The sequence below is a fragment of the Oryx dammah genome, unplaced genomic scaffold (assembly GCF_014754425.2).
Source record: "Oryx dammah isolate SB20612 unplaced genomic scaffold, SCBI_Odam_1.1 HiC_scaffold_5, whole genome shotgun sequence".
In the NCBI taxonomy this organism is placed as follows: domain Eukaryota; kingdom Metazoa; phylum Chordata; class Mammalia; order Artiodactyla; family Bovidae; genus Oryx; species Oryx dammah.
In genome coordinates, this window is record NW_024070189.1 from 92,426,253 (window position 1) to 92,494,302 (window position 68,050).

Sequence of the window (68,050 nt, forward strand, 5' to 3'; positions counted from 1 at the left end):
GGGATCTTCCCGACCCAGGGATCGAAGAACCTGTGTCTCATGTCTCCTGCACTGGCAGGCGTGTTCTTTACCCCTAGTGCCACCTGTGAAGCCCATATATATACATGTATACATATACTACATACACACACACACATATATATATTTTTTCTTTTTATTCACCCCTCTTCACCCCCCTATATGTATATATTTTAAAGCTAATTTAAAGGAAAACTTTTGCAGACATAGCCAAAAGTGGGAAGAGTTTACACAAAACTCTGCGTTAATGTAACAGAGTAGAGGGAATTCCCTGGCAGTTCAGTGGTTAGAACTCTGAGCTCTCACTGCCGAGGTCGTGGCTTCAATCACTGGTAGGAGAACTAAAATCCTAAAAGTTGCAAGGCAAGGCAAAAAAAAAAAAAAAAAAGCAACGCATTAGAGCTGGGCTGTGCAAGATGGTGGCCACTGGCCACTGTGGCTGCTGAGCCCTTAAATATGGTCGATCCAAATGGAAATGTGCCGTAAATGTGAAATCTATACTGGATTCAGAAGACTCAGTACAAGAAGCCACATCAAGTATCTCAGTAACTTTTATATTGACCACATGTTTAAATATTTTGGATATATCAGGTTCAATCAAGTACACTCCTAAATAAATTTTTATACTTTCTTTCTTTTATATATATATATATATATATTTTTTTTTTTTTTGTCCATGCCACAAGGCATGTAGGATCTTATTTCCAGACCATGGATCAAACCTGTAACCCCTGCAGTGGAAGCTCAGAGTCTTAACCGCTGGACCACCAGGGGAGCCCCCTACTTTTGTTTCTTTTTAAACTTTAGCTGTTTTTATTTCCTTTTTCTTTATTTTGCTTTTTAAAAAATGTGACCACTAAAAAAAAATAACATTAAATATGCAGCTCACATCCCTATTTCTCTCATGTGGCCAGACACTAAAAGGTTATCAAGATTCATGTGCTTAAGTATGATCAGGAAGAGCATCTAACTTTTCCTATTACCTGCTTCCAGAAGGAACAAATGAGGGTTTTGCTTTGTACCTCTGAAAATGAACATGAGATCTCTGTGATGAAACCATAAGTGAAGGAAGTTGAAAGCAGATGTTGGAGATGGTGGGGATAACTAGCATTGTCCTCAAGAGCCCTGAGTGTTCACCCTCCACCCTGTGAGCCTGTTTATGCAGACTCTGAAAACTGTCCACTTTGAAAAACAAACCAAAGGACATAAAAGAACGAAATGTTTTGAAGTTGCTTTTATTCCGAGAATTCTGTGGGCTCCACCCAGACGCCATTGGCGCCAGCTGACTCACAGCACCCAGGCACCACAATTCGGTGAGGGTGCCTAGGCCTACGGGAAGCCCTGGTCCTCCAGGCAGTCAGTGTGACTGAATCCACTGGCCATTGAGGGCCGGCCTGGCTGCCCCACCCCCGCGTGGTCCCCTCTGCATCCCCTGCTCCTTGGGCGGGTGAGGAGTGGGCTTCAATGCCCCTCTGTCCCACGTTTTCGGGGTCTGTGCCCTGCAGCCCTACAGGCCTGTTCTCCTCAGAGGGCATTTCCTGCAGCCTCCCCTACTCATCAAGGGGACCTCTCCAGTCATGGGCATCTTCTCTGTCCTTGAGGCTCCAGACAGCCCTCGCCTGGAGCCCCTGCCCAGGCAGGGAGTGGCCACATGTGGACAAGAGTCACTGTCCTCTGGGGGCCTGAGACCAGGCCCCAGAGAGGAGGCTAGGAGGCCGCTTGGGCCGCTGTGGGCTGAACCAGGATGGTGGTGGCCTGCAGTGGGTAGTAGCGGCCCCTCCAGGTCTTCCAGAAGATGCCCTTCTTACGCTGCTGCCGCTGCCGTGGAATGGAATGGAAATACTGGCCGTTCAGGTTGGAGTGACCACAGGTGCCGAACCACCAGCCACCTGCCGAGGCCAGAGAACGGGGCACGGTCAAGCCCGTGGGTCCTTGGGTCTCCAATGGGGCCGAGGTGGGGAGGGGGTTGGGTGTTGGCTATCACCCGCTTTAGATGAGAGAACTTTGGCAGTGGTTGTCAGACTGTGTTCTGAGGAACCCCAGCGTGTGACAAAGGCACCTCCGGGGCTCAGGGCACCTCCCCACCCCATCCTGGTAACCGCAGCTTTTACATCTGTGACCCTGGCGAGTTACTTGTCCACACTTGCCACATGGTGAACACTTATTAAAGCCTTTCTATGACTGTCCTGTGTTTCACTAGTTTGTATCACATTGAACCACGTGAAATTAATCACTATTCCATCCTTCTTCCCAAGAAGGAAATGGCAACCCACTCCAGTATTCCTGCCTGGGAAATCCCATGGACAGAGGAGCCTGGCAGGCTACAGTCCTCGGGGTCACAAAGAGTTGGACATGACTCAGTGACTAAACAACAAACAACCATCCTTCTGTGACCCACCACAAGGCAGTTTCATCTGTTTCATTTCATAGGTCATGGGCTCTGCCTTCAGTTTGTCTTGGTGGCTAGCTTGTGGCAAAGTCATCTCATTGTATTAATATTTTCATAGCAATCATGTGGTGTGGGCAAGGTGGTTATACCCCTTCTTTTTTTCTGGCCTTAACATGCAGGATCCTAGTTCCCTAACCTAGGATTGAACCCATGTCCCCTACAGTGGAAGTTCAGATCCCCAACCATTGGACCACGAGGGAAGTCTCTATACCCATTTTAAAGATGGGGAAAATGAAGGGGGTGGGTGTTGTCAGTTGCTTAAGGATCCACAGCAAGTAAGGAGAAGGGGGACACAGAAATAAGGACTTCCCTGGCGGTCCAGTGGTTAAGACTCTGCACTCCCAATGCAGGGGGCAAGGGTTTGATTTCTGGTCAGGGAACTAGATCCCACATGCCTCAACTAAGAAGACCCGGCACAGCCAAAAAAAAAGAACAGTGGCATGGAAACAGATGGGGTTGAAGGCGGGGCAGGGATGCAGAAAAGCTGTGTGGAGAAGGGCAAGATGGGGAGGGACAGGGCTTGCTCACCAGAGAGGCTCCTGGCACAGTTCTTGTCTCCACGGAGGTCATGGTCCTGGTCCCAAGTGGAGAAGGGCAGGGAGAGGCCACGGGGCGAGAAGGTGGTGGCGCCCAGTTTGCTGGCCACCAGTGGTGTGAGCTGCAGGCTGTAGGCAGTGTCTTCACCCCCCAGGTGGATGGGGAACTGCAAGGACTCGGCATTGCCCTCCCAGTCCTGCAGCTGCACAGCCAGGCGGCTGCCACGGTCCCCGAGGATGCGATGCACCTTCTCCAGGCCCAGCCAGAACTCACCTGCCATGGGAGAGGCCAATCCATGAAGAGGACCCAGAGACCTGTAGCCCCCTCCTCCCTGCTGTGCCTCTGGCCTGCAGGAAACACCTACCTTGGGGGTCTCCGAAGCCATCTTTGTAGGCTTCCCAGGGCTGGTTAAAGTCCACGGAACCATCCTGACGCCTCTGAATTACAGTCCAGCCTCCGTCTGCCCAGAAAAGTGTGAGGTCATCCGGAGGATTCTTCTTACGAGAGATCCGGCCTCCCCTGTTTGGCTCCCTAAATCCCAAAGCACCTCTAAACCCAGGGGGAGCGGTTCCTCTCACACACCCCAGCAGGATGGGAGGAAGACTGGCAAAGAAAGAAGGTGAGCTGGCCAGTAAGCTGGGGGTTCTGCCTAGATCTTTGTCCCAGGACCCAGCAGAGAAGGAGGAAGTGGGGAATAAGAAGTGGCTGCGCTTGACGGAAAGACAACCAGGCCCGTGATATTCGGGGTACCTGGGGGCCCTACCTGAGGTCATCTTGCAGTTAACCAGGAAAGGCGGGGATCCCTGGGGCTGGATCTGGAACAATCCACTTTCCCTCTCTCCATCTTCAAACAGCTCCTGGCAGTCCCTGGGCAGTCCTGAAGGACAGAAAAAAGATGGGGGGCATTGAAACGGAGAGCCATCCTAGGGGAGTCTCAGGAAATAGGCATGTCTGGGGGCTAGGCAGCGGGTGACAGGGGCAGGAGGGGGCACTCCTCAGCTCACCATGCCCCCTTCCACTTGCCTAAAGTTGTCCATGACTCCCCAGGACCAGCCAGACCCACTCCTCCTCCTCCCACCCTGAATGCCCATCCTCTGGCCACATAGCCTTCCTGGTAGCACACATGCTCTGGCCACAGGGCCTTTGAACATGCTAGTATTCTGCCTAGGACCTCTTCCCTCATGCAGTTCTCTGCCTCATATTAAAAGTCCCAGCTTCTGGAAAAGATGGTGTCTCTGACACCCATCCCTCCCCTCTCCTCCCACATCCTGTTGCAATAAATAGGGAAAAAAGAGGAATGAGTTTTTTTCTTTCCCTTTCCTGAGAACAAAGAAGATAAAGAGAACAGTGATCAGGCCTGAACATTCCTAGTTGTTTCCTTTTTCTTACTTTAACTGCTCCTAACTCTGCATGTCTGTAATGAAGCTTGCTCTTCGGCCTTTCTGGGGTTTACCCTTACAACACCCTTCCCCTTGTAGTTACACATTGGGAAGATCACAGAGCCACCGAACAGCCAGACTCAATTACTGAGTTACCAACACCAGTCTATGACTGTCTTACAAACAAGGCAAGAGGAAGAAATCAAGATCCGATCACCTTTGTTCCTCATCACCGACCCCTGACTGTGAGCCTTTGCCTTCTATAAGGCCTGAGACTCGTCATGGGAGTTGGGGAGGGGGGGCACAGTTCTTGAGGCATGAGCCTACTGTGTTTCCCTTTTTGCTGGCTGAGAATTAAAGCCATCTTTCTATTTCCTCCAAACTCTGTCTCCGTTTTTTTTTTCTTTGGCTTCAGTGGGCAGAGAAGGCCAAGATTTTGGCTATCAGTAGCCCGAGACCAGGCTAAGGGCCACTGAGGACTTCCTACTCCCCAACACTGGGGCCATCTGTGATCTCTCCACAACTTCCCATACTGTATGAGGTCCCTGAAGTCAGGGATGAGGAATGGCTCTCTGCCCACCATCTGGCACTGGCTGATGCCAGCCCACAGCAGATGTTTAATAAAGATGCCATGAAAGAATGATTGAAGGAGCTGGACCAGAGTGGGGGTGGGGCGAGAACAGAGAGAAACAGGAAGGGGCTCTGCTTCCTCCAGCCACGGGTGAGCATCAGGCCTGGATAGGGTTTGGGGGGCACCACAGAAGCCCCACCCGGGGTCATGGGCATCTGAGAGGGAGAAGGAAGGATTGAAGAGTGAAGGAGGGAGGGACTGAGGGATGGCTTGGGCATGTCTGCAGACTGGGGAAGTCCCTGGCCCCCACCCCAGCAGGAAAAGTAGGGGAAAGGTTGAAGGGGGAAGGGAAGGCTCAGGTTGTGGGGTGAACGTGTTGCGCTGTGGGGGTGGGGGCGGACCCAGAGTGACTGGTGACATTTCCCGGCCCCTCAGGCAGCTCCCCTTTCGCCTACTTTCCTCTCTCCAATCGCAACAGGCAGCCGGCCAAACCACCAATGTGGCTTCCATTAGCACCAGCTGTTTGTCTCCTCAGCTCTGACCTTTCTCCGGCTTGGCGGCGCTGAGCCTGGAGTCCCCCAACCTACACATGACCCCCCTCCCCCAACACATTCCTGAGGTGGGACCTTTGCCTGCCGGCCCCTCCCAGAAGCCTCTCACGGCAGGGCTACCATTTGGGAGGGTGTAGCAGACCCTTCCCCTTCCCGGTGGGGGAGGTGGCGGGACCAGAGGTGGGAGAGCCCTCAAGACCAGAAGGCTGGAAGCCAGCAACCAGCCCGAGGGCGGGTGTGAAGAGGAGGATTCGAACTTTCACCCAGTTGGCTGTAGACTGCTGCAGATGCCAGTGGGGGGATGGGGTAGGAGGACCCCGGGGGAGCCAGCCAAGTCTGGAGCCGTGAACTTAGGGTGGGACAGAGACACTGGGGAGCTGGGAGCCAGGGTCAGACACCTACAGAAATGCTGGTTTGGAGATCCGGGGTGCTCTGGGGCACACACAATACAGGATCTGGAACTTGTAGGAGTCGGGGCAGGGTGAGAAGGGGCGATCAGTGACTTCCAGGTCAACAGAGGGGTGAGAGCCAGGCAAGGTGCGTGGATCAAGGGCCCCAGACTTGTTAAGAGATGCAAGAGTGAGTGGTGTGAATGGCCGGGGAGATGGGGGTTCCCTGCCTTAGTCTCCCTTCCCAGATCCACACTCTAAAATGACAGGCCAGACTTCCCTGGCCGTCCTGTGGTTAAGACTCTGCGCTTCCAGTGCATGGGGCGTGAGTTCAATCCCTGGTCAGGGAACTAGGATCCCACATGCCAAGTGATGCAGAAAAAAAAAAAAAAAAAAAAACCACTTGGTGTCCCCAAACATCAGAACATTCCCCTCCCCAGCAGCCATTCTCTTTTAACCCAAGGAGGGCTCCAGTCTCCCAAACTGGCACTCTTTTGTCCACCATCCCGCCCTCCTGCAAGGGTCCAACCCCCAGGAAGGTGTCCCTGAGCCATACCAGCCCTTTCCCCACACCCTTGCAGCTCAACCCCCTCTTGGACCCACTTTCCCAACCCCCTGCTCCAGTTAGTGGCTCTCAAGGCTTTGGGAAAATCCCACTGACTTTCTGGGAAGAAGGGTTTGAGGGGAGCCCAGAGAGGAAGGGTAAGGGCTGAAGAGGGGGATATCCTCGTCACCCCTTCACCAGAGACCTGTCCTCCCACGAGGATGCACAGCCAGAGCCTCTCTCTTTCTCAGTAAGGTGGACCCGACAAGGAGAGGGGAAAGAATGGTAAGTCGGGCAGTGAGGGTGGGGGTAGGGGGAGTTTGCTAGAGACCAGCAAAAGGTTGGACACTCACTGTGCAGGCGGCTGATATTGTGAGCTGGGCCAGCAAGCTGGGCCATCTTGGGCAGCCTCTTCCTCCTGGAGGGCTTGGCCACCTCGTGGCCCAGGTGCCTGGGGGCCAGGTGATCCATCTGGGACAGGACCGGGAGGAGGATGTCAGGTCTGGCTGGTTCAGGCTGCTCAACCTGCCTGGCTCCACAGCCAGACCCACAGGGTCCACCTTGAACCTCCCTCCCCGTCTGGAGCAAGCACTGGCACCTGGCTCTGTAGATTCTGGATTCGCAGGTGCTGTTTCTCCAAGTGCCGCTGCTGCTGGGCCACCTTCTGGAAGAGTTGCTGGATCCTGCTGTTCTGAGCCTCCAGCTGAGTCTGGGAAGAGTGTAAAAGTCTGGTGAGGATCCGGGCTTCTGTCACCACCTTCTCCATTCATCCGCTGGTCCCGCTTCCAACTCTCCATCCTTTGAGGCCGGGGCAGAAGAGCCCAGGCTTCCCTGGTGGCTCAGTGGTAAAGAATTCGCCTGTCCATGCAGGAGATGCAGGAGAAGCGGGCAGCCCACTCCAGTGTTCTTGCCTGGAGAATCCCAGGGACAGAGGAGCCCGGAGGGCTACAGTCCTGTGCTGTGCACAGTCGCTCACTTGTGTCCGACTCTTTGCGACCCCATGGACTGTAGCCTGCCAGGCTTCTCTGACCATGGGGATTCTCCAGGCAAGAATAACGGAGAGGGTTGTCATGCCCTGCTCCAAGGTATCTTCCCAACCCAGAGGTCGAACCCAGGGTCTCCTGCATTGAGGCGGGTTCTTTACCGTCTGAGCCACCAGGGAAGCTCGTTACAGTCCATGGGGTCGCAAAAGAGCCGGATATCACGGAGCGACTGAGCATGCAGGCAAAAGGGAAAGACCAGGGTATTCGGGATGCGCCCCTTCTTGTTCACTCACTTCCAGGGCAGTAGCGTATATGTACCTTCAAGCTGTGGAGGGTTTCCGGGGAGGCGTCGCCGCCGCCGGGAGTGACCAGATTGGCCTGGGCGCGCGGAGGCGCGGCAGACCCCTCAGGATCCTTGCAGGCGGCTCCACACGCGCCCAGACGCCGTTCCAGCTCGCCCAGCTGCCCACGGGTGCGCTCCACGTGTTCGCGGAGCCCGTGGCCGAGCTGCAAGAGGCCGTGCGCCAGCACGTTCACCTCGTCCCAGGAGGCAAAGCGCGGCGTCTCGGGAGGCTCCGGGCGGCCCTGAGCGCTCAGCAGCCCGGCGGTAGCGGCGCACAGCATCAGGGCTGCTCCGGCTGTCGGCGCACAGCGCATCCTTCCTGGTGGTCCAGGCTTCGGAACACGGAGATTCGGGGAGGCAGGAGTGAGGGGGAGCCAGAGAGACTCTGGAGTCGAGGTGCGAGGGCTGGAAACCCGAGGGCCCTGGCGGAGGACTCGCTTCGGTGCAGAAGCCGGAGGAAAGATGAATGACAGCACCCTGCCCTCGGCTCGGTGTCTCCGTGTGACGCCCTCTGTTATAAGCGCTGCGCGCGCGAGGAAGGAGGAGCCTGGAAGGCGGGGCGCGTGAAGTTCCGGGGGCAGGGAGTGGGGGCCGGGGTTGGGGTTCAGTACGCTGGAAGCAGGGTAGTTATGCCGGGTCTGGGGCGCCGTGGGAGGTGCAAAAGTCTGGCTTCTCTCACCAGGCCCTGATGTGCGTTTTCCGTCGTGCCTTCTCTACTGACCATGGCAGACGTGACTTCCTCTCCCCGCGGTCTCCTTCCAGGCACCGGAATTCCGAGCCCCCACCCCAGCCAGGTTCAGTGGGGAAACGGCGCCGGCAGGAACGGCATGCCCGGCAGCATTCCTGACCCCCACTCTCCAAGTCAAGAGCTAGAGAAGAGGGTTCTGGTATGTTGAGTCCAGCAGGACCAGGCAGGAAGCCCGGAAGCACGCAAACATCCCCTCCTCCGGGAGAGCATCTCCCAGGCTCCAGCTCTCCTTCCTGCTTAGGCTTCATCATCGCAGATGTGTTAGAGGGATTTTCTTTTTCTTTTTAAAATTTGGGTGTGCTGGGTCTTAGTTGAGGCATGCAGGGTCTTTAGTTCCCTGACTAGGGATCAAACCTGGGTCCTCTGCCTTGCGAGCTGGGAGTCGCAGCCACTGGATCACCAAGAAAGTCCCTTTGCCTGATTCTTAAACATCCCTCATCCCACTCCTCGCAACTTAGTGCCCTGGTGGCAGGGCCCAGATCTGTCTTGTTCAGTCTCCAGCTGGGGCCTGTCTCCCCACTGCCCACTCACCCTCAGGGTCTTCACAGTCTTGAGTATTTGCCTGCACTGAAGCAGGAAACTCAGAAGGGAAGAGGGGCTGTGTGGAAGAATGTTCTTTCATGGTCAGTCTCCCTCTCTGCATTCATTGGGAAGCCATGGACCGCAGCCTGCCAGGTTCCTCTGTCCATGGGATTTCTCGGCAAAAATACTGGAGTGGGTTACCATTTCCTTCTCTAGGCTTAGCACTTATTTAGCAAACTTTTATTGAAGTCCTCCCCCCCTCCAGCCCCACCAACTTCCCTATAACTTGTACGAAAATTGAGGCTGGCATAGAAAACCTGCCTGCCAGGAAAAACCCAGGGCACATTGGCTCAGACAGAGCACAGGCAAGAACAGAGTTGACTCAGCGGGGCTCTGGAATCCGAAACTCCCCGCCCCAGGGCTGACGTGCAGGTCACCACTCATACACTTGGCTGATCCAGACCAGGATGGCAGATCCCGGCAGCTGTGACAGGCAGATGGGAAGGGCGGGGAACAAAACCTTGGCAAGGAGTAGATCTAGACAGCCACCATCTGTCCAGGCAGCCAGCTGGTTCAGCTGCCAGGCCTCAGCCTCTTTCTGAGTGAGGGTCACTGGTCTCCCAGAATGGGCTCTTCTCTCTGGTTTCTTCTTTTGTCAAAGATATATTTATTTGTTTAACTTTTGACTGTGCTGGGTCTTCATGGGCCTTTTTCAGTTGCAGTGCGCAGGCTTCTCATTGCAGTGGTTTCTCTTGTTGGGGAACACGGGTTGCAGTAGTTGTGGCACACGGGCTTAGTTGCTCCTCAGCATGTGGGATCTTCCCGGACCAGGGATGGAACCCGGGTCCCCTGCATTAGCAGGTGGATTCCGTACCACTGAACCGCAAGGGAAGCCCACCTCCGTGGCTTCTTGAACTGAGAAAAATGATCAATTACTTTCTCAACCTGATGGCTGTTTCCTAATCCACTTCTCAGGGGCTTCTATCTCTGTGCTGTGTTTCAGAGGGCACAGAATACACCCAAGGCTCTTAGAGACACCTGCAGTAAACAAGCTACAAAAGAGTTTCTCCAGGGGCTTGGAACTGACCCTGGACTATATCCTAAAAACTGCTCTGTAGAATATGCCTTTGTTCCAGCAATAATTTATCACCATGATGAACTGTTTCTTTGGCACTTGTTTTGTTCTGGCTGAGGCTTCCCTCATTCAAATGGTAAAGAATCTACCTGGAGAAGGGAATGGCTATCCACTTCAGTATTCTTGCCTAGAGAATCTCACAGACAGAGGAGTCTGGTGGGCTATAGTCCATGGGATCACAAAGAGTCGGACACCACTGAGCATGCACCATGAAGATCTTTTTAAAAAGGTAATTTCAAGGCTTCCTTGGTGGCCCAGTGGTTAAGATTCTGCCTTGCAATGCAAGAGACAGTGGTCTGATCCCTGGTCTGGGAAGATTCCACATACCATGAGGCAACTGACCCTTGTGCCACAACTACTAAGCCTGTGCACCCTGGAGAGAATGAGAAGCTCTCGCTCGCCACACCTAGGAAAAGCCCACATGGAGCAACAAAGAACCAGCGCAGCCAAAAATAACAAAATAAATAAACTGAAGCCACTGAGCAGCAGCAGCAAATCAGTTCTGTTCAGTCACTCAGTTGTGTCTGACTCTTTGCGACCCCATGGACTGCAGCATGCCAGGCTTCCCTGTCCTTCACCATCTTCCAGAGCTTGCTCAAACTCATTCCATCGAGTCGGTGATGCCATCCAACCATCTCACCCTCTGTCGTCCCCTTCTCCTCTTGCCTTTAATCTTTCCCCGAATCAGGGTCTTTTCAAATGAGTCAGTTCTTTGCATCAGGTGGCCAAAGTATTGGAGCTTCAGCTTCAGCATCAGTCCTTCCAGTGAATACTCAGGACTGATTTCCTTTTGGATTGACTGGTTTGATCTCCTTGCAGTCCAAGAGACTCTCAAGAACTTTCTTTAACACCACAGTTCAAAAGCATCAATTCTTCAGTGCTCAGCTTTCTTTATGGTCCAACTCTTACATCCATACATGACTACTGGAAAACCATAGCTTTGACTAAACAAACCTTTGTCAGCAAAGTAATGTCTCTGCTTTTTAATATGCTGTCTAGGTTGATCATAGCTTTTCTTCCAAGGAGCAAGCGTCTTTTAATTTCATTCCTGTAGTCACCATCTGCAGTGATTTTGGAGTCCAAGAAAACAAAGTCTGTCACTGTTTCCATTGTTTCCCGATCTATTTGCCATGAAGTGATGGGACCAGACGCCATGTTCATTGTTTTTTGAATGTTGAGTTTTAAACCAGCTTTTTCACTCTCCTCTTTCACTTTTATCAAGAAGCTCTTTAGTTCCTCTTCGCTTTCTGCTGTAAAGGTGGTGTCATTTGCACATCTGAGCTTATTGATATTTCTCCCAGCAATCTTGATTCCAGCTTGTGCTTCATACCTCCCAGCATTTCGCATGATGTTCTCTGCATATAAGTTAAATAAGCAGGGTGACAATATACAGCCTCGATATACTCCTTTCCCAATTTCAAACCAGTCTGTTGTTCCATGTCCAGTTCTAACAGTTGCTTCTTGACCTGCATATAATTTTCTCAGGAGACAGGTGAGGTGGTCTGGTATTCCCATCTCTTTAAGAATTTTTCAGTTTGTTGTGATCCACACAGTGTATAAAATACACACAGAGGAAAAAAAAAAAGATAATCATGCAAATTTTTTTTTCTGAACCACTTCAGGATATGTTGCAGACTTGATTCTGTTGCAGACTTGATTAGTGCTTTTACTAAGAACAAGGACATTCTCTTATGTAACTGCAGCACAGATAGCAACTTGAGGAATTTTGACCCTGACATAATGCTGTTATCTAATCCATGGTCCAGATTCCAGTTTCATCAACTGTGCCCATCATGTCCTTTACAGCAATGTTTTCTCTCTGGAGTTCCATCCAGGATCACATGGTGAATTTCCTCGTTGTGTTTCCTTAAGTGTTTGGAAATACTGTCGTGTTTGACTCTTTGTGACCCCATGGACTGTGATAGGTTCCTCTGTCCATGGGATTCTCCAGGCGAGAATACTGGAGTGGGTAGCCATTCCCTTCTCCAAGGGATCTCCAGGGATTGAACCCGAGTCTCCTGCATTGCAGATGACGTCTTTACCATCTGAGCCACCAAGGAAGCCCCAAGAATACTGGAGTCGGTAGCCATTCCTTCTCCAAAGGATCTTTGCAACCCAGGGATTGAACCCAGGTCTCTTGCATTGCAGGTGGATTCTTTACCATCTGAGCTATCAAGGAAGCCCAAAGTAGGATCTTGCTGTTTATCCATCCTATATATAACAGTTTGCATCTGCCCAGTCCAGCCCTCTCCACATCACTCCCCCTTGACAACCACAAGTCTGTTCTCTTTGCTCACTTTAACTCATGTTTAACCACTTAACTTTTTTCTTTTTTTTGTCACACAGCATGTGGGATCTTAGTTTCCTGACCAGGGATCGAACCCAGGCTACCTGAATGGAAGCTCGGAGTCTTAACCACTGGCCAGCTAGGCAACCCCTAACCACTTGACTTTAGTACTGGGTGATTGGTGCTGTAATGGGAAGCACAGAAGATGGCAGAGAAGGGGCCACCCCCAGCAGGAAAGGCTTTTGGTGGGAGGTGGGGGGCGGCTGAGACTGAGGAGTCATAAGATTATCCAGACGAAAAGTGTCTGGAGTGAGTGACCCAGATTGGGGAAGACAGTGAATAATGCACTGTAGCCTGGGACGTGTGTCTGTTCTTTCCTGGGCCAGGCCAGAGGGACACTGGGGCTCTGTGTGTAGACATCCTAAAAGAAGTTGCAGAGTCTCTGTCCAGGAATGGCCCCCTCACCGCCTTTCTGGTCAGACTGTAGTCACATCCAGGTCACCACAGAAAGTCAGCTTTAGGGCAGGAGGCTCAGACCAGAAAGGATGACTCAGATTCTAGGCTGAGCCTCCACAAAGAAATGGCGTGGACTCTGCCCAAGTCATTCTTCCCACCTCCTCTCGCCTCGCACACAGTCCTGCTAGCCAGGATGCTTGCGTGCCTGTAAACCTACAACCTTCGGACCCCAGGGCAAACAGCCCTGAACTCCCTTAGGAAAGAATAATAAGTGCAACAGGGCACATTAACTTAGCATTCACCTTGATCCCATTAGGCACGTGCGTAGTCCAGTCTTTCGTCGCTCTCAAATCAGCCCTGAAAAGGAAAGTGTTCCTTCCTCTTTTGGACTGACCGGAAAGTTGTGAGGTTCTGAAATGTTCACATACTTGACTGAAGACAGTCAGCTTGGAAAGGCCAAGATTTGAAACTTGTTCTCTCAAGTTCCTAACTAATGAATCTTTTTTTTAAATCTTGCCTGTTTTTGTAAGTTATGGGTTTCCCTGGTAGCTCAGTTGGTAAAGAACCCGCCTCCTATGCTGGAGGCCCCGGTTTGGTTCCTGGGTCGGGAAGATCCGCTGGGGAAGGGATATGCTACCCACTCCAGTATTCTTGGGCTTCCCTGGTGGCTCAGCTGGTCAAGAATCTGCCTGCAGTGCAGGAGACCTGGGTTCAATCCCTGAGTTGGGAAGATCCCCTGGAGAAGGGAAAGGCTCACTCCAGTATTCTGGTCTGGAGAATTCCATGGACTGTATAGTTGATAGGGTCCGAAAGAGTTGGACATGACTGTCACTTTCACTTTGTTTGTAAGTTACAGTTTTGAATGGGTGAGGCATTAGTATTGTGCCAAGCCCCAAAAGTCCAAAAGCCATAGCCAGAAGGACTGCTTTGGTGGCCCAGTGGCTAAGACTTGGTGCTCCTAATGCAGGGGGCCGGGGTTCCAGCCCCGTCAGAGAACTAGACCCCGCATGCTGCAGCTAAGAGCCCGCATCATGCCTCAGCTAAAAGACCCCACCTGCCACAACCATAATAAAAGGATCCTGAGTGTCACGGGCCGCAACTGAGACCCAGTGCAGCCAAATAAATATTTTTAAAAATAAAAAATCAAAACCCATAGCTGGAAAAGTCTCCCTTTCCATAATCATGTGTTCACCTGAAACTTTGTTCAAGAGTGTTTATTCATAATCATTTTTGAAATTCTTTGTGGGTCTAAACATATTCCTTTTCAAAACTTCAAAATTGTTATGGACTGAATGTTTGGATTCTCTTAAAATTCATATGGTGAATGCAATGAGTGACAAAGATTTACTGTATAGCACAGGGAACTATAGTCAATAGTTATCTTGTAACAAACTATAATGAAAGATAATTTCAAAAATAATATGTGTATATGTATAACTGAATCACCTTGCTGTGAAACATTGTAAGTCAACTATACTTCAATAAAATATAAATATTAAAAAAATTTAATTCATATATTGAAGCCCTAAAACCCCAATCTAATGGTAACTGGAGGTGAGGCCTTTGGAAGTGATTAGGTCATGACGGGGCTTCCCAGGTGGCTCAGTGGGTAAAAGAATCTGCCTGCAGTGCAGGAGACACAGGCAGACACAGGTTCGATTCCTGGATGAGGAAGATCCCCTGGAGAAGGGCATGGCTACCTACTCCAATATTCTTGCCTGGAAAATTCCACGGACAGAGGAACCTGGCAGGCTACAGTCCATGGAGTTGCAAAGAGTCAGATATGACTTAGCATAGCGCAGCAATCTGTACATACTTCAGGTGCACGATCTAATCAACTTTGACCTATGTAAACCCCTGTGACTTTATCAGCATAATGAAGGTAATAGAAATCTCTATCACACCCCAAAGCTTCCTTGTCCCTCTTAGGAAGCTCCCACTGGCTCCTCCCATCTTCCCCAGATAACCACATCTTGCTTTCTGTCACTACAGGTAAGTTTGCATTTCCTAGAATTTTATATAAATGGAATCACATAGAATGAACTCTTTTTTTTGGTCCACTTTTTTTTTTTCACTCAGCCTGATTATTTTGAAAGTCATCCATGTTGCAAGGTGTATCAATAGTATAGTTATTTTTAATGTTGATATGGATAAACCAACAAATGAAATCCATTCATCTGTTGAACATTTGAGTTGTTTCCGCTCTTCGCTTATTAAAAATAAAAGCTTCTGGGACTCCCCTGGTGGTTCAGTGGTTCAGTGGCTTCACCTTCCAATGCAGACGGTGTGAGTTCAGTCCCTGCTTAGGGAGTTAAGATCCCACATGCTTCATGGCCAAAAACCAAAACATAAAATAGAAATTGTAACAACTTATATTGTAAAATATTGTAATAAATCCAGTAGAGACTTTAAAAATTGCCCATAACAACAACAAAAATCTTTTTTAAAATATAGCTCCTATGGACAATTCACATACAACTTTCAAGAAATTTTTTTAAATTGAAGTATATTTTATTTACAATGTGTTAATTTCTGCTCAACAGCAAAGTGACTCAGGAATATATATATATATATATATATATATATTCTTCTTCATATTCCTTCCATTATGGTTTATCATAGAACACTGAATATAGTTCCTGTGCTGTGCAATAAGACCTTGTTCTTTATCCATCCTATGTATCATAGTTTGCATCTGCTAATCCCAAACTCCCAATCCTGTCTGCCCCCTTGGCAACCTCAAGCCTGTTCCCTATGTCTGTGAGTCTGTTTCAGCTTTGTAGATAAGTTCATTTGGATCTAATTTTAGATTCCACATATAAATGACATCACATGGTATTTGCCTCGGTTTCTGATTTGCTTCACTTAGTATGTGCATCCAACGTCAGGTACAAGTTTTTGATGGAATAGTGCTTTCATTACTCTTGGAGAAAAAAAAATTAATAAAAAATTTTAATTTCAGATTCCCTGGTACTCCTGTCCCTTATCCATCCAGTTCCCCTTGCACATATTCACAATCACTGTCAATAGTATGTATGTATGTGTGTATATATATATATCACGGAGTCACCTTTCTGTAACCTGAAACTAACACTACATTGTAAATCAACTATAATTAAGTTTAAATAATAAAGACCAAAAAAAAGTTCTTCTAGGTTTTAAGTCACAGAAAATCTTTATTGCAAGGTAAGATTTTCCTTTTCTCCTCCCTTTCAGAACATTTATGCTTTTATTTTCATGCTTAGTTATTTGATGCAAATTACAACATCTTACAGCCCTGAAATTAAAACATGCTTGCTCCTTGAAAGGAAAGCTATGACAAACCTTAACAGCATATTCAAAAGCAGAAACATCACTTTGCCAACAGAGGTCCGTATGTATGGATGTGAGAGTTGGACTGTAAAGAAAGCTGAGTGCCGAAGAATTGATGCTTTCAAATTGTGTTGCTGGAGAAGACTCTTGAGAGTCCCTTGGACAGCAAGGAGATCAAACCAGTCAATACTAAAGGAAATCAGTCCTGAATATTCATTGAAAGGACTGATGCTGAAGCTCCAGTACTTTGGCCACCTGAAGCAAAGAGCTGACTCACTGGAAAAGACCCTGATGGTGGGAAAGATTGAAGGCAGGAGAAGGGGGTGACAGAGGATGAGATGGTTGGATGGCATCATCAACTCAATGGACATGAGTTTGAGCAAACTCCAGGAGATGGTGAAGAACAGAGGAGCCTGGCATACTGCAGTCCATGGGGTCACAAAGAATAGGACATGACTTAGCGACTGAGTAACAATATCTTAATGAATCAGTTACATCACTTCCCTAACCAGTGATTTATTGTAAGTGAATGGCTCACCGTCTGGAAACAACCTAAATGTTCCAGCACGAGAGTATGGCTATCCAGTGTAACGCACCAAACACACTTTCAAATTGCAAATTATTTCAAGGAAGTACTTAGTGACCTCTGAGAAATATAGTGTATGTTAAGTAAGAAATTCAAACTGTGTGTCCAGTAACATCCCAATGTTTCTTTCTTTTTTTAAAAGTTAAAGTACAGCTAATTTACAATGTTATGTTACTTTAAAGTGTACGGCAAAGTGATTCAGTTCCAATGTTTCCTTTTAAACATGTTTATGAGAAAAGAGGCTGGTGAGAAACACAGAAATGGATTAACAACCTCAGGCAGGATGTCTGTGGTCCTGTTCATTTATTCATGAAGATATTTGTTCGTGTTTGGATTACAAAAGGAGGCAGTTCTGCATCTCTGCCTGACAGCGCCCATCACCACTGATGAAGTAACCTTGCTGAAAAATCAAACTTGAATCTAAAAAAAAAAATCTCTAGAATGTCCAAAATCCAAAATAGTAGCAATGAGTCACCTGTGGCTGTCAAGCACTTGAAAGGTGGCCATTCCAAGTTGTCATGTGATGTGTTCTAAGTATAAACAACACACCACATTAGGAAGGCTTGGTTTAAAAAAATGTAAAATATCTAAGTTTTTAATATGTATTGCATGTTGAAATCATCAAACTTTGGGTGTGTTAGATTGAAATTAATGATTAAACTAAAGAGAGAAAATAAAGAGAAAGACAAATCCCGTATGATATCATTTATATGTGGAATCTAAAATATGACACAAGCATATCTATGAAACAGAAATAGATTCACAGACACAGAGACAGACTTGTGGTCACCAAAGGGGAGGGGTGGGCGAGGGATGGATTGGGAGTTTGGAATTAGCAGATACAAACTCTTCTATACAGGTTGGGTAAACAACATGTTACTGTATAGCACAAAGAATTGTATTCAATATCCTATGATAAACCACAATGGAAAAGAATATGAAAAAGAATATATATGTATGCATAACTGAATCACCTTGCTGTAGAGTAGGAATTAACACATCATAAATCAGTTATATTTCAATACAATTAATTATTAAAAATGATTAAAACTGGGACCTCTCTGGTGGTGCAGCAGATGGGAATCTACCTGCAGTGCAGGGGTCACGGGTCCGATCCCTGGTCCTGGAAGATCCCACATGGCGCTGAGCCACTAAGCCTGCTGGCCACAGCTACTGAGCCCATGTGCTACAGCTGCTGAAGTCGGAGTGCCCAGAGCCTGTGCTCCGAAACTAGCTGCTGCAATGAGAAGCCTGAGCTCTGTGATGGAGAGGGAAACTAGAGGAAGCGCAGGCAAAAGTAAGGAAGACCCAGGACAGCCAAAATAAATAAATAAATAGTTACAAATGATTAAAGCATTCTTTAATTTACTTTTCTTTAATTTACTTTTTAGAGTGGCTACTAGAAAAATTTAAACTTGTGATTAGTATTTGTGGCTCACGTTATATTTTTATTACACAGCATTGGTCTAGATCTAGACCTAGATCCAGCCGCCAAATTTTACAAAATACAGAAGACAAGGGTACATCTTAAAGGACACCACAGGGGTGGGGTCAGCCCAATCCAAACTGTGAGAGATACTAGCGGACAAATCTTTCTCTTTTTTTTTAAGCAAAAAACTAAAAACAACAACAAAAAGATAGTGAGAGAATTTTTAGTTTCAGTCAAGGTACACTTCAACAGTCTGTGAACCAAGAACTTCTAGATGTTCAAGCTGGATTTAGAAAAAGTAGGTGAACCAGAGATCAAATTGCCAACAGCCATTGGATCATAGAAAAAGCAAGAGAGTTCCAGAAAAACATCTACTTCTGCTTTATTGACTATGCTAAAGCCATTGACTACGTGAATTACAACAAACTGGAACATTCTTAAAGAGATGGGAATACCAGACCCTGAGAATACCAGACCACCTTACCTGCCTCCTGATAAATCTGTATTCAGGTCAAAAAGCAACAGTTAGAAGTGGACATGGACTGTTTATAATAGCCAGGACATGGAAACAACTTAGATGTCCATCAGCAGACGAAGGGATAGGAAAGCTGTGGTACATATACACAATGGAGTATTACTCAGCCATTAAAAAGAATACATTTGAATCAGTTCTAATGAGGTGGATGAAACTGGAGCCTATTATACAGAGTGAAGTAAGCCAGAAAGAAAAACACCAATACAGTATACTAACGCGTATATATGGAATTTAGAAAGATAGTAATGATAACTCTGTATGCGAGACAGCAAAAGAGACACAGAACAGTCTTTTGGACTCTGGAGAAGGAGAGTGTGGGTTGATTTGGGAGAATGGCACTGAAACATGTATATTATCATATGTGAAACAGATCGCCAGTCCAGGTTCGATGCATGATACAGGATCCTTGGGGCTGGTGCACTGGGATGACCCAGAGGGATGGGATGGGGAGGGAGGTGGGAGGGGGGTTCAGGATGGGGAACACATATACACCCGTGACAGATTCATGTCAATGTACGGCAAAACCACTACAATATTGTAAAGTAAAAAAAATAAGAAGAAGTGGACATGGAACAATGGACTGCCTCCAAACTGGGAAAGGGGTGTGTCAAGGAATTTTTAGTTTAAAAGAGATTTAATGGCAATTTTTACAAATACTTATTTATTTGGCTACACCAAGTCTTAGTTGAGGTATATAGGAGCTTTTGCTGTGGCATGTGGGATCTAGTTCCCTGAATAGAGACCAAACCCTCACCCCCTGCACTAGGAGCACAGTCTTAACCACTGAACCACCAGAATAGTCCCCAAAAGAGAGTTAAAAACATTTCAACCAAATGTAACATATGGATATTTGAGACACTTGATTCAAACTATTTCTAAAATAATAAAACAAAGGATAACCACAAATTATAAAATTTATGGACATTAAATTACTGGACATTGGATGATGCTGAAATTTAAAATATGATAATGTTATATGGGTATTTTTATTTTTAAATTTAATTTAATTAAAAAGAATTTATTTGTATGTACTGGGTCTAGGTTGTGGCATGTCTGATCTAGCTCCCTAACCAGGGATTAAACCTAGTATTGGGAGCACAGAGTCTTAGCCATTGGACCACCAGGGAAGTCCCAACATAAGGGTATTTTTTTTTAAGAAATGTCCTAAAAAAGTGATTTGCGTCTCCTAGAATGCATACTCAAATATCTACTGATAACGAAATGGCCCAGATTTGCTTCAAAATAATCCAACTGGGAGGAAGTGGGAACCCAGGTGGGAGATGAAACAAAATAGACTTGATAACTGGTGTTCAGATTATACTATCTCTTTTTATCATTTTGGGAAAATACGTTGTTGTTCTTCAGTCGCCCAGTCGTGTCCGACTCTTTGGGACCCCGTGGACTGCAGCATGCCAAGCCTCCCTGTCCTTCACCATCTCCTGGAGTTTGCCCAAGTTCATGTTTATTGCATCAGTGATGCCATCCAGCCATCTCATCCTCTGACGCCCTCTTCTTCTGCCCTTGATCTTTCCCAGCATCAGGGGCTTTTCCAATGAGTTGTCTGTTCAAGTCAGATGACCAAAATACTGGAGCTTCAGCTTTGGCATCAGTCCTTCCAGTGAATATTCAGGGTTGATTTCTCTAAAGATTGACTGGTTTGATCTCCTTGATGTCCAAGGGACTTTCAGGAGTCTTCTCCAGCACCACAGTTCGAAGACATCAATTCTTTGTTGTTCTGCCTTCTTTATGGTCCAGTTCTCACAACCATTCGTGACCACTGGGAAGACCAGCAGGAAAAGATACATCATGCAAAATTTACCATTTTTCCCACTTTTAGGTGTACAGTTGAGTAGCATCTCCCTACTTCCTGGTACACAATGCTCCAAGTTAAAAGGTGAAAATAAAATTTTTGAAGACGTAAAAGATTCAAGTAAAAATATGTTGGTGGATTCAATATTGATGGGCTGGTGCACCAAGTTTTATTTCTCTCTTTAGCTTCTTAATTTTCTATGATAAACATGCTAATTAAAATTTTTTGTAACAGTAAGAAAAAGCTAGATACGACTTTTTGTTTCTTTTTTCTGAAGAAAAATTGCTTCCCAAGTAATACCTGGACCAGCCTTGCACCCTGGGATTTGGCTAGGGAGAAGCGCCTCTGGTGGGAATCAGAGAGCAGCTCCCAGGAGGAAAGGACAGTGTTCCCAGCTGCTGAGGCCCCCTGTCCTGTGTGAGACTCTTGAAGTCTGAGAGGTCCCCTGGGGGTGTCCTCAATGTTTTGTCCTAGAAGATAAGCGATTCAAAGGAGGAGTCAAAGGGGGATGTGGACGTGATGAGCAGCAACTTTCCTCTTCCTCCCCGCCCCCTACTTCCTCTTCCCTTTAGACCATCTCATTTACTTAACAGCAATTCATCTATTCGTCAATGAATTGAGCACCTACTGTGTGCCTGGCCCCGTTCCAGGCACTGGGGACAAATGTCTTTTCCCCTAATGGAGCTGGCACAGTGTCTGTGAGAGAGACACAGTAAACAAAGAAAATGTATAGCATGTTACATGGTAATAAGTATTAAGAAGAAAAATAAATTGAAGAAAGGAGATATGGAATGAGGGGATGATGGAAATTTTATTTATTTATTTTAAAAAGCTTTGCCATGCCACATGGCAGGTGGGATCCTAGTTTCCCAACCAGGGATGAAACAGGATTGCTGTTGTTGTTCAGTGGCTCAGTCATGTCCGATTTTTTGCGACCCCATGGACTGCAGCGCGCATAGGACAGGCATCCCTGTCCTTCACTATCTCCCGAAGTTTGCTCAAACTCAAGTCCATTGAGTTGGTGATGCCATCCAACCATCTCATCCTCTGTCGTCCCCTTCTCCTCCTTCCTTCAATCTTTCCCAGCATTAGAGTCTTTTCCAGTCAGTCGGCTCTTCACATCAGGTGGCCAAAATATTGGAGCTTCAGCTTCAGCATCAGTCCTTCTAATGAATATTCAGGGTTGATTTCCTTTAGGATTGACTTGTTTGATCTCACTGCAGTCGAAGAGACTCTCAAGAGTCTTCTCCAGCACCACAGTTCATAAGTGTCAATTCTGTGGTGCTCAAACTACTGAACAGCCAAAGAAGTCCCCTGGCTATTTGAAATAGAGTAGGCACCCCACTCCAGTACTCTTGTCTGGAAAATCCCATGGATGGAGGAGCCTGGTGGGCTGCAATCCATGGGGTCACTAAGAGTCGGACACGACTGAGTGATTTCCCTTTCACTTTTCACTTTCACGCATTGGAGAAGGAAATGGCAACCCACTCCTGTGTTCTTGCCTGGAGAATCCCAGGGACGGGGGAGCCTGGTGGGCTGCCGTCTATGGGGTCGCACAGAGTCGGACACGACTGAAGCGACTTAGCTGCAGCAGCAGCAGCAGTCTGGACCTGACTGCAGCCATGAAATTAAAAGACGCTGGCTCCTTGGAAGAAAAGCTATGACCAACCTAGACAGCATATTCAAAAGCAGAGACATTACTTTTCTGACAAAAGTGCATATAGTCAAAGCTATAGTTTTCCCGGTAGTCTTGTATGGATGTGAGATTTGGACCATAAAGAAGGCTGAGCGCCAAAAAATTGATGTGACTGAACCACAGCAACAAGTCTGGACCCGAATCATGGAGAAGAGGCTGTGTGAGTAGTGAGGCAAAGGAGGTGAAGAAGTAAGTCAGGCAGATATCTGGGGGAAGGATATTCTAGGAAGAAGGAATAGCCAGAGTGCAAAGGGCCTGAGGTTTCTGGTGTGTCTGAGGAACACTAAGTATTTCCTGCAGGGCAAAACAGGGGTGGCGGGAAGGGGAGAGAGACAGACCGAGAAAAGGATAATACCCAAATATGGCAACAGGTTATCATTTGAGGAATCTGATTAAGGAACACATACACACAGGTGAGTATATATGTTACCAAAAGAGTGTGTGGGGGGTCTGACTGCTCGCTGCCCAAAAGCCAATTACCAGGCCAGGCTGGTGGAAAGGAAAGTTTGCCTTATTTCAGATGCTAGCAACTGGGGGCGGAGGGGGGGGACACGCAGATGTCTGTCCAAAGGCCCACTCCCCCAACACCAGCAACCAGTGGGGCAAAGGCTTTTAAAGACAGAAGGAGGAGGCCACATGCAGAAACAGAACAGTCATTCCTGACAGTCATCTTCAAATTGATCATCGGTGGTCTGACCGGCGTCATCTTGGTTGTTTTGGGTACAGTTAATCTTCAGTTCCAGGGTCTGTTTGTTCCCATTTCTTTGAGGCCGGTTCTCAAGATTGTGGCAGCTTATGTCGTGGGTACAGTCTGGTCATTATGTAGTTAACTTCTCCACCTGGGGTTTTAGTATCTGTAAGACAGCTCAGTGGATGTGGCTCAGAAGATCATTTAGAGCCTTTGTGAAAGAACTGAAGGTCCTTGACTCTGCTTAACATCGTTATTATTATTTTACCTCCTTTGACTGTTTTCTTTTGTTTCTGCATTTCACTGATTAAACTTATTCTTTGACTAAAGTCTTCCACAGACTAAAGGCAGGCAGAGGACATGGGGTGGTGGGGTTGGGCGGGGCAAGGACCGTAGAGTCGTCCTGCTGTTTCATATAGACAGGTATAGATATAGATACACCTGTTTTCTGAACCGTTTGCAAACCAGTCACAGACATGACTCCTCCTTATTCCTAAATACTTCAATTTATATTTCCTGAGAAAAAACGACCTTCTCTTACAAGAGGGTTTCTCTACCTTGTTGACTCTGATGGCAGATAATTCTTTGCTGTGGAGGGCTGTCCTGTGCACTGTAAGATTTTTAACATCCCCGGCCTCTACCCACTAGATGTCAGTAGCGCACATGTCCCTACATCGCTGGTTGAGACAGCCAAAAATGCCTTCACAAGTTAGCTAATGTCCCCTGGATGACAGAAGAATGCCCCACCCCCGCCCTCTCCCCTAGCTGAGAACCATTGCTTCTATAACTACAATGCAATGGTCACAAGCAGGGAATTTAATATTGAGCAAATATTGCTACCTGAACTACAGACATTCAACATTGTCAGTGATCCAATAATATCTTCCTTGGTAATTTTAACTTTCTGGCCTCTGGTCCAATCCAGGGGTCATGCCCTGCAGACAGATGTCATGCCTAGAATGTCCTTTCTCCTTTCCTTGTCTTTCATGACAATGACATTTTTTAAAAAAATTATTGAAGAAAGAAAATAACACATTTTAAAAAACATGTGTTGAAGTATGGTTGATTTACAATGTTGTGCTAATTTCTACAGCATAGCAAAGTGATTATGAAAGTGTAACTGAAGTACTTATCTATAACTGAAGAATATATACATTCTTCTTAAATATTCTTTTCCATTGTGGTTTATCATAGGATATTGAATACATTCTTCGTGCCATACAGTAGCATGTTGTTTATCCAGCCTGTATATAACAGCTTGCATCTGCTAATCCCAAACCCCCGATCCATCCCTCCCCCGCCTGCCTCCCCCTCGGCAACCACGAGTCTGTTCTCTGTGTCTGTGAGTTTGTTTCTGTTTCATAGATATGTTCCCTTATGTTGTGCTGTGTGTGTTTGTTTCCCCACTCCATGCCTTGCAGGATCTTAGTTTCCTGACCAGGGATTGAATCCAGGCCCTTGGCAGTGAAAGCACAGAGTCCTACTCACTGGACCACCAGAGAATTTCCTGTGTTGTATTTTAGATTCCACATATAAGTGATATCATATGGTATTTGTTGTCCTTTTTCTGATTTGCTTCGTTTGGCATGATAAACTCTAGGTCCATCCATGCTGTTGTAAATGGCGCTATTTCATTATGTTTTATGGCTGATTAGTATTCCATTCAGAAAACTAAGATCATGGCATCTGGTCCCATCACTTCATGGAAAATAGATGGGGAAACAGTGGAAACAGTGTTAGACTTTATTTTTCCAAAATCACTGAAGATGGTGAGAGTCCCTTGGACTGCAAAGAGATCCAACCAGTTCAGTCACTCAGTCGTGTCCAACTCTTTGCAACCCCAGGAATTGCAGCACGCCAGGCCTCCCTGTCCATCACCAACTCCTGGAGTTCACTCAGACTCACGTCCATCGAGTCCGTGATGCCATCCAGCCATCTCATCCTCTGTCGTCCCCTTCTCCTCCTGCCCCCAATCCCTCCCAGCATCAGAGTCTTTTCCAATGAGTCAACTCTTCACATGAGGTGGCTGAAGTACTGGAGTTTCAGCTTTAGCATCATTCCTTCCAAAGAAATCCCAGGGCTGATCTCCTTCAGAATGGATTGGTTGGATCTCCTTGCAGTCCAAGGGACTCTCAAGAGTCTTCTCCAGCACCACAGTTCAAAAGCATCAATTCTTCGGCGCTCAGCCTTCTTCACAGTCCAACTCTCACATCCATACGTGACCACTGGAAAAACCATAGCCTTGACTAGATGCACCTTTGTTGGCAAAGTAATGTCTCTGCTTTTGAATATGCTATCTAGGTTGGTCATAACTTTTCTTCCAAGGAGTAAGCGTCTTTTCATTTCATGGCTGCAGTCACCATCTGCAGTGATTTTGGAGCCCCCCAAAAATAAAGTCTGACACTGTTTCCACTGTTTCCCCATCTATTTCCCATGAAGTGATGGGACCGGATGCCATGATCTTACTTTTCTGAATGTTGAGCTCTAAGCCAACTTTTTCACTCTCCACTTTCACTTTCATCAAGAGGCTTTTTAGTTCTTCTTCACTTTCTGCCAGAAGGGTGGTGTCATCGGCATATCTGAGTTTATTGATATTTCTCCTGGCAATCTTGAGTCCAGCTTGTGTTTCTTCCAGTCCAGCGTTTCTCATGATGTACTCTGCATAGAAGTTAAATAAGCAGGGTGACAATATACACTCTTGACATACTCCTTTTCCTATTTGGAACCAGTCTGTTGTTCCATGTCCAGTTCTAACTGTGGCTTCCTGACCTGCATACAGATTTCTCAAGAGGCAGGTTAGGTGGTCTGGTATTCCCATCTCTTTCAGAATTTTCCACAGTTTATTGTGATCCACACAGTCAAAGGCTTTGGCATAGTCAATAAAGCAGAAATAGGCATTTTTCTGGAACTCTCTTGATTTTTCGATGATCCAGTGGATGTTGGCAATTTAATCTCTGGTTCCTCTACCTTTTCTAAAAACAGCTTGAACATCTAGAAGTTCATGGTTCACGTATTGCTGAAGCCTGGCTTGGAGAATTTTGAATATTACTTTACTAGTGTGTGAGATGAGTGCAATTGTGTGGTAGTTTGAGCATTCTTTGGCATTGCCTTTCTTTGGGATTGGAATGAAAACTGACCTTTTCCAGTCCTGTGCCCACTGCTGAGTTTTCCAAATTTGCTGGCCTATTGACTGCAGCACTTTCACAGCATCATCTTTCCAGATTTGAAATAGTTCAACTGGAATTCCATCACCTCCACTAGCTTTGTTCGTAGTGATGCTTTCTAAGGCCCACGTGACTTCACATTCCAGGATGTCTGACTCTAGGTGAGTGATCACACCATTGTGATTATCTGGGTCGTGAAGATCTTTTTTGTACAGTTCTTCTGTGTATTCTTGCCACCTCTTCTTAATATCTTCTGCTTCTGTTAGGTCCATAGCATTTCTGTCCTTTATTGAGCCCATCTTTGCATGAAATATTCCCTTGGTATCTCTAATTTTCTTGAAGAGATCTCTAGTCTTTCCCATTCTGTTGTTTCCCTCTATTTCTTTGCATTATTCGCTGAAGAAGGCTTTCTTATCTCTTCTTGGTATTCTTTGGAACTCTGCATTCAGATGCTTATATCTTTCCTTTTCTCCTTTGCTTTTTGCCTCTCTTCTTTTCACAGCTATTTGTAAGGCCTCCTCAGACAGCCATTTTGCTTTTTTGCATTTCTTTTCCATGGGGATGGTCTTGATCCCTGTCTCCTGTACAATGTCACGAACCTCCGTCCATAGTTCATCAGGCACTCTATCTATCAGATCTAGTCCCTTAAATCTATTTCTCACTTCCACTGTATAATCATAAGGGATTTGATTTAGGTCATACCTGAATGGTCTAGCGGTTTTCCCTACTTTCTTCAATTTAAGTCTGAATTTGGTAATAAGGAGTTCATGATCTGAGCCACAGTCAGCTCCTGGTCTTGTTTTTGTTGACTGTATAGAGCTTCTCCATCTTTGGCTGCAAAGAATATAATCAATCTGATTTCGGTGTTGACCATCTGGTGATGTCCATGTGTAGAGTCTTCTCTTGTGTTGTTGGAAGAGGGTGTTTGCTATGACCAGTCCATTTTCTTGGCAAAACTCTATTAGTCTTTGCCCTGCCTCATTCCGCATTCCAAGGCCAAATTTGCCTGTTACTCCAGGTGTTTCTTGACTTCCTACTTTTGCATTCCAGTCCCCTATAATGAAAAAGATCTCTTTTTGGGGTGTTAGTTGTAAAAGGTCTTGTAGGTCTTCATAGAACCATTCAACTTCAGCTCTTCAGCATTACTGGTAGGGGCATAGACTTGGATTACCGTGATATTGAATGGTTAGCCTTGGAAACGAACAGAGATCATTTTGTTGTTTTTGAGATTGCATCCAAGTACTGCATTTTGGACTCTTTTGTTGACCATGATGGCTATTCCATTTCTTCTGAGGGATTCTTGCCCACAGTAATAGATGTAATGGTCATCTGAGTTAAATTCACCCATTCCAGTCCATTTTAGTTCGCTGATTCCTAGAATGTCGACGTTCACTCTTGCCATCTCTTGTTTGACCACTTCCAATTTGCCTTGATTCATGGACCTGACATTCCAGGTTCCTATGCGATATTGCTCTTTACAGCATTGGACCTTGCTTCTATCACCAGTCACATCCACAGCTGGGTATTGTTTTTGCTTTGGTTCCATCCCTTCATTCTTCCTGGAGTTATTTCTCCACTGATCTCCAGTAGCATATTGGGCACCTACTGACTTGGGGAGTTCCTCTTTCAGTATCCTATCATTTTGCCTTTTCATACTGTTCATGGGGTTCTCAAGGCAAGAATACTGAAGTGGTTTGCCATTCCCTTCTCCAGTGGACCACATTCTGTCAGACCTCTCCACCATGACCCGCCCGTCTTGGGTTGCCCCACAGGCATGGCTTAGTTTCATTGAGTTAGACAATGCTGTGGTCCTAGTGTGATTAGATTGACTAGTTTTCTGTGAGTATGGTTTCAGCGTGTCTGCCCTCTGATGCCCTCTTGCAACACTTACCATCTTACTTGGGGTACTCTTACCTTGGGCATGGGGTATCTCTTCATGGCTGTTCCAGCAAAGCACAGCCGCTGATCCTTACTTTGGACGAAGGGTATCTCCTCACTGCTACCCTTCCTGACCTTCAACGTGGGATAGCTCCTCTAGGCCCTCCTGCATCCGCACAGCCACCACTCCTTGGACATGGGGTTGCTCCTCCCGGCCCCACGTGTTCATCGGAAGGACTGATGCTGAAGCTGAAACTCCAATACTTTGGCTACCTCATTTGAAGAGTTGACTCATTGGAAAAGACTCTGATACTGGGAGGGATTGGGGGCAGGAGGAGAAGGGGACGACAGAGGATGAGATGGTTGGATGGCATCACTGACTCGATGGACATGAGTTTGGGTGGACTCCAGGAGTTGGTGATGGACAGGGAGGCCTGGCGTGCTGTGATTCATGGGGTCACAAAGAGTCGGACATGACTGAGCAACTGAACTGAACTAAGTATTCCATTGTGTTTATGTACCACATATTCTCGATCCATTTCTCTGTCGATTGATGTTTAGATTGTTTCCATGTCTTGACTATTATAAATAGTCCTGCTATGAACATTGACGTGAATGCATCTTTACGAAATGTAGTTTTGTTTGGATGTATGCCCAGGAGTGGGATTCCTGGATAATATGGCAACTCTAGTTTTTTGAGGAACCTCCATACTGTTTTCCATAGTGGCTGCACCAGTTTACATTCCTACCGACAGTATGGAAGAGTTCTCTTTTCTTTACCGCCTGTCCAACATTTGTTATTTGTAGACTTCTTGACATTGACATTTTTGAAGGTCATAGGCCAGTTGTTTTGTAGAAACTTGTTGTCTGAGACATTGCATTTGTCTGATTTTCCTTGTGATTAGATTCAGGTTAAGCATCTTTGGAAGAAATACCACAGAAGTGATTGTGTCCCTTTCTATCAGGATTCGATTTGTCCATTTGCTCCATTACTGGTCATTTAAACTATGATCCCTTGATTAAGACATTGTCTATCTGTTTCTCCTCTGTGAAATGACAATTTTTTCCTTTGTCGTAAATATGTATTTTATGGGCAGATACAGAGAAGCTACGCAAATACCTTGTTTCTCATGAAACTTTAACTCACCAGTTTCAGCATCCATTGATGATTCTTGCCTGAATCAATTGTCCTGATTTGTTGCTTTTAATAATTGTTCTACATAAACACTGAATACACTCAAAAGGCTGCTTTTAACCTATGTGTGAAATGGAAAGAGTAGTAATGAAATGGGACTTCCCTGGAAGTCCAGTGATTAAGACTCTGTGCTTCCAAGACAGGGGTGCAGGTTTGATTCCTGGTCATCAGGGAACTAAGATCCTTCATGCTGAGTGGCTCAAAAAGAAAAGGAAATACAGGGACTTCCCTGGTAGTCCAGTGATTGAGACTCTGCACTCCTGATGCAGAGGGCCCGGGTTCGATCCCTGGGAACTAGATCCCACATTCTGTAACTAATGCCTGATGCAGCCAAAGAAATAAATACAAAAAGGAAAATCAAACAAACAAAAAGCCCCAAAAGGGTTGAAATGCACATCCATGTAACTTTCAACCAGGATCAGAAACGGATTCATCAGGATATGAGTGCCTGCTCAGTAGCTTCAGTCATGTCCGATTCTTTGGGACCCTATGGACCATAGCCCACCAAGCTCCTCTGTCCATGGGATTTCTCAGACAGGAATACTGGAGTGGATTGCCATGCCCTCCTCCAGGGGAGCTTCCCAACCCAGGGACTGAACCCGCATCTCCTGTGTCTCTTGCAATGCAGGCAGTTTCTTTACCACTGGACCGCCTGGGAAGCCCTGCATCAGGACATGTGACAACCCAAAACATTTGTGCCTGGAGATAAATACAAATTATTCAAAGTTTCAAATATGCGTTGGGAGGTGAGGGCAGGAGGGCAAAAGACAGGCCTGGGATGGTAGGGTCTTTGGTTCACTAGATGGGGAAATGGGGATGAATTCCAGAACTACTCAGGTGGTGAAACTTACAGGATGTGGACTGCTTAGATTTTGAACCCAGGGAGGAGGATGGAGGGCAAGGCAGGGGACAAGACAGAAGGAGATACTATCCTCCGCGACCCTCACCTGGGGCTGATGAGCCCTCAGGGCTGGGGATGTGAGTGTTGAGGGACAGACTGAGCCTCTCTGGGGCAGCCGGGCATTCCAGACCTGGGCAGGGACTGCTCTGGCATTTCCGAGGCCCTTGAACTGGCAAAGGGGCTGACGGTGGCTTCCAAGAGGCTCATGTGTGTCCTGGAGTGGCCAGGAGCCTGGCTCTCCTCTTCTCTGGTTCCAGCTTCAGCCTGGGACAGAGGAAGGTCACATGTTCTATCTTGAATGGTGTTAGGAATCTGATGGGTGGGGGAGTTATTTGAGAAATCTGAGGGAAATTCCCTGGTAGTCCAGTAGTTAGGACTCAGTGGTTTCACTGCCAGGGAGGCCCAGGTTCAATTCCTGGAAGGGAAGCTAAGATCCTACAAACATGTTGTGCAGCCAAAAAACAAAAAACTAATTGCATCTTTCTCCCTCACCCACCCAATCAAAGTGCTTTCTTGCTGTTACATATCTCCAGGCTGGCTGGCAAGGCTAGGATGCTTATCCAGCCCCTCTCGAAAGTCCTTGGTCCACATGGCGTTCAAGCTCACCTTCTGTTCCTTTCATTCAGAGAACAAGTATTTATAGAGCACCTCTGTGTGCCAAGCATTGTTTGAGGCTCTGGGGACCAGGCAATGTGGAAGACAGACAAAAAATTTCCTGCTCACGTGGGGTTGACATTCCAGTGAGGAACAGACACGGTATAAGAATGTTATAAGTGCTAGGGGAAAAAACATTAATGCAGGCTAAGGAGGCATGTGGAGTGGAGAATTCAGGGAAGGCAGCCAAGGGAGCCTCACAGGGACATTTGAGCAAAGATCAGAAGATGTGCGGCAGAAGCTGTGTGGACATCTACGGGAAGAGTATTCCCACAGATGGAGCAGCGGGTGCGAATGCCCTGAGACAGAACTGTGCCCAGTGGAGCAGAAAGAGCAAGGGAGAGAGTGAGAGAGAGGGGAGAAGAGGTCAGCAGGTGGCAGGAGGGACTTCCCTGGCTGTCCATGGTTTGGACTCCACGCTCCCAACATAGGGGGCATGGGTTCGAACCTTGGTCAGGGAACTAGAATCCCACATGCCATGCAGTGTGGCCAAAAGATGAATAATAATAATAAATAAAAATAAAATTTTAAGTAGAGGTGACAGGAGCAGATCATGAAGAGCATTGTGGGCTATTCTAAGGATTTTAGTTTATTTATTTGGGGATGCTCTGGGTCTTCACTGCTTTCTCTAGTTGTAGTGAGTGGAGGCTACTCTCTAGTTGCTGTGTGCTGGCTTCTCTTGTTCCAGAGCACAGGTTCTAGGTGTGCAGGCTTCAGCAGTTGCAGCCCCAGTGCTCAGTAGTTGTGGCACAGGGGCTTAGTTGCTCCATGCCATGTGGGGTTTTCCTGGACCAGGGATTGCCCAGTCCCCTGCCTTGGCAGGCAGATTCTTAACAACTGGACCACCAGGGAAGTTGATTTTAGTTCTTATATTAAGTGAGATGGGAGCCATGAGAGGAAGGATAATGACTTAGCTCCTAAACTGGTCCCTCTTTCATTGTTCCACCCAGCCTGAAGCCCTGTCTTTATCACCTCACGAGTCTCACCTCCATCTGCCTCCCCTTCCACCTCCAGCTCTATCTCTTTTTCATCTCCCCACCTTTATCTCATTTGGTGTTTCTAAGAAAGGTTGTTGTTGTTCAGTTGCTCAGTTGTGTCTGACTCTTTGTGACACCATGAACTGCAGCACGCCAGGAGGCTTCCCTGTCCTTCACCATCTCCCAGAGTTTGCTCAAACTCATGTCCATCGAGTCGGTGATGCCCTCCAACCATCTCATCCTCTGTCACCCTCTTCTCCTCCTGCCTTCAGCCTTTCCCAGCATCAGGGTCTTTTCCAGTGAGTCCGCTCTTTGCATCAGGTGGCCAAAATACTGGAGCTTCAGCTTCAGCATCAGTCCTTCCAATGAATATTCAGGGTTGATTTCCTTTAGGATTGACTGGTTTGTTCTCCTTTCTGTCTAAGGAAAGGCAGGACACAACAAAGGAACACAAATACACAATCCCAATAGCACTCTAACATGGTAAAAGCATCTAGTTAGGAAAATATAAGAAACAGACTCATAGACATAGAAACAAACTTATGGAGAGAGTTTTCTGGAGGTCCAGTGCTTAAGACTCAGTGCTTTTACTGCTATGCCCCAGATTCAATCCCGGGTTGGGGAAATGAGATTCCACAAGCCATATGGTGCAGCAAAAAAAAAAAAAAAAAGATAAATAAGAAGGACTTAATATATAATACATGGAACTATATTCAATGTCTTGTAATAACCTGTAATGGAAAAGAATCACTTTTCTGTACATCTTAAACTAATGCATCCATGCTCAGTCACTCAGTCATGTCCAACTCTTTGCAACCCCAAGGACTGTAGCCTGCAAGGCTCCTCTGTCCATGGGGTTTTGCAAGCAAGAATACTGGATTGGGTGGCCATTTTAAAATCAACTTCAAAAAAAAAAAAAAAAAAGACTGTCACTTTCAGAGGTTTATGGGGAATTAATTCACTATTTATAAAAGTAGTCTCTAAAGAGAAAGAATCAAGCACTTTTACACGAAAAGTGTAACCAAATGGAATTTAAGAGGAAGAAGCATCTGCAGGGGAAGAAGTTTAGCTAATAAAGGAGGACAAAATGCGAAGAGGGACACATCACTACTTTGCACCCTCCAACAAGTTCGTCATCAATGGCTGCTAACCTCATGCAAGGAGAGACAAGGGGTGTGAGCCTGATCTGAAGGAACCAACAACACTCACCATCAGGTCAAAGGCATTAAACCCTAGACTAAACCTGGTTCTGGAAACAACTGCCAATTTGCATGAAAGATGAAGGGCAGATGGGATCAGCACCACCCAGACCATGGGAATCAGCCTGAATTGTGCAACTGATTCATTTGTAACGGAGAAAAGGGATGGAGCCGGAACCCATGAATTAAAAGAGACTTAAAAAACATATCATTTTCTTTTTTTTTTTTTTTTTTTTGCATGGGCAAGACTAAACCACAGTATCTAGAGATTCAAACTTGCATGATAAACTACTCAGAAATACTAGGCAGTGATTATTACACAAGTCACAACAGTGGTTGCTTTTCAGAGTGAGGAAGCACCGTGATTGAGACGCAGCCTGTCGGAAGGGCGTCTGGGGTTGCTGGTGATACGCTCTTTGGGGACCTGGGTGGGGGTTAGAATGATGTCTGTCTTCCAGCTGAGTTTCCCAGATTCAGCACTATCAACATTCAGGTCAGATAACATTTAGTTGTGTGGGAATGTCCTGTGCATCACGAGATGTTTAGCAGCATCCCTGGGCTCCACCCAGTAGAGGTCAAGAACAGCCCTCCCCCACTCCATCCTGACAGTCAGCAAGGGCTCCAGTTATTGCTGAATGTTCCCCAAGGGGCATAATCACTCCTGGTTGAGAACTGTCGCTCAGGAGTGTCTTAAGTCATGCATCTATTTTGTGTGCTTTCTTGGGTCTGACTCTGTGTGTGCATGCATTTTATTTACTTTTTACTTTTTATATTGGAGTATAGTTGATTTAGGGCCTCCCTGGTGGTTCAGATGGTAAAGACTTTGTCTGCAATGCAGGAGACTCAGGTTCAGTCCCTGGGTCAGGAAGATCCCCTGGAGAAGAGAATGGTTACCCACTCCAGTATTCTTGCCAGGAGAACTCCATGGACAAAGCAGCCTGGCGGGTTACAAAGAGTCAGACACCACTGAGTGGCTTCCAGAGAGAGCGCGCTACAGGTGATTTATAATATTGTGTTAGTTTCAGGTGTACAGCAGAATGATTCAGTTATACATGTATCTATTCTTTTTCATTCTTTTCCCATACGGGTCATTACAGAATACTGAGTAGAGTTCCCTGTGCTATATAGTAGGTCCTTGTTTATCTATTACTGTAGCCCACCAGGCCCCTCTGTCCATGGAACTTTTCCAGGCAAGAATATTAGAGCAGGTTGCCATATCCTACTCCAGAGGCTCTTCCTGTCCCAGGGATTGAACCCGAGTTCCTTGCGTCTCCTGCATTGGCAGGTGGATTCTTTACCACTAGCCTCACCTGGGAAGCCCCATTTTATATATAGTAGTATGTGTATGTTAATCCTAAAATCCTAATTTATCCCTCCCCCCCTTACCCCTCCCCCATAACCTTTCCCATTTGGTAATCATAAATTTGTTTTTGAAGTCTGTCAGTATGTTTCCGTTTTGTAATATCTATCTATCTATTCCACTATAGTTTTTATGGGGGAAACAACAGTATTCTATGGCTTATCTGGAAGAAGGAAAAAGACAATGGAAACAGCCCAGGAATTTTGCAACAAGTGGAGTATTAGATGTTAAAATATATTCTAAAGATACTGTAGTTAAAACAGAGTAGCACTGGGACAAATGGATGAATCTCTGAAATAAAGTAATCTACCTCCAATGTGCCCCATTTTAGCAGATTAAGTCTGAGCTGCTTCAGACATACCCTTCTGCCTGTCCCTCCAGCTCGCCTCCCACCAACATCACGACTTAGTCAAATTTCACCATATCACCCTTTGCATGTGCAATTTCTACTATCTGGAGCACCTTTCCTTAAGTGTCATCCTTGCATGCTGCCTACCCAGACACTCTAGGTCAATGATGTGTCCCCCTTTCTGTTCCCATAGATTCCAGCTCCCACCCCTCTCACCCCTTTAGCATAAACCATAACTTGAAAGTCTATCTCCTCCTCTCAGGTTTGAGGCCCAGGATGGCAAGGACTATGTTCCCCTCAAGGACTTGCACAGTGCCTAGAACACTGTAGGTGCTCAATAGATGCTAAATTAATTGAGAAAAAGATCTGGAGGGTCATTTTAGATCATACTACATTCCAACTGGGTTACAGAGTTCAATGCAATGTCAAATCATTCTCTGAACAAACATTTAAAAACTTTTAATTGAAGTATAGTTGATTTACAATTTTGTGTTAATTTCTGCTCTACAGCAAAGTGACTCAGTTATACACACACACACACATATATATATATAAGTATTCTTTTTCATAGTCTTTTCCATTATGGATGATCACAGGGTATTGAATATAGTGGGGGCTTCCCAAGTGGCTCTAGAGGTAAAGACCCTACCTGCTAATGCAGGAGACATGGGTTCAATCCCTGAGTCGGGAAGATCCCCTGGAAGAGGGCATGGCAACTCACTCCACTATTCTTGCCTGGAGAATCCCATGGACAGAGAAACCTGGAGGGCTATAGTCCATGGAGTTGCAAAAGAGTCAGACACTCAGTCGGACTGAAGTGACTTAGCATATTGAATATAGTTCCTTGTGCTATACAGTAAGATATTGTTGTTTATCTTATTCTGTATATAATAGTTTTTCCTATTTCTCCCAACCCCTCCTTAGCAACCAACATCTGTTCTCTATGTCTTCAATAAACATTTATTAAGTGCCTACTGTGTGCTCAGGGCACTGGATAAAGCAGTGACCAAAATCAATCAATTCCCTGTCCTTACTGGGAGATAGATGGCAAACAAGTATACAAATAAATTATATATATACATATTTTCCAGATAGTGAAAGTAGCTATCAGGTTCATAACTGGAGAAGGTCCACGTTAGGTCTTTAGAGGGCAGAAACACATAGGTGGAGCCCCCAAAGGCCGGAGAAGGTGGCCAAGTGAACAGGTTCAGGGGAGAACACTTCAGGAAGATGGAAGAGCATGCACAAAGACCCTGAGGTCGGAAAGATCCAGGGTCCGGATCCCGCACCCAGACACTGGGAAAGGAGCATCAGTCCTTCCAGCTTCCACCTAAGGGATCTTCCATATATACAAATCCCACCGGGTAACTTTCCTACTTAGAGTCTTCCCATGGCTCCCTGTCCCCGCTAGATCAGATCCAAGCCCTTTCGCCCTAAGCCGGTCAGCCCTCAGCTCCCCTCCCTGGACAGAAAGCCCTCAAAGACCGTCACTCCAGGCTCCGCCCCATCCCCGCCCCCAAACCCTGGGCGCGGGCCAGCGCGGCCCACCCCACCTCACCATTGGACAGTTCGGAGGGCATAGGGCTCTGGTTGGCTGATGTGGTTGTCAGTTAGGGTCCAGGCCTTGATAACCCGTCCCCGAACTTCGAGGGGGCGGGCTCGGGTGCGGGCGCGGCTGGGGCTGCGGCTTCAGGTAAAGCACCAGCTTTCTGGGCACCGATGGGGAATCTGGGGGGCGGGGATCAGGGGTACGCACCGGGACGGGGCGCTGCGCTTCCAGCCCCTCTGCGGGCTCAGCGCGCAGCGATGGGGAGGGCGCAGTGTTCTCTGCTTGGAACCCCCCCACTCCCACACTGGGAGCCCCAGGTGGTGAGCGAGCAGAGTTGGGGCCGTGTGGATTCGTGAGGTCTCATTTCTCCCGCCCTTCAGGAGCGAACCTGGGGGAGGGAGGGGTTGTTCGCCCCCTGTGCTCCCACGAGTTCGGGATCCTTTGCCGGAGTCGCTCCCGGACAGCTTGGGGACCCGAGTCCATCCCCTCGCTCTGGACATGAGTGTGTGTGTCTGTAGGGTGATTCGGAAACCGCGTTGGGAGGAGGGACGGATGGCCCCCGGGGCCGGCAGACAATGGGCAGCGGATGGAACCGCCCGGCAGCGTTTCCTGCAGGAAACTGCTCTGTCTCTGTGAGGCTGTCCTAAGGGGACATGGGGGTGATAGGGTGCTGACCTCAGTACCTCTCCCCTCGCACCATCATCAGCCTCCAGCCCCACTTCAGAGGTCTGAGAGTCCCGCCCCAACATCAGAGGGGGTGCCTCCACCCAGAGCCTCAATCTGGGAAGATGCCCCTCGCCCCAAGACCGGGATCTGAACTGCCTTCCGTATTCCCCTACCCCTCAGGTTTTGCGATCACAGCTCTGAGTCCCAAAATAATCCCTGGGGCGGGAGTGGGGGCGTGTGGCGTCGACTCTGACGTCCTAATGAAGGGTCTCAGGCAGAGGATGTGGATCTAGCCGTGACAGCTCCTCGGGCAGGGAGCGGAGGACAGGGGAGAGCGGTTGCATGCCCCCCGCCCCCGCTCTGGCGAGGGTACAACCCCTGGAGTCACCAGACTTTGGCCCTGTTCTTCCCATCAGGGACACACGCAGGAGACAGGCAGGAGTGCAGGCTGGTGGTGAGTGGAGGGCTGTTTATAGAAAGCCATCAAGTGGAGTGGGCAATGCAGTGGGCGTGTGTGCTAAGTGGCTTCATTCGCGTCCGACTCTTTGCCACCCTATGGACTGTAGCCGGCCCGGCTCCTCTAGCAATGGGATTGATTCTCCAGGCAAGAATGAAATACTGGCAAAGGTGCTGGGTTCAAAAACCTCCTTCTGCCCATGTACGACCTTGGCTGGGTCACTTCATCTCTGAGTCTCAGTTTCTCCATCTGCACAACGGGGAGAGGGGGAAAGAATAATGCTAAGAAAATCTACTTCAAAGGGCCTAGGAATTTTTTTTTAACTAAATTAACACCCATAAATTGCTTAGAATCGAGGCTACCCCCATAGCAAATGCAAGGGTTTTTGTTATATTGCTATTTACTCTTCCTGGGGCTGCTGCTGCTGCTTGGTGTCCGACTCTGCGACTCCATGGACTGTAACCCGGCAGGCTCCTCTGTCCATGGGGATTCTCCAGGCAAGAATACTGGAAGGGTTGCCATGCCCTTCTCCAGGGGATATTCCCGACCCAGGGATCGAACCCAAGTCTTCCGCATTGCAGGTGGATTCTTTACCATCTGAGCCACCAGGAAAGCATCTTCTTGGGGCATCCACCCATTTTTCAGGCCAATTTCTGGGTCTGGCTGCTCCAGCTGGTTTGGGTCTTAGGAATGGCCCAGAGCTGTTTTTTTGTTTGTTTGTTTGGATTCCCAGGGTCTTGGATTTGGGTGTGGCCAGGCCCCTGAAGGAAGGGGGCTGATCCTGCTGAGGCAGTTGGCCAGCTGTGTGTGAGGCCGGCCCAGACTTCTAAGCCCCAGGCCAGGTTTTCTCCATGACCTAGCTCTTCCCAGAGAGCTTCCTGAAAACAAGTCCTGAGAGGCACTGACTGTCCTCTGTGCTGCCCCGCTGGCCAGCCCCTTAGAGCCAGTGTGAGGGACGGGAAACAGCTGCTTCAGGACGGCACGTTCCCCACCACTCCCTCCTCCCTTGGGGAGTGGGGGTGGGGGAGATGTCAGGGACCCAGGCTGGACAGAGGTGGCGAGTGGGCCTGTCTCCCCAGCCGTGGAGCAAAATAAGTCAGGTGGGCCAGCCGGTGGCTGGTGGGTGTTAGGTACGCAGGTGGTCATCAGGAGTGCAAGAGACCTGAAGAGGTGATGGGGAAACTTGCCAAGTGGTTAGTGCAGATGGGCAGTAGGTCACGAAGAGTACAAATTGGGGCTGGTGGGCGCCTGCTGGTGGAGGGCTGGGCAGACAAGAGCTCCCCAGAAGATGAGCGGAACTCAGTCTGAGGACATTTCCCATAGGTAATCGACTGAATTGCTTTATGCCTTAGCTTCCCCATCTGGAAAAGGGGGAACTCTCCTTCCTTGCAGGTTTATACTGGGGGAGGTACATTAAATGAGAGCAGGCACAGAGTAGGCACTCGATCCAAGCTGCTTGCAGTTCTCTGAGGGTTTTTCATATGGGCTCTTCAAAGCCCCATCTTTCCTGCCCTGTACTTTCTGAAACAAACCACAGTAACTGTGATTGTGGACTCAATAACAAAGTTCTGGAAAAAATCCCTGTTAAATATCACATTATTAGATGTGACCCAGTCTTCAGTTTCTTTTTTAGATTTATTTATTTTTATTTGTTTGTTTTTGGCTGCACTGCGTCTTTGTTGTTGCGGCTTTCTCTAATTGTGGCAAACCCAGGCTACCCTTCATTGCCTTGCAGCAGTGCATGGGCTTCCCATTGTGGTCACTTCTCTTATTGTGGAGCTTGGGCTATAGGCATGTGGGCTTCAATAGTTGTGGCACACGGGGCTTAGGTGCTCCACTGCCTGTGGGATCTTTCCGGACCAGGGATTGAACTCACGTCCCCTGTATTGGCAGGTGGATTTTTAACCACTGGATCACCAGGGAAGCCCCTCCCTCAGTTTCTTACAGCCTCCATCACATCACCTGAAGAGTCTCTCTCCCTTTAGCCCCAAACATAGCCACAGCTCTCACAACCTGGGTGCTTGTGGTTCCACTACAATTTCTCACAAACTAAGGGCAGAGCCCTGTGGCACTCCAGTAGAGAGATCACAAGGAGACTTTGCATTCTTGGTGCCTCTGTTCCAGAACTCTTCATCATTCCTAAAGGATCTCACAAGTGACACTGGTATAAATTTGGATGTACAATTATATTTTGTTTGCACTCTAAGGAAAAAGTGTAAGAATTCTGTTTTCTGTTTGTTTCTTTTCAGTATGCAGAATCTGACCAGATGAGTTTTTAATGAGCCCAAGAAAGGCTTCCAACTCTCGCCTTCCTCCTCTGAATGTTCACACTCCACCCCTTTGAGCGTCAGTTTCTAATTTCCCCCAGGGACTGACAGAAACCTCCACAACCTCCGCAGGTCTGGAAAGCACCGACTCCTGCCCTGCCCCCAGCTGCTCTGATATCACCATCCCCTCTTCTTTTGATGCCCTTCCCACCCAGCAGGCTGAGGAGACCTGGTACAGGAGGGCCCTCACAGTCATTCATTCCAAATTTTCAAGGCCACTTGAGAGAGGAGGGATGAGAGGACCTGTGTGTGTGTGGTGGAGGGGTAAGGGGGTGGAGAGGAGCACTTGGGTCTGTTTACTCATGCAGAGTCCAGACAGACCCCAGAGGCACAGCCAGAGGGGCAGGGTCCAGCCCTACCCACCCTCACCCCTCTGGGGGTCTTTTTCAGGGTGTGAAAAAGGTGGCGGCTACTCCAGGAAACATGGCCAAGTTTGCCCTGAATCAGAACCTGCCGGGTAAGTGTGGAAAATGGTGTTTGTGTGTGTATACATCCACACCTGGCGCCCAGGTGCCCACACAGCCCTGAAGTTCCCTCCTCTGCAGAGCGGTCAGAGGGCTCTTTATAAAGGTGGATAATGTCCTGGCCCTGCTTAAAATCTGCCTCTGGTGCCCTATTACAGGTGGAATAAAACTCCAGCTCCTCACAGTGGCCCAGAAGGTTCCTCACAGTCTGGCCCGAGTCCACCTCTTCTAGTCCTCTCCCTCCTCCCTTCTTTCACTCTGCTCTGCACATTCTCACCTCCATCCGCTTTTACTCTGGTCCACCCTGCTTATTCCACCCCAGAGCCTTTGCACGCACTGTTTTCTTTTAGGAACCTTCCGTCCCAAGCTACTTTCTCCTTCTCATTCAGGGCTCAACTTCTAAGTTCCCTCCGCAGAAATCTGCTGGAACAGCCAGAGCCAAAGCCTGTCAGTTACTCTCTGTTTCATCTTGAAATTTTTATTATTGCCCTAAGGACCTTTTTTGAACGTTTGTGTTTATCTGTCTCCTACAAGTGGGCAAGGATGCTTGTCTTGTTCATTGCTATGTCCTCAGTGTTTGGTACACAGACGGAGGAGCCTGGTGGGCTGCAGTCCATGGAGTCGCTAAGAGTCGGACACGACTGAGCAACTTCACTTTCACTTTTCACTTTCATGCATTGGAGAAGGAAATGACAACCCACTCCAGTGTTCTTGCCTGGAAAATCCCAGGGACGGGGGAGCCTGGTGGGCTGCAGTCCATGGAGTCGCTAAGAGTCGGGCACGACTGAGCAACTTCACTTTCACTTTTCACTTTCATGCATTGGAGAAGGAAATGGCAACCCACTCCAGTGTTCTTGCCTGGAAAATCCCAGGGACGGGGGAGCCTGGTGGGCTGCCATCTCTGGGGTCGCACAGAGTCGGACATGACTGAAGCGACTTAACAGGGGCTCAACACGTGAATGCACAACTTTTGGGGTACAGATAGGTGTTTAAACCTCGGTGTGCAACCGCAGGTGTGCAGGGTTTGGAGCAGGTGGCGTCGTGAAAACATGTCGTGGGGCGGTGGGGCGGCGCTCCTTTTGTTAGTCTCTCTGCGTCTCCCCGGCCTGACGTTCCTCCACGCCCCTGTCATGTCCGCAGACCTGGGCGGCCCTCGCCTGTGCCCCAGCGCGACTGGGGGCGCCCGCAGCCCGAGCTCACCCTACTCGGTGGAGACCCCCTACGGCTTCCACCTGGACTTGGACTTCCTCAAGTATGTGGAGGAGCTGGAGCGCGGCCCCGCTGCCCGCCGCGCTGCGGGGCCCCCGCCCGCGCGCCGTCCCCGCGCGCCCCGGGCCCGCCTCTCAGGTGCGCGCAGCCCAGGCGCCTGGACCTCCAGCGAGTCCCTGGCTAGTGACGATGGCGCAGCGCCAGGCGCACTCTCCCCGGGTGCGCCGTCCGCGCTGATGCAGCCGCCGCTGTCCCCGCGCGCACCCGTGCGCAACCCGCGCGTCGAGCGCACGCTTCTGGAGACCAGCCGGCGGTTGGAGTTAGCGCAGGCGCAAGGGGGCGCGCCCATCCCGGCCCGCGCGGCCCCTCGCAGCCCGCGCGGGTCTGGCCACAGCAGCCCCGCCCCTAACCCGGCCCTGGCCTCGCCGGGCCCCGCGCAACTGCAGCTGGTGCGCGAACAGATGGCCGCGGCGCTGCGGCGCCTGCGCGAGCTCGAGGAACAAGCGCGCGCGCTGCCCGAGCTGCAGGAGCAGGTGCGCGCGCTGCGCGCCGAGAAGGCGCGGTTGCTGGCTGCGCGCCGTCAGCCGGAGTCCGACGGGGAGGCCGAAGCGCGCCCGGACAAGCTTGCTCAGCTGCGGCGGCTCACCGAGCGTCTGGCCACCTCTGAGCGCGGCGTTCGCGCCAGGGCCAGCCCCGGGGCTGACGGCCCAGACGGGTCGGCTTCTAGCCACAGCGAAGGTGAGCCGCCGGATCTCGACCGGGCGCCCCAGACAAGGGAAGCAGGCACCCAGATCGTGCCGGAGACCCAAAAGGCGGGAGTCCAGGCGGTGCCGGAGACCCAGGAGGTCGGCGTGCGGGCAACTGCTGAGACCCTCGAGGCGGAGGCGTGGGTGACGGAAGCTCTGCTGGGGCTGCCCGCGGCCGCCGAGCGCGAGCTGGAGCTGCTTCGCGCCAGCCTGGAGCATCAGCGCGGGGTGAGCGAGCTCCTGCGGGGCCGGCTGTGCGAGCTGGAGGAAGCCCGCGAGGCTGCTGAGGAGGCCAAGGCCGAGGCCGCGGCGTCCCGGCCCCAGCCGTGCGAGGCTACCACCCAGACCCCGTGGGATTATGTGGAGAAGACCACGCAGACCGATGCTCCAGTGGAGGCCCCAGCCCCGATGCCGGAGAACCCCCCCGGATCCACGGATGGTGACAGGGCCGTGGCACCCGCGGGTGAGTCCCCGTCCCACGCTGAGCCCTGGCTTGCTGGCCGCTGAATTCGAACTCAGTGTCTTCATCCGATCTCCACCAGGCACCCTCAAATCCATCATGAAAAGGAAAGACGGTACACCTGGTGGCCAAACCAGCCCCGGACCAAAGAGCCTGCAGTTTGTTGGGGTCCTCAATGGAGAGTGAGCACTTTTCCCCTCCCCATGGCAGCATCTGCTGGGACACAGACTGGAGTTTTGAATCCCAGCTCTGCCCCTCGCTCTCAGCGTGGTCTTGGCAGGCCTCAGTGTCCACATCTGTAAAATGGGGGCAGCCACTTCCCACCCTGCAGGACGCCAGACTGAGCCCACGGGGGAGGCTCAGCATATGCCTCCCACCCTGCCCCCAGGTATGAGAGCTCATCCAGCGAGGGCGACAGCGAGGATGGCGCTGCCGAGCCCCCGAGGAGCAGTTCCTCGGGCTCAGGCGACGACAGCGGCGCAGCATCCGACTCCGAGACCCCTGGCGCTCCCAGCTGCAAGGAGGACCGGGACGCCGAGCCGGAGGCAGAGCAGGAACCTCAGCCGGGTGTGCAGGGGAGGTGAGCCGCGCGGGGAACACGGAATGGGGACGGCTGCTCTTTCCCCCGTCTTTCCACTCTCCATCCCGACCTCTCCTGGAGTCTCTCTGTCTCCTAGGTGCGAGCTGAGCCCGCGTTTGAGGGAGGCGTGTGCAGCGCTGCAGCGGCAGCTGAGCCGGCCCCGCGGGGTCCCCCGCGACAGTGTGAGTGCATAGAGAGCCCTTCACAGGAGTCAGAGGCCCGCCGGGGACCCCGTCTGATGCCTGCCTAGGGAAGAGCATCGCCTTCTTTAGAGTTAAGGGGGCCCCAAGTTCAGTCATCTCGCGTCAGGGCCCTCCATGGATACCAAGGTCTCCAAAGGGATCTCTGCCCCAGAACAGGGCTGATCTTTCTCTGATTTCCCCAGAAGGGTCCACCCCAAGCCCCAACCCCATCCCGGACTCCCCAAAGACAAGCGCTCACCGTCTTCCTCCACTCCTGGTTCTCTCAAAGGCTCTTCCCGGGAAGGGGAGCATCCTTGCCCCCTGGGGCCTCGTACCCACACTGACAGTACTCCCTCCTCCAAAGGGTTGCGGCCCCACGGGTCCACGCCCCTCCTCAAATTCAGAGGGACCAACCTCCCCTGCCTGGGTTCCCAGACCCGCCCCCACACCTGCCCTGGACCCTCGCTGATATCTCTCTCCTGTCCTGGCAGGGCGCAGCGCGCCTGGTAGCCCAGGAGTGGTTTCGGGTGTCGAGCCAGCGGCGCTCTCAAGCGGAGGCTGTGGCCGGGGTCCTGGGTGCAGTGGCGCGCCTGGGGCGGGAGCTGCTGCAGCACGTGGTGAACCTGGCGGATGGCAATGGAAACACAGCCCTACACTACAGTGTGTCCCATGGCAACCTGGCCATCGCGAGCTTGCTGCTGAATACGGGTCAGCATTGAGGAGGGGCGGGGAGGGCACTAGGGAATAGGGATCCACGGAAGGGGGAATCTGGGTAATGCTGGGCTGGCACTACCATCCTGCACCTGCCAAGGACTGGCATTCTCACCTAAACTCTCACCTCCCATCATCTCAGGTCACTGTCTCCTGTTTTCCGACTCCCACAGTCCTTGGGGCTCATGGGACCAGTAGCCATTGCTCCCACGCAGTTTCACGGCACTGCCTCCTTGCTCACCCTCTGGCCCGTTATTAACACCTCCTTTATGTACTCTTTCAAACTCCTCCTGCTGCCCTTCCCTCACTTCAGCCTGCTTGCTTATCAGACTTCATTGAGGCACACAGTAGACTCTCTGGTGTTTCCTGAATGAATGAGCTTTCATGGAGCTCTGGGAGGGTGTGGGAGTGGAGAGAGATCAGTTTTACTTGATAAGTATCAAACATAATTTCCAACAGAGGTAAGGGCCATGACAAGATAAAATCAGGGGAGGGAATCAAGAAACAGGGTAATCCTTTAGCTTAGGATCCTTCCTTAGCAAGGCCTCAGAGAAGGGAAAAGCAGGCAGGGAAGATAGGTGGGGTGCCTGGCGAGCTGCAGAGACCCCACTGTGGTTACTTTGAGCCCCTTCTGCACCTAACATCCTCCACCAGGGTCACAGAAGCTTGAGAGAGGAATGGACACCTAGACAGTAGGCTACACAACTCAGGGATGCCCTTAGTCCTGACTTAACCACCCACCTTTTAAAACAGTTATTTGGTTGTACCAGGTCTTGGTTGTCTCACGCAGGATCTTTGTTGTGGAATGCGAGATCTTAGTTGTAGCATGTGGGATCTAGCTCCCTGAACAGGGATAGAACCTCAGGCCCTCTGCACTGGCAGCACAGTCTTAACCACCGTACCAAGCCCTGTGACTTAAAACTTACTTCTCAGCCCACTGTCTCAGATCTCCTCTGACTAGGACATCTACTCCAATACCCTGATCCCCTCCTTTCCCCAAACCTCTCCCACCATTCATCTCCCCAAACTGCACCATCTTGAACTTTCAGAATGGTGGGGTACACAAGCATTAAACACCCTGGGGAATGAGATCCCAAGGTAGGTGCTATGATGTGTGGGAGGGGACCAAGAGGGCAACAGAACTGATCCCAGAGGAAACGGAGCTGAATTTGTGTTCATCTGTAAAGAACGGGCAGCAACAACCAAGCTGTTTCCCAGGGCTGCTGTAAAAAGTACCACAAAGTGCCACAACATTGGAGGTTTAGAACAAATTGTGTTGCAGTTCAGGAGGTCATTAAGTTCACAGGACTGGTTCATTCTTAGGGGCTCAGAGTGAAACTATTCCATGCCTTTCTCCAAGTTTCTACTGATGGCAGCTCATCTCTGCCTTCAGCATCACATGGCGATTTCTCTGTTTCTTCTGAGGATATCAGTCATATGGAATTGTTCAGTTGCTCAGTCGTGTCTGATTCTTTGTGACCCCATGGACGGCAGCATGCCAGGCTCTTCTGCCCTGGAGTTTGCCCAAATTCATGTCTATAAGTGATGGGGCCAAATTTCTTTTGATCTGTTCTGGCTGCTGCATGGAAACTGGAGTGGAGTTGGGACACTAGGGGGGCCCAGCTGAGAGTTCTCTGGGGGACCAACAATGGTGGTTTTGTGGGCAGTAGTCCTTTTACTGATGCTTTCCAACTGTGGTGTTCAAGACTTGAGAGTGCCTTGGACTGCAAGATCAAACCAGTCAATCCTATAGGAAATCAACCTTGACTATTTATTGGAAGGACTGATGCTGAAGCTCCAGTATTCTGGCCACCTGACGTGAAGAACTGACTCATTGGAAAAGACCTTGATGCTGGGAAAGACTGAAGGTGGAAGAGGGCAATAGAGGATGAGATGGTTGGATGGCATCACCAATTCAATTGACATGAACTTGAGCAAACTCCAAAAAACAGTGAAGGACAGGGAGGCATGGCGTGCTGCAGTCCATGGGGTTGCAGTCAGACACGACTGAGTGACTGAACAATTAGTGGGAGGTATTGCTCTAGGTACTGGTGGATACGGTGGTTTGGACAGAACCAAGTCTCCAAACCAGTCTAATAGGGAAGTGAGGAAACCTTTCAGTGAGATGGAAACAGAACTCTAAAGGTGAGAAGGGCCACATGGCTCTTGGAAAGGGAAGAGCCTTGTAAGGCAGAGGAACAGTAAAATCATGCATGACCCTCAGTGACCAAGCTGGCTAAACAGGTGGTGTACCTGATGCTTGGAAGGGAGTGGACGAATTTAGGTGTCAGCTTCTTGAACTGACGCCTCTTCTCTCTCCTAGGGGTCTGCAAGATTGACCACCAGAATCGAGCTGGCTACTCTGCCCTCATGTTGGCAGCACTCACTTCTGTGGGGCAAGAGGAGGACATGGCTGTGGTCCAGAGACTCTTTCACATGGGCAACGTTAACGCTAAGGCCAGCCAGGTGCATAGATGCCTCCTCCCTGGCTGAGTCCAGGGGGCACTTTTACTTCTAGAGCCAAGTCTCTGGGAGCCCCCTCCCTTTCCTGCAGAGCCCACACCAGCCCTGTCCCTTTCTTTCCCTCTCCCCAGACAGGACAGACAGCCCTCATGCTGGCCATCAGCCACGGCCGCCAGGACATGGTAGCTGCCCTGCTGGCATGCGGGGCAGACGTGAACGTGCAAGATGCAGACGGGGCCACGGCGCTGATGTGCGCCAGCGAGTATGGGCGCTTAGACACTGTGCGGTTGCTGCTGGCCCAGCCGGGCTGCGACCCTGCCCTCCTGGACAACGTGAGCCACCATGGGGCTGGTGTGGGGTGTGGTGCCTTGATTCAGGGAGCTGACTGTCTCCATGATCCCTCAGGAGGGCACCAGCGCCCTGGCCATTGCCCTGGAGGCTGAGCAAGACGAGGTGGCCGCTCTGCTGCATGCCCACCTGAGCTCAGGCCAGCCTGGCCCCCAGGTGAGTGCGACCCCATCCTGCAGAAATGGAGTTTACCAGCTGCACAGCTCAAGGATACCAAGTATCCTCCCAGAAAAGTGGCTTCTCTTTGTGCACCCACCAGGGGAGCACTGGGTGGCGGGAACCTGGGTCTGATGTTCAACCTTCAGAACACCCCAAGGGTTAGACACACTTTCTTATGTAAAGTGAAGGTCATGAGCCTGAGGCCTCCAGAGGGGCTTGCCCTAAGGTCAGACAAGAGTTGTTAGACCTAGCTCAGACTATTATGTCTGTGGATTCCCATTACAGGCCCAGAGCAAAGGAATAAAAGCATCCTTTGGAGTTAGTCCTCTTGCCTGGAGACCCCATAGACAAAAAAGCCTGGCAGGCTACAGTCAGTAAGGTTGCAAAGAGCTGGAGATGAGTGAGCAAGCAAGCCACTCACACTTTCGCTTTAGAATTAGGGAGCAGGGCAAGAGGATTCAATCTGTCCCCAAAGGGGAGGTGCTTATAAGCCAAAGTGCCAGCACTTTCCTTATTAAACTTGCCCTTCCAGCCTCCCCTTCCTGCACTCTCCTGTACATGTGTGGGAAAAGAACCACAGAGGTCAAGCACCTCTTCCAGGTCTGATGGACAGAGTAAGTAAGTAAGTCAAGTCACTCAGTCGTGTCCGACTCTTTGCAACCCCGTGGACTGTAGCCCACCAGGCTCCTCTGTCCATGGGATTCTCCAGGCAAGAATACTGGAGTGGGATGGGACAGAGGCTGGATTCAAATCCTGGCAGCCTGGCTCTGCTGTGCAAGGTGGGGTTCCACTTAGGGTCACTGAAGACAAGGGACCTCCAGTAGCTTAAGCATCTCCGAGTGTTAAGCGGGGTTGAAACCCAGTGTCCTGTCTGCAGGAGACTGACAGGATTCCGCCCCCAACCTCTCTCACCAGCTATCCCCTGATTCACCCACGGCCACGCCTGTTGAAGGAGGCTGCAGTGACAGTGGAGAGGAACCCCTGCCCCAGTGACTGGCCTCACACACTGGACCGAGACTGGGGGTGGGGGAGGCAGAGGCAGGTCCTGATCTCTGGGCAGAGGTCTGTGGCCAGAGGCTCAGCTTGAACGGCACAGGGTGAGGAGGCAGCTGAGGGGGTGAGACAGCCCCTAATCTACCCATTCCTCCAGCCTTTTTACCTAATAAAACCTTGCTAACTCATCTTGTCCTGTTTTGGAGGTGTACATAGACACATGGTTCTCCCTCCTCACGAAGAAAATGCCTTGTTGGGGAACATCCTCTACTTTCAGAGTACAGTGGGTCAATGACCACCTGGGGGCCCCACAGAAAGATTTTGGGAATCTAATGACAACCCAGACAAAACCTCAGGTTTACATACGATACACACACTTTATTAACAGCAGATCATCCTGGTGGGCCAAGGCGTCAACCTAGACATCCAGCACCCTGTAAACAAACCCAAGGGTTGAGATGCTGATAAGGTGCCCCCACCCCAAACAGGGAAACCCTCCCCCATCTTGCTAACTTCAGCAGACCCCGACCAACAGCCCTTGATCCTTAGCAAAATCTCCCCACCCCCAGGCAAGGGTCTAACAAGGAGCTGCTCGATTTCCCACTCCATTTGTGCACTCACCAGTCACAAGTTCAGCGCAGCCTCCGAGCCTCTCGCTCTGACTCCAACAGGGTGAGCACGTCGCCCTCGCGCACGGGGCCTTTCACGTTTCGGATGATGGAGCGGCTCGTGTCGTCCATGAATTCTACGCGCACCTACGGGGCCCAGAGGAGAGACGGGAAGAAGTCAGAGTCGGTTGAGAATAGGATCCATGGGATAAGCGGCTGATGTCGATCCAGAGAACGTTTCTGTTTAGAGACGCTTAAAAGGGGATGAGGCAGGCAACGCAGGACTGGGATAGGAGACAAGCCGGAGAGGGGCCGAGGCTGGAGAACAACGCTCTCGAGCGCCAGATGCCACCAGGGGAGACAACTGGGGGTTGTCGTGAGGGCATGGAGCCACAGTGGTCGTTGGCACAGGCTGAACCAGGACAACGAACTATGTCAGAACTCGGGGAATGAGATCGCCAGAGCCCAGATCCAGTGGGCAGAGCCTTGGCTAAATTTCCGACCCTCGACCCTCTGTAAACTCTGGGAAATGGGGAACATATAGGCTCCCAGACACCAGAGAACAAAACCCAGGGCACAGAAATTACCCTCGAGATTCAAACTTTAGAAGCCCCCAGCAAACATCCCTCCGCTCCCCGCCTCCCCCGCTCACCTGCGTGCACTGTCCCTGAGAACCGGTCCTGCCCAACACCTTGGTGACCTTGGGGAAAGAAACTGGAATCAGATCTAGCCCACCCGGTCCCCTTACTCCCTGCTCCCTCATCTGGGCCCTCAAAACCGGGCCTCCGCCTCACCCTGGCAAGCTTGATGGGCTGCACACGGCTCGTGTCCATGATGGCGGCGCGGCGGCGGTCGGGCGGAGAGGAGTCACGTGTTTCGGAGAGAATATTTATAGGACTCCCTAGCTCCGCCTATTCCCGCTCTCGCGAGACCGTACGCCATGTTCCCAGCAGTCCCTGCAGTATAGACGTCACCGGCGCCCTTCAGTGCCGGTGAAAGATGGCGTCCGCTACCCGTTTCATCCAGAGGCTGCGGAACTGGGCATCCGGGGTGCGCGGGGCGGGGCGGGAAGGGGCTGTGGATGCTGCAGGCCTTGCGCGCCCTGACCCGCTCCCACTACTCTCCTCATGCATCCCTGGGGCTGAGGCCATTAGTGCCGAGATTCCCCTAAGCAGGGAATTCTCCGCAGCTTGGAACCCCGAACTCGTGACCCCTTCAACCCAGGACACCCTCCCCAGCCGTTGACTGTGGTACCATTCAGGCCTGGGGTCTCCCTAGGCCCGTACTTTCTTAGCTTTGGGATTTTGTTCCGGCCCCCAGCTCCCCTGTTCACCTCCAGGGCCCGTATCCTGTCCTCAAAGACCCGTGTCCCACCTTTCTCTTAATTTGTCCTGTGCGGGACTGCCGGTTAGCTGGTTTTCTCTTCTGGGGTGCCCTGGGGACTGATCTCCAACCTTTCTCCCACAGCGAGACTTGCAGGCGAAACTGCAGCTGCGCTACCAGGAGATCTCTAAACGGTGAGCAAACCCTGCTCGCTCCCCAGACCCCAATCCTGCCCTCCGTCTATCAAAAAAACCCAGAACCCCTGTTCTTTTAGACCCCTGAAACGCTGGGCCGAAATCCTGGCTCCAGTCCCTTAGCTGGCTGTGAAGGCAGAGGTTTGCCCTTCATCTTGCTGCACTGTGTCAGATATTGTGCTTCTGCAACAACCAGATGGGGCGTGAGTTCTGAGTGGGAATTTTCCGTGATTTGCAGCCTCCAGTGTGGTCCTGACAGTATTACCATCCCCAAGCTACGTATGAAAATATTTGAGACTCAGAGAAACGAAATCATTTGCTTAAAATCACTCAGAAGCCAGAAATTGACAGCCGGAATTTGAACCCAGAAGTGTCTTTGATTTCTAACTCGAGTCTGAAAATTAGTTGACATTTACAAGGCCGGGCTCTGTCCTCAGCCTTTGGGAGTCCCAGGGGAAGGAGAAAAGTTCTTCTCATTCCTTTCTTGGAGCTTATATCCGAGGGAGGAGGCAGAGACATAACATAGTAGAGAAATAAACGCAGCAAGTAAAAAACACTGTTTTAGAATGCTCTGAAGAGAAAACAAAATGGACCAGATGGAGAGTGGCTACCTCAGGTTAAGTGATCAGGAAAGGTCTCAGGGACTGGCTTTGGAGTCAGCTGAAATGCCAAAGGATAATGATTAAAACAACATTCCGGACAGAGGGAGCGGTAAGTGCCAAGGCTGTGCAGCCCGACAGAGCCAGACATAGGAAGACGACTAGTGTGGCCGAAACACTTTGAAGAATGGGGAATAGTGTGTGTGTGGGGGGTGTGTGTGTGTGTGTCTGTGTCTGTGTGTCTGTGTGTGTGTGTGTGCCAGCCACAGGCAAAGGTAAGGCAGCCAGGGAGGATTAGCAGGAAAGGAAGAACAATAGCCTTAAAATAACCAAATCTTTGTGAATATCTCTATGTCGTGGCTGATTCCAGATATCAAAAGTTTTAAAGTACTTTTCTGTCCTAGGTAGTTGGTGGCCCCGTTGAGGAAAGAGTTTTGTAAAAGTTTCAACTTTTTTTTTATTTTAAGGATAATGGTGCCCCCTGGTGATTCCTTTGGGCCTTTTCAGTTGATCACGGTTCTTTTTACCCTTTCTGTGCTTGTTTTCTGGGGCTTCCCAGGTGGCTCAGTGGTAAAGAATCTGCCTGCCAGTGCAGGAGATGTCCGAGACTCGGGTTCCATTCTTGGGTCAGGAAGATCCCCGGAGAAGGAGATGGTCACCTGCTCTAATATTCTTATCTGGAAAATTCCGTGGACAGAGGAGCCTGGTGGGCTGCAGTCCATGGGGTCCTGAAGAGTCAGACATGACTGAGCACACTGCTCGTGCTTGTTTTCTATAGATTCGTACCCAGCAGAGGGTCTTCTTTGCACTCTAGGGGTTAGGCAGACTCTTAACTTCAACACAGGATATTGCTTCTTTTTTTTTCTTTTACATATTTATCATTTGGCTGTACCGGGTCTTTGTTGTGGCATGCAGGATCTTGGTGGCAGTCTGTGGGATCTAGTTCCTCGATCAGGGATCGAACTCGGGGCCCCTGCATTGGGAGCAAGGAGTCTTAGTCACTAGACCACCAAGGAAGTCTTTTAATATTAACTTTTTAAACTTTGTTTTTTCTGTATTTTTTCCCCACTTAATACATAACTATCACTTGTTTTAAGAAAAACTTAAATACTGGGGTTATCAGGAAAAAGTTGGTAAAACCCCAATGAATGAAAACCTGATCCTTTTATGATTTTTTTTTTCTTTTCTGCCCTCCCTCTCTGCAACAGTTTCTAGGAAAGCTCATATTTTGTTAGTGATTTTTGTTTTTTTTGTTAACATCTTTTGTTAGCGAGATTCAGTTCAATTCAGTAGCTCAGTCGTGTCCGACTCTCTGCGACCCCATGAATCGCAGCAGGCCAGGCCTCCCTGTCCATCACCAACTCCCGGAGTTCACTCAGACTCATGTCCATCGAGTCAGTGATGCCATCCAGCCATCTCATCCTCTGTCATCCCCTTGTCCTCCTGCCCCCAATCCCTCCCAGCATCAGAGTCTTTTCCAATGAGTCAACTCTTTGCATGAGGTGGCCAGAGTATTGGAGTTTCAGCTTTAGCGTCAGTCCTTCCAAAGAACACCCAGGACTGATCTCCTTTAGAATGGACTGGTTGGATCTCCTTGCAGTCCAAGGGACTCTCAAGAATCTTTTCCAACACCACAGTTCAAAAGCATCAATTCTTCGGCACTCAGCTTTCTGCACACTCCGACTCTCACATCTGTACATGACCTCTGGAAAAACCATAGCTTTGACTAGACAGACCTTTGTTGGCAAAGTAATATCTCTGCTTTTGAATATGCTATCTAGGTTGGTCATAACTTTTCTTCCAAGGAGTAAGCATCTTTTAATTTCATGGCTGCAATCACCATCTGCAGTGATTTTGGAGCCCCCCAAAATAAAGTCTGATACTGTTTCCACTGTTTCCCCATCTATTTCCCATGAGGTGATGGGACCAGATGCCATGATCTTAGTTTCCTGAATGTTGAGCTTTAAGCCAACTTTTCCATTCTCCTCTTTCACTTTGATCAGGAGGCTTTTTAGTTCCTCCTCACTTTCTGCCATAAGGATAGTGTCATCTGCATATCTGAGGTTATTGATATTTCTCCCGGCAATCTTGATTCCAGCTTGTGCTTCTTCCAGCCCAGCATTTCTCATGATGTACTCTGCATAGAAGTTAAATAAGCAGGGTGACAATGTACAGCCTTGACGTACTCCTTTTCCTATTTGAACCAGTCTGTTGTTCCATGTCCAGTTCTAACTGTTGCTTCCTGACCTGCATACAGATTTCTCAGGAGGCAGGTCAGGTGGTCTGGTGTTCACATTTCTTTCAGAATTTTCCACAGTTTATTGTGATCCACACAGTCAAAGGCTTTGGCATAGTCAATAAAGCAGAAATTGATGTTTTTCTGTAACTCTCTTGCTTTGTCGATGATCCAGCGGGTGTTGGCAATTTGATCTCTGGTTCCTCTGCCTTTTCTGAAACCAGCTTGAACATCAGGAAGTTCACGGTTCACCTGTTGCTGAAGCCTGGCTTGGAGCATTTTGAGCATTACTTTACTAGTGTGTGAGATGAGTGCAATAGTGTGGTAGTTTGAGCATTCTTTGGCGTTGCCTTTCTTTGGGATTGGAATGAAAACTGACCTTTTCCAGTCCTGTGCCCACTGCTGAGTTTTCCAAATTTGCTGGCCTATTGAGTGCAGCACTTTCACAGCATCATCTTTCCAGATTTGAAATAGCTCAACTGGAATTCCATCACCTCCACTAGCTTTGTTCGTAATGATGCTTTCTAAGGCCCACTTGACTTCACATTCAAGGATGTCTGGCTCTAGGTGAGTGATCACAGCATCGTGATTATCTTGGTCGTGAAGATCATTTTTGTACAGTTCTGTGTATTCTTGCCACCTCTTCTTAAATATCTTCCGCTTCTGTTAGGTCCATAGCATTTCTGTCCTTTATTGAGCCCATCTTTGCATGAAATGTTCCCTTGGTATCTCTCATTTTCTTGAAGAGATCTCTAGTCTTTCCCATTCTGTTCTTTTCCTCTATTTCTTTGTATTGATCGCTGAGGAAGGCTTTCTTATCTCACCTTGCTATTCTTTGGAACTCTGCATTCAGATGCTTATATCTTTCCTTTTCTCCTTTGCTTTTTGCTTCTCTTCTTTTCACAGCTGTTTGTAAGGCCTCCTCAGACAGCCATTTTGCTTTTTTGCCTTTCTTTTCCATGGGGTTAGCGAGATTAGCGATTCCTTTTCTGGCCTCAAACTTTGTATATTTCTTTAACCCAGGTGAGGAAAGAGCTGTGTTTACCCTTCCTCTGGGGGCAGCAGCCACGAGGTGGCAGCAGAAACCTCAGAGGACAAATTGCTCTGAGTAATAAGCCCTGATCCCTGGGCTTCCCTGGTGCCTCAGAAGTTAAAGAATCTGCCTGCGATTCAGGAGACCCAGGTTTGGTTCTACCCACTTCAGTATCTTGCCTGGAGAATTCCTTTCACTTCTGTAGAGTTCTTCAGAGAGCTTCTGAAAGAACTGCAAGCCCAGAGGTTCTACAGGCTGGCCCTTGGGACAAGACCCCTCAGAATGAGCTGAGTCTGGGGCTGTTTCCCCAGTGTTGGTTTGCTGACCATGCCTGCTTGACAGGTAGTGGGCAGAGCCTTTTCATTTCCTGAGAACCTGCAGGTGGAAATGAAGCCTGCTGCCAAGCTCTGGCCAAGCTCAGGGGTGGGAGCAGGCCTCCCTCACAAAAGGCTTCTCCATGCCTTCCATTTCTGGGGCAGACCCACGCCTCACCTCCCAGCACCTTCACATCCAGTGCCAGGGCTTCCACCAGCTTCTGGGCCCTGGCCCTTCCCCAGGCCTGTGCCACTGGCAGTGTATCAAGGGATACCCCTGGCCGCCAGCACATCCCAGTGGCTGCCCATGCCAGGCCTTGTGACTGAGGTGATGGGCCCATGCTGCAGCCCAATCATGTGGAAAGAACAACTGTCACTTTGCTTCAGTGCCCATGTGTTTTCTTCTCAGAACTCAGCCTCCTCCCAAGCTCCCTGTGGGCCCCAGCCACAAACTCTCCAACAATTACTACTGTACTCGCGATGGCCGCCGGGAAGCCATGCCTCCTTCGATTGTCATGTCTTCGCAGAAGGTGCTGGTGGCAGGCAAGCCTGCAGAGAGGTGAGGACGCCTCAGTGCCCCTTCTGAGACCAGCCCTCTATCCTGCTTGTGCTTTTCAAGGTCCCAAGTTTGTCTAGTGTCAGCTGTGGCAGGAAATGTCCTACCGGGGGCTTTTCATCTGAGGAGCCAATGAATCCCCACCCAGCCTGGGGTGGGTTTCCTGCAAAGCACAGGAAGCTTTATGGGGCCTTCAAGGGCTTTGGAAGAAGCCCAGGCATTGTTGTTTTTGTAATTTTATGTCCTTGAGAGAGAATTGTGTAAACCGCAGGCCTCTTAAAACCCACTTTGGTCCCTGGCCTCAGGCAGTGTCTCTTAATTAAATAGGAGGAATAGTGGTGTTTACTTTAGAGAGTTCTGCTAGGACAGGATCTCACAGACGGGGTGGCTTATAAACAACAGAAAACTGGTTCTCATGGTTCTGGAAGCGAGAAAGTCCAAGTAAAAGGCCCCTGCAGCTTCAGTGTCTGGTGAGGGCGCTTTCCTGGGTTCTAGGTGGTATCTTTTTGCCATGTCCTCACATGGGGGAAGGAGTCAGGGGTCTGAAGGGTCTCTTATAAGGGCTCCACCTTCATGAGGTAGTTATCTCCCAAAGGCTCCACCTCCTAACACTGTCTCACTGGGGCATAGGATTTTAACGTATGGATTTTGTGTGGAAACAAACATTCTGTCTATAGCAGACTCATTATGAGGCTTAATTCACATAATGAACTATTTGTAAGCTCTTAGAATGGAGTCAGTGGCACGTCTGCCTCTTAATAATTCCACAAGTTAGGCAGTGATGACCTCTGTTGGAGAAAAAGAAACTGAGGCCAGGTGCTCTGCGTAGGTCACACGGATCATGGGCGGCAGAGGGGCAGTTTCACAGCATTTTGTCCAGTCCCTCCCAGTGGTATCTGGGCTCTGTAGCTGATTCACTTTGTGATCCTGGACTGGTCTTTTGGCCTTCTTGAGCCTCAGCTGCTGCTTTTGTAAGATGGGGTTGGTGGGCTTGCAGTGTGATGAGATTGGTAAAGTGATGCGGCCGGGCCTGCCAAGTGGGTTAGAACTCAGTGAATGAATGGCCCCTGTTGCGGTCTTCAGATTCACCAGAGCCCAGCCCCAGACTGGCAGGCTGCCCCACTCCCCGTCACCGCTTCACCTGCCCGCAGGGTGTCTGCATTTCCCAGGGAGGCTGCCTTCTACCTCTTCCACTTCCTTCAGGTGGAGGAAGGGAGGAGGGGAGGCCCTGGAACCCCGGGGGCTGGGTGGGGTGGGGGCAGGGTGGGTCCCTGCCTTGGATCTGCTGGCACAGTGTCTCCTTAGGCCTTACCCTGGACCAAAAGGTCTTATTTTTGACTGCGTATTAACTCAGCCCCGTTAGACTGTGGCTGGCGCTCATCTCATTAGCGCTTCCTGCATACAGTGCCTGCCATGTAGCAGGTGCTCAGAATCTGAGGGAAGGAGTTGCTGGGGACGTGGGTCATCTGATTGCTTGGCTCTTCTGGAGCCAGTGTCCTGCCCTGGGGCAGCAGGAGTGGGGGGCCAGTGGGAAGGGGTGCTGGAGGAAGAGTCCAGCATTTCACACTATTTCTGAGACCAGGAGCCAGGACAGGCTTACTGCTTGGGGGCAGAAAGTGGTCAGCTGACCCTTTGGGGGACCCCCACTAGAGAGGCCTATGCATCCTGAAACACCCTGCAATCTGGCCTCCACATCTCCGGTTTCAGTAGATACGGAAAGGGGAGGGGGTGCTCCCTTGGCTTCCTCCCCACTGCTCTCTGGACACCTGGGGCTGACTCATGTCTCTCTTTATTTTCCAGCTCAGCTGTAGCAGCCTCTGAGAAGAAGGCTGTGTCGCCGGCTCCTCCCATAAAGAGGTGGGAGCTGTCCCAGGATGAGCCTTACCTGTGACTTTGGCTGGGGGCGCCAGGCTGAGCCCTCAGGGCCACCAGAGTGCTTCTTTCTCCTTGGACTCCTTGATTCCCTCTGGGCAGAACATGACCTCATTTATAAAAATTATATATTGTGCTCCCAAGAATCGCTTGTTTTTACTTTTGAAAGGACATACGGGCTTACTTGGACTTCAGGGTGAAGTTGGTGCCACATCTCTTTTTTTTTTCTCTTTTCTGGCCACACCACACATCTTGTGGAATCTTAGTTTCCCTGTCTAGGGGTTGCACCCAGACCCCAGCAGTGAAAACGCCAGGTTCTAACCACTGGACTGCCAGGGCATTCCTGGTACTGTATCCCGAATCTCTGAACCCCGTGAGCATGCCAGAACAGGGCAGGAGAGTGGCTCTGGAGTTCTAGGGGACATGCTCTCACTGGGCCCGGAGATGTCACCGTCCCTTCCTTGAGGGCCTGGCTCCACCCCTCAGAGCGGTGGAGCGGGTTCCAGGGTGTTTAAGGGGCATTGACTGTAAAGGATGGTGGTGGGGGACAAAACCTGCTCGCTTCCCTCTCCCGAGAGAGGCCTCCTCCACCCCCGTTCCCCGCCCCAGCCGGCAATAGTGTGGATGTTCACCAGAACCCTCCCACCAGGGCCCCCACCTGTTCTTGACCAGCAGGGGCCTCGGGGGCCGGTGAGGTGGCTCACAAGGAAGTTTCACCTAGGGCTCTTGTGGAAAGGCCTCCCTGAGCCAGAAGCTTTACTGCGCAGGCCTGACGGGGTGGGGCGGAGTTAGCCCAGGAGAGGAAAGGGCTTCTTCCCACAGAGGAATGACCAGGGGGTGAAAGCCAAAAAGGCAGTGGCCTTCATCTGGTCACAGGCACGAAGGGGGGCCACATAGTGCCCTCCAGTGTGGCAGAGTTGTGACTGCCCACGGAAGAACCCCCAAAACCTGCCAGTGGGTGAAGTCCGGCTGTGTGCCAGGATAGTGTTGAGGCTGCCTCACCCTCTGGAAGCTTGGAGCAAGGAGGGAAAAGGTCACAGTCAGAAGGTATAAATGCTCCAAGAGTGGGTGATACAAATGCTAAATGATTATCAGGAGGAAAAAAACTCTGGGAAGGCTTCCTGTAAGAGGTGGGATTGTGGTTGGAGCAAAGGGTGAAGTCGAATTTAGAAAGATCAGGAGGGAGAAGACTGGGCGAAGTGTGCAGAGGTAATGAGGTAACACCAAAGAACTTCTAATGACCCCGGGTGAGATGTGCCATTGAAGGTTTCTGAATAAAGTTAATGACCCAGTCTCCTGCCAAGTGAGGTTGCAGTGAAAAGATGGTTATCAGTGAGGATGGTGAATCTACTGGCACCATGATCTTGAACTTCTCAGAACTGTGAGAAAATAAATTGTAAGCCAAGAAAAAAAAAAAATGTGTTATAACCTAGACTTGAAATTTGGCAAGGGAATGCAGTAGGGAAGAGGTCTGACATCTCAAGCTCATCCTGTGTGCCAGATATGTGCTGTGTATGCAGGTCAGGAAGCAACAGTTAGAACTGGACATGGAACAACAGACTGGTTCCGAATAGGAAAAGAAGTACATCAAGGCTGTATATTGTCACTGTGCTTATTTAACTTATATGCAGAGTGTGCCTGGAGAATCCCAGGGACGGGGGAGCCTGGTGGGCTGCTGTCTATGGGGTCGCACAGAGTTGGACATGACTGAAGTGACTTAGTGTGCAGCAGCAGAGTACACCATGAGAAATACTGGGCTGGATGAAGCAACAAGCTGGGATCAAGATTGCTGGGAGAAATACCAATAACCTCAGATATGTAGGTGATACCTCATATCAGAAAGTGCAGAACTAAAGTGCCTCTTGATGAAAGTGAAAGAGGAGAATGAAAAAGTTGGTTTTAAGCTCAACATTCGGAAAACTAAGATCATGGCATCTGGTCCCATCACTTCACAGCAAACAGATGGAGAAACAGTGGAAGGCTTTATTTTGAGGGGCTCCAAAATCACTGTAGATGGTGATTGCAGCCATGAAATTTTAAAAGACACTTACTCCTTGGAAGGAAAGTTATCACCGACCTAGACAGCATATTAAAAAACAGAGACATTACTTTGCCGACGAAGGTCCATCTAGTCAAGGCTATGGTTTTTTTTCCAGGCAAGAATACTGGAGTGGGTTGCCGTTCTCGAATCTAGGGGATTTTCCCAACCCAGGGATCAAACTCACGTCTTCAGTCTCCTGTATTGGCAGGTGGGATCTTTACCACTAGAGACACCTGGGGAGTCCCTGTGAGGGCCTAGTGAGAAGAACAGGTGTGGCGAGACCAAGAACTCTGGCTCCCTGAGAGCCGACCCTAAACCCAGGTGCTGCGGGGTCTGCCTTCAACGACTACACATTGTCAGCTGGGTAACCCACAGCTTCTTCAGCACTTCTCCCTGGATCCCAGATGCTGAGCCCCACAGGTGGTGTTGCGGACACTTCCTTCCTCTCCCCTCCCTCAGGCAGTCGTGTTTGCTGCCCTTCCCATCTGCCTTTGCACCACTGCACCTTTGTCTCTTACCCAGTTTCTCCTGGGAATTGGAGATTATTCTGAACACACACACACACTCTCTCACGTGGCTATAATCTCCAACTTTTTTTTAAGTCACCACTTTCTATGGCACACTATTTTTAATTTTTATTTTTGGCTGTCCTGGGTCCCTGTTGCTAGGAGGGCTTTTCTCCAGTTGGGGTGCATGGGCTTCTCACTGGCGTAATCGCTCCTGTTGTGGAGCAAGGGCTCTAGAGCTTCCGTAGTGCGGCTCTTGGGCTCTAGAGCACAGGCTCGGTAGCTGCGGTGCACAGGCTTAGCTGCCTGACGGCACATGGTGTCTTCTCAGATCAGGGACGAAATTTGTGTCTCCTGAATTGGTAGGTGGATTCTTTACCCCTAAGCCACCAGGAAAGCCCATCGCCAATGTTTCCAATAGTAAGCATGTCATCAACCTGCAAGTAGAGCCCCTGCTGTGAAAATCTGGACGTGTTAGTGTTGCTTTACAGGAAACGTGCACAGCTGAGGACAGCGACTTGTCCAGGGGCCTGCTGTGCAGTAGCGCTGCCTCTCCTGAGGACAGAGCTGTGGATAAAACCTTTTATTGTCAAGAAGAAAACAGCAGCTGGGTAGAAAACCTGTAAGTTTGTATTTTGTGTGTCTAAGGGGTGTGCTTATATCTTTCCTTTTCTCCTTTGCTTTTCACTTCTCTTCTTTTCACAGCTATTTGTAAGGCCTCCCCAGACAGCCATTTTGCTTTTTTGCATTTCTTTTCCATGGGGATGGTCTTGATCCCTGTCTCCTGTACAATGTCACGAACCTCCGTCCATAGTTCATCAGGCACTCTGTCTATCAGATCTAGGCCCTTAAATCTATTCCTCACTTCCACTGTATAGTCATAAGGGATTTGATTTAGGTCATACCTGAATGGTCTAGTGGTTTTCCCTACTTTCTTCAATTTCTACCTGAATTTGGCAATAAGGAGTTCATGATCTGAGCCACAGTCAGCTCCTGGTCTTGTTTTTGTTGACTGTATAGAGCTTCTCCATCTTTGGCTGCAAAGAATATAATCAATCTGATTTCGGTGTTGACCATCTGGTGATGTCCATGTGTAGAGTCTTCTCTTGTGTTGCTGGAAGAGGGTGTTTGCTATGACCAGTGCGTTCTCTTGGCAAAACTCTATTAGTCTTTGCCCTGCTTCATTCCGCATTACAAGGCCAAATTTGCTTGTTACTCCAGGTGTTTCTTGACTTCCTACTTTTGCATTCCAGTCCCCTATAATGAAAAGGACCTCTTTTTGGGGTGTTAGTTGTAAAAGGTCTTGTAGGTCTTCATAGAACCGTTCAGCTTCTTCAGCGTTACTGGTTGGGGCATAGACTTGGAGAATTGGAAAGACTAGAGATCTCTTCAAGAAAATTAGAGATACCAAGGGAACATTTCATGCAAAGATGGGCTCGATAAAGGACAGAAATGGTATGGACCTAACAGAAGCAGAAGATATTAAGAAGAGGTGGCAAGAATACACGGAAGAACTGTACAAAAAAGATCTTCACAACCAAGATAATCATGATGGTGTGATCAACTCACCTAGAGTCAGACATCCTGGAATGTGAAGTCAAGTGGGCCTTAGAAAACATCACTATAAACAAAGCTAGTGGAGGTGATGGAATTCCAGTTGAGCTATTTCAAATCCTGAAAGATGATACTGTGAAAGTGCTGCACTCAATAGGCCAGCAAATTTGGAAAACTCAGCAGTGGGCACAGGACTGGAAAAGGTCAGTTTTCATTCCAATCCCAAAGAAAGGCAATGCCAAAGAATGCTCAAACACACAATTGCACTTATCTCACACACTAGTAAAGTAATGCTCAAAATGCTCCAAGCCAGGCTTCAGCAATACGTGAACCGTGAACTTCCTGATGTTCAAGCTGGTTTCAGAAAAGGCAGAGGAACCAGAGATCAAATTGCCAACATCCGCTGGATCATCAAAAAAGCAAGAGAGTTCCATAAAAACATCCATTTCTGCTTTATTGACCATGCCAAAGCCTTTGACTGTGTGGATCACAATAAACTGTGGAAAATTCTGAAAGAGATGGGAATACCAGACCACCTGACCTGCCTCCTGAGAAACCTATATGCAGGTCAGGAAGCAACAGTTAGAACTGGACATGGAACAACAGACTGGTTCCAAATAGGAAAAGGAGTATGTCAAGAGTGTATATTGTCACCCTACTTATTTAACTTCTATGCAGAGTACATCATGAGAAACGCTGGGCTGGAAGAAGCACAAGCTGGAATCAAGATTGCCGGGAGAAATCTCAATAACCTCAGATATGCAGATGATACCACCCTTATGGCAGAAAGTGAAGAGGAACTAAAAAGCCTCTTGATGAAAGTGAAAGAGGAGAGTGGAAAAGTTGGTTTAAAGCTCAACATTCAGAAAACTAAGATCATGGCATCTGGTCCCATCACTTCATGGGAAATAGATGGGGAAACAGTGTCAGACTTTTTTGGGGGGCTCCAAAATCACTGCAGATGGTGATTGCAGCCATGAAATTAAGAGACGCTTACTCCTTGGAAGGAAAGTTATGACCAACCTAGATAGCATATTCAAAAGCAGAGACATCACTTTGCCAACAAAGGTCCGTCTAGTCAAGGCTATGGTTTTTCCAGTGATCATGTATGGATGTGAGAATTGGACTGTGAAGAAAGCTGAGCGCCGAAGAATTGATGCTTTTGAACTGCGGTGTTGGAGAAGACTCTTGAGAGTCCCTTGGACTGCAAGGAGATCCAACCAGTCCATTCTGAAGGAGATCAGCCCTGGGATTTCTTTGGAAGGAATGATGCTAAAGCTGAAACTCCAGTACTTTGGCCACCTCATGCAAAGTGTTGACTCATTGGAAAAGACTCTGATGCTGGGAGGGATTGGGGGCAGGAGGACAAGGGGATGACAGAGGATGAGATGGCTGGATGGCATCACTGACTCGATGGACGTGAGTCTGAGTGAACTCCGGGAGTTGGTGATGGACAAGGGAGGCCTGGCCTGCTGCGATTCATGTGGTCGCAGACAGTCTGACACGACTGAACGACTGAACTGAACTGAACTGAAGGAGTGTGCATGAGAAGAGAAAGCCAAGGCTACTTTCGCTTGTTTTGCTTCCTAAGTAAAGTATAAGACCCGCCCTGTGGAGTCTGTGGGGATTAGGAGGTAGTGAGAACATCCTGAGTCTAGGGACAGAGCACCCAGGATGAAAGACAAGAACTGACATTTCGTTGATTTATCAGGCTCTGTTCCAGGCGTTGGGGATACAAGGAGCAACACAGCATTCCTGCCCTTCTGGGTCTGACATTCTAGTGGGGAATCAATAAATCAAAGTAGTATTAGTAAATAAAACATATAATAAGCTCGGGCCCACGAAAGAAGGAGCAGGGAGGGGATGAGGCATTCCTAAGATAATTAGGCAGAACATTTGGTGCATGAGGAATGTTAAATATCGTAAGATGACAATACTTGTCAGTACGAGTTCATTTGCATCTCCAGAGCTTTCTAATTTCAAATAGGCCCCATACCTTTCGATATGTCTGTCACTGGGAAAAGAGGGGAAGACCCTCAAATCACGGGTCCCCTGGTATTCGGACACTTACGGTACTCAAAGCCCGGGGCTGTAGCGGGATCTCTGGCCGTGGGCCCCGCCCCGGGTGTGGGCCCCGCCCCCCAGATATGTGCGCAGGCGTGCGCGAGGATAAGAGAGAGGCCCGGAGTGCGCGTGGACCCAGCCGGCGCTGAGCAGGGGTGGTACGATGAACGGTTGGGTGGCTCGGGGTCTATCGCGGCGTGCTGCGGCCCTAGGCCTGGGGCTGCGGGTACTGCTCGGCTTCGGGCTGTGCCTAGAGACCGCCCCGACTCCGATCCAGACCTGGTCCCCGACCCAGGCCCCAGGTGAGTGAACTTGCAGCCCGCGAGCCCTCTACCCCTGCAGTCTAGCTCCGCCTTCGCCCGCCAGCAGCGCCTCACCATTGGCTACGCCGCAAGCCTGTCCAGGACACTCCCCCCGCACATGGTTCTAGGGGAGCCTAGCCCTTGAAAAGAGCCTTCCCCAATGGTGGACCCTACGCCGGGGTTGCTGTGCCTGCCCTTAACTGCCCTGCTTCGGCCCTCTCACACCCGGCACCTGCTCTGCTTTGTGGTGCCCCATTGTCACCTCCAAGCTGCCCTTCACCCCAGCACAAGCAAGAAAGTTCTTTACAGACTCTGGTTGTCCGACCTCCAACCTTAACGCGGCTGGTTATCTGGCGCCTGCTACCCGGGGCCATATGCCTGAGTTTCGTCGGCAACCATCTCCCGCCCTCTCAACCTCTGCACCTTCCTTCTTATGAGAGAAAGAAAGATCTTCCCTGGCACCCCAGGCCCTAGGACACGTTTGCCCTGGCCTCAGTGATGGTGGCTCTCTCAGAGGTTCCCAGAGGCAGTGGGGCAGGTTAGAATGACCTCCCTGTGCACACAGGTGCCCCCGACTGACTTTCAGCTGTAGACTCAGATGCACACACCCGCGGGTCCTGTCTTATCTGATTCCCCTTCTTACTCCTGCCTTTTCTAGCTTAAGTGTTCCTCCTTCCTTCAAGGATCAAGACATTAACCAAGCTCAGGCTCTTTACACCCAAGCAGTCTCTTCCCTTCAGCACCCTGAGGTAGGGACTCCTAGCGTGGCCCTTTTCCCAGGTGGGGAAACGGAGGCTGGGAGGGGCAGTCACTGATCTCTCCAAACCACGGCCCTGTAAGGCCCCGTTGGCTCTGCTCTGCTGCCCACTTTATAGGACACACACTCCCTGACTCCAGGGAGGGAGGTCAGAGGTTGCTACGGAGAGGGGCAAGACTTGGGGAGGGAGCTGTCAGCTTTCGGATCCCCAGGGCAGGGCAGGAAGTCGGCTCCGGGCCATTCCACAGAGCTCAGGGACGGTGGGGCCCACAGGTATATTTGGGCCTGGAGGCCAGCTTGCAGACAGGCTGGCTGTGGAGGGTGGGGGCTTGGAGTGGGGCTTTACTCAACCTTGCCCCTGTGAGCAGAGGTGGAAGGGGCAAGAGGACCAGAATCAAATGGAACAGAGCTAGGCTGGGGCCAAGCCAGGTATTTGCTACCCACCCTGCTGCACCCAGGAGGAAGCCATAAAGGCCACTCCCTTCCTCGGTCCCTCGGACTCCAGTCTGCTGGCCCAGCTTCCAGGCCCTTCTGTGTCCCTCCTGCTCAGGGTCCTGGAAGGCTCATATCTCAGCTGGACTCAGCCCAGACCGTTGTGTGAGCTGTGTCCATTTATCATCAGGCAGTACCCTGGGTTTACAGTCAAAAGGTCACGGCCCTGACCATCGCTAAGTGTCCACTGTACGCAGGTACCAGTTCAAGGGCCATTGTTCTAAGATGCTGGGCTTGAGGGGTCTCTCAGAGGGACCTGAGACCCCTCCCAGGAAATAAGCTGGAGACGTGAAGTCTGAGGAGGAAATCATGGAAGTGCAGAGGGGAGGGAGGAGAGGGAGTCCTGGGCCCGGGAACGGCATGGACGAGAGGTGGAAATGGGCCAGGCCTCTTGCCACAGCAGCATGGTGGCTAGGCCAGAGGGAGCTTGAAGAGGAGGAATGTAGGAGGAAGCAAGGTCCAGGGAGGGTTCAGGGCTGGTCAGGACTTGCCAGCCACATACAGGATGTAGGCTGTGAGAGGGTCAAGGGACCAAGGGATGGTTTTGAGCAAAGGGGAGGCAAGGGTGGGTTGCCTAATGGTGTGACTCTGAGAGGTCCCTGGTGTCTGAGGGAGATGGGGGTGGGGAACCCGGGGAAGAGGTGGCACAGTCAGGATGGGGAGGGTGGTCAGAAGTTCTGGGAGGAATTCAGTGGGTGGGTCAACACGTCACGGTAACCAAGCAGGTCCTTTACGCAAGGCCTCACTTTCCCCTTTGCTAAGTTGCTATTGTTCAGTCACTCAGTCTTGTCTAACTCTTTGCAGCCCCATGGACTGCAGCACGCCAGGCTTCCCTATCCTTCATCATCTCCTGGAGTTTGCTCAAACTCGTGTCCATTGAATCGATGATGCCATCCAACCATCTCATCCTCTGTCATCTCCTTCTCCTCCTGCCCTCAATCTTTCCCAGTATCAGGGTCTTTTCCAATGAGTTGGCTCTTCACATCAGGTGGCCAAAGTATTGAAGCTTCAGCTTCAGCATCAGTCCTTCCAATGAATATTCAGGGTTGGGATAATCAGATAGTCCTTTAGGATTGACTGGTTTGATCTCCTTGCTGTCCAGGGGACTCTCAAGAGTCTTCTTCTTTGCTAAGGATAGCTGGGTGGGACATAACAGGCCCTGTTGACCCTGACGGTGGGCCTGAGCCAGGCCAGGTTCAGAGATGGCCCCTCCCCTAGTCTGTTTAACCACAAGCTTGGAGTGACCCTTGGGGAGACCATCTGGCCATTTGAAGCCTGGTAAAGACCCCAGGATCAGTGAGACCTGGGTTTGAACCCTGACTCTGCCACTAGCTTGTAGCCATGGGCCTTTCCTCTCCTATGTGTCTTCTGTAGAATGGGCATGGCTATAGAATCTGACCAGTAGGGCTCTTGGTGAGGCTGTGAACTGCTGGGCTCCAGGCGCCCCCCCCCACAGTGCATCCTTAGCAAAAGTGGTAACCACCAGTATAGTTCCTGGGACCTGGCTTTTTCCTGTGGTCGCAGCTTGTGACACTGTCCTCCTAGCTGAGGGTCCAGACCTCCCACTTGTGTGCGTCCCTCAGGCCCCAGCGCAGGCTCGTGCCCTCCCACCAACTTCCAGTGCCGGAGCGATGGCCGCTGTGTGCCCCTCATCTGGCGTTGCGACGTTGACCAGGACTGCCTTGATGGCAGTGATGAAGAGGAGTGCGGTGAGTGGCCATGCCCTGGGGGTGAGGCTTTTCAGGGCCATGGGAGGAGGTGCTTGTGGAAGGGGTGTGGGTTTCAGGCAAGGAACAAGGGTGGGCGGGGCCTCAAGGAGGGCGGCTGGATCTTTGGGTTAAAAGATGGGTTTGCAGGGCAGCAAGTTAGTGGGGTCTTGGTTGGAAGGTGGTGCTAATAGAAGGGCAGAGCCCTTGGGATGGGCAGACGTTATAGGGTCACTCATTCTCCAGAAAGTGGGGCTCGCAGCAGGGTGAGGGGTGGGGCGTACCTGTATTCTCTTGGGTGGGTGTTTGGCCTGACTTACCCTGTACCCCCAGGTACTGAGGTACCCCATGTTAGCCCCTCTCCTTGTGACATCATGGATGACTGCCTAGACCGCAACAAGAGTCTTCTCAACTGCGGGCCCCAGCCCTGCCCGAAAGGCGAGCTGTGCTGCATGCTGGACGGTCTGTGTATCCCAACCACATGGCTCTGCGATGGGCACCCGGACTGTTCCGACTACAGCGACGAGCTTGGCTGCGGTGTGTGCCTACGGGGGCAGGGAGGCTTGGTCAGTAGAGCAGGATGCCTGACACCTTCCAGTGTGTGACGAGGCAGGGATCGTGCACGTGTGTGTCTGCCTGAGCCCGCATACCCATGGGAATGCAGGAGGGCACTCGGGCAGCAAGTGCTCACCAGCCTTGCTCACTCAGTCTGGGGCTAGAGGGTGAGTCCTAAGTTCCCTCACCCCAGGGCAGCGGGACACCCATTCATCCTTCCAGCCCCAGGGCTCCTTCCCCTGCTGCTGAATGCCCGGACTTGTTGCAGGAAACAAGACCCACCAGGAGGGGAGGACCGTGTCCATGGGGACTCCTGCGACCCTGGAGAATGTCACTTATCTCAGGAATGCCACAGTCAGCACCATCGAGGACTGGGAGTCCGTTCAGTCTGGACACCGAAGTGCTTATGGGATTATTGCAGCTGTAGGTAATATGAACAGCTCCTGCCCCCATGCCCATGCCCACACCTCACCTGGAAGCTGCCCTGGAGAATGGACAAGCTACATGCTCCCCTTTCCAGTGTGTTGGGAGCTTGGTGGACGTGGGGGCCTCCCGCCACCCCCTCACCCACTCCCCTCTCTCTTTCCCCACAGCCGTGCTTAGTGTCAGTCTGGCTGCTGGCATCCTGTTTGCGTTGTCCCGGCTCTGTGCCCAGGGATGCCTGGACCCGCTGGGGCTGCTGGTGTTCGTGAAGGGGTCACTGCAGCCAGAGAGGAAGACCTCAGTGCTCTGAGCATGCGCTCTCACCCTCATATCACATGTCCTCCGAGTGGCAGGTAGAGAGGAACCACACGTGGCTGCTACCATATCAGCCCCCAGACCTGGCTTCTTCTGTCCTCACAGCGCCAAGCACCTATGCTCCTGCATATGTGACGCTGGAGGCTGGGGTTGCCCGGACCCTCCCCTGGACATGCAGAGCCTGGATGGGGAACATGCCACAGCCGGAGCTGAGGGGCTGGCCCCGGATCACTCTTGGGGCGGCCCCCTTACTCAGATACTATTGCTACCTCTGTTTGAGAGTGGTGATTAAACCTAGTTCACATCCTCTGCCTGCCTTTGGGCCTCTGTCTCCCTCTGCCTGGGTGGCCTGGGGGCTCTGTGGGGGAGTGCCTGCCTGTAGAGGGTGGGAATCAGGGACCCAGCCCTGGGCACCCTCTTGGCCACTCTGCCTTCTGGAATCAGGACAGGGGACGGTGGGGCTAGGAATAGTTTGCACTCCAAGAGAGGAGTAGATCTTGGGCGGTGCCTCCTGGAGTGCTGGCTGGGGGGCCTCCATCCGTTTCAGCTTCCTGTCTTTGAGACAGAAGCTGGATGGCCCCCGGTTGGTCTCCACCTTGTTTCAAAATGTAGGTTTTATTATTATTTAGGCATTGAGGCCT

General features: G+C 49.9%; 5 protein-coding genes across 11 annotated transcripts; 3 read left to right on the plus strand and 2 right to left on the minus strand.

Annotated features, from left to right (window-relative positions):
- Positions 1–1,237: 1,237 nt before the first annotated feature.
- ANGPTL4 (angiopoietin like 4) lies at positions 1,238–9,671 on the minus strand. The gene is made up of 7 exons (XM_040239528.1): positions 7,740–9,671; positions 7,037–7,147; positions 6,792–6,909; positions 3,768–3,881; positions 3,369–3,464; positions 2,996–3,277; positions 1,238–1,907 (listed from the first exon to the last, which is right to left on the minus strand). The coding sequence occupies exons 1-7, from the start codon at positions 8,076–8,078 to the stop codon at positions 1,726–1,728; spliced, it is 1,242 nt and encodes a 413-aa protein (XP_040095462.1). The 5' UTR covers positions 8,079–9,671; the 3' UTR covers positions 1,238–1,725.
- Positions 9,672–36,268: 26,597 nt separating this feature from the next.
- Positions 36,269–48,152, plus strand: KANK3 (KN motif and ankyrin repeat domains 3). 6 transcript variants are annotated; one of them, XM_040239534.1, is made up of 13 exons: positions 36,269–36,338; positions 39,567–39,716; positions 40,035–40,101; positions 41,249–42,526; positions 42,606–42,705; positions 42,912–43,103; positions 43,201–43,285; positions 43,777–43,993; positions 46,320–46,462; positions 46,591–46,791; positions 46,865–46,963; positions 47,676–47,745; positions 47,882–48,152. In XM_040239534.1, exons 3-13 carry the CDS (start codon positions 40,068–40,070, stop codon positions 47,890–47,892), a joined length of 2,430 nt encoding a protein of 809 aa, XP_040095468.1. In that variant the 5' UTR covers positions 36,269–36,338; positions 39,567–39,716; positions 40,035–40,067; the 3' UTR covers positions 47,893–48,152. The 6 variants fall into 6 exon arrangements, with proteins under 6 accessions (XP_040095468.1, XP_040095466.1, XP_040095469.1 ...); XM_040239532.1 differs by having other exon boundaries at positions 39,567–39,703; positions 40,031–40,101; XM_040239533.1 differs by lacking the exon at positions 36,269–36,338 and adding an exon at positions 37,225–37,314 and having other exon boundaries at positions 39,567–39,703; positions 40,031–40,101; positions 47,882–48,151.
- A 159-nt stretch (positions 48,153–48,311) lies between these two features.
- RPS28 (ribosomal protein S28) lies at positions 48,312–50,081 on the minus strand. The gene is made up of 5 exons (XM_040239537.1): positions 49,942–50,081; positions 49,362–49,523; positions 49,220–49,267; positions 48,581–48,714; positions 48,312–48,393 (listed from the first exon to the last, which is right to left on the minus strand). The coding sequence occupies exons 2-4, from the start codon at positions 49,398–49,400 to the stop codon at positions 48,592–48,594; spliced, it is 210 nt and encodes a 69-aa protein (XP_040095471.1). The 5' UTR covers positions 49,401–49,523; positions 49,942–50,081; the 3' UTR covers positions 48,312–48,393; positions 48,581–48,591.
- NDUFA7 (NADH:ubiquinone oxidoreductase subunit A7) lies at positions 49,499–56,840 on the plus strand. Its single transcript, XM_040239536.1, has 4 exons — positions 49,499–49,617; positions 50,035–50,084; positions 54,676–54,825; positions 56,623–56,840. The coding sequence occupies exons 1-4, from the start codon at positions 49,567–49,569 to the stop codon at positions 56,711–56,713; spliced, it is 342 nt and encodes a 113-aa protein (XP_040095470.1). The 5' UTR covers positions 49,499–49,566; the 3' UTR covers positions 56,714–56,840.
- A 6,101-nt stretch (positions 56,841–62,941) lies between these two features.
- CD320 (CD320 molecule) lies at positions 62,942–67,947 on the plus strand. Of its 2 annotated transcripts, none has more exons than XM_040239538.1 (5): positions 62,942–63,161; positions 65,994–66,119; positions 66,450–66,653; positions 66,940–67,098; positions 67,515–67,947. In XM_040239538.1, the coding sequence occupies exons 1-5, from the start codon at positions 63,023–63,025 to the stop codon at positions 67,901–67,903; spliced, it is 1,017 nt and encodes a 338-aa protein (XP_040095472.1). In that variant the 5' UTR covers positions 62,942–63,022; the 3' UTR covers positions 67,904–67,947. The 2 variants fall into 2 exon arrangements, with proteins under 2 accessions (XP_040095472.1, XP_040095473.1); XM_040239539.1 differs by having other exon boundaries at positions 67,265–67,718.
- The last annotated feature ends 103 nt before the right edge of the window (positions 67,948–68,050 follow it).

Coding starts and splice junctions, on each gene's coding strand:
- NDUFA7 (XM_040239536.1), top strand. CDS start 49,567: ATGGCGTCCGCTACCCGTTTCATCCAGAGGCTGCGGAACTGGGCATCC. Junction 49,618..50,034: donor TGCGGAACTGGGCATCCGGG/GTGCGCGGGGCG, acceptor TTTCTCCCACAG/CGAGACTTGCAGGCGAAACT. Junction 50,085..54,675: donor TACCAGGAGATCTCTAAACG/GTGAGCAAACCC, acceptor TTTTCTTCTCAG/AACTCAGCCTCCTCCCAAGC.
- ANGPTL4 (XM_040239528.1), bottom strand. CDS start 8,078: ATGCGCTGTGCGCCGACAGCCGGAGCAGCCCTGATGCTGTGCGCCGCT. Junction 3,882..6,791: donor CAATATCAGCCGCCTGCACA/GTGAGTGTCCAA, acceptor TCTGTCCTTCAG/GACTGCCCAGGGACTGCCAG. Junction 3,465..3,767: donor TAACTGCAAGATGACCTCAG/GTAGGGCCCCCA, acceptor TTTTCTGGGCAG/ACGGAGGCTGGACTGTAATT.
- KANK3 (XM_040239529.1), top strand. CDS start 41,068: ATGCACAACTTTTGGGGTACAGATAGGTGTTTAAACCTCGGTGTGCAA. Junction 43,104..43,200: donor CAGCCGGGTGTGCAGGGGAG/GTGAGCCGCGCG, acceptor TCTGTCTCCTAG/GTGCGAGCTGAGCCCGCGTT. Junction 43,286..43,776: donor GCGGGGTCCCCCGCGACAGT/GTGAGTGCATAG, acceptor CTGTCCTGGCAG/GGCGCAGCGCGCCTGGTAGC.
- RPS28 (XM_040239537.1), bottom strand. CDS start 49,400: ATGGACACGAGCCGTGTGCAGCCCATCAAGCTTGCCAGG. Junction 49,268..49,361: donor AGCCCATCAAGCTTGCCAGG/GTGAGGCGGAGG, acceptor TCTTTCCCCAAG/GTCACCAAGGTGTTGGGCAG. Junction 48,715..49,219: donor CTCAGGGACAGTGCACGCAG/GTGAGCGGGGGA, acceptor TGGGCCCCGTAG/GTGCGCGTAGAATTCATGGA.
- CD320 (XM_040239538.1), top strand. CDS start 63,023: ATGAACGGTTGGGTGGCTCGGGGTCTATCGCGGCGTGCTGCGGCCCTA. Junction 66,120..66,449: donor CAGTGATGAAGAGGAGTGCG/GTGAGTGGCCAT, acceptor CTGTACCCCCAG/GTACTGAGGTACCCCATGTT. Junction 67,099..67,514: donor TGGGATTATTGCAGCTGTAG/GTAATATGAACA, acceptor CTGTCCTCACAG/CGCCAAGCACCTATGCTCCT.